Here is a 72,089-nt window from a genome sequence, read left to right as displayed (position 1 = left end):
TTTTACAGCTGCAGGGTTTTTCAGGAATGTGTTGACCAGCTTTGTACATGTAGAGACTGAAATTTCTTCTTTGCAAACTAGCTAAGCAGAGTCAGACTCAGTGAAGAGCCTGTGTGAATCAAAGTTTTTTAAGTCTTGTTGCAGATCTTGATCAAAACTTAATTTATGTTTTGATTTTGGATTTGGATTTCTTAAACATGGAAACATTTTAATCAAGCTCATTCTGGTATAGCTCTGCATGTACGTGTAAGTTTCAGTGAACCTCCTCCCTGCTCTCAAGTCTTTTTCATCTTCACTTAAGTTTTTGTGGTGCTTCTGCAGGATTGGTCTGTATTTAACTTCAACTACCTCCAGCATTATGCCTGGTCCCCTGAAGATGTGTTCAGGGTTTTAGGTCAGAATTGTTTTCTGCCACATTTTGTACATAGATTACAAAGCTAAGTTTTGGACTCTTCTGACCAAAACATGGCTGGTGGCTAACAAGACCTCCAAAACATTTCTTACAACAATTCCTTTCTTGTAGCCATTTTTCCATGAAGATCTCTAGAGTTCAAGGTGGTAAACAGTGTTTACAACAACCACAAACCAGGTTTACCATGTTCACTATTTACCATAAATATTCAGATTCCCATTTGATTAGAGACTGAAATCTAGTAGCATTGGATAAATGTGTGCCACTTCATTTTGTGTTTGTCTATTTTCACTTTTCACTGTCAAAGTGACCACAGTGGGACCATGTTGCTAACATCTGGTCATCGTGGGACAAAATCAGTGACTTTTATCTTCCACTCAGTGGCCTTTATAGTTGCTTCCTCTAGTTTTCTTGGAAATGTCATCCTCTCAACAGAGTTTGACATGAACACAGTAGTTAGTCAGGGGTCTTTTGGTTCATATGAACTGACCCGCAGCTGCATGATGCTGCCCCCTGTTGAAAAATTCATCTTCATGTAATGATTGAAACCTTAATGTTATTTTATTTTTATATGTGTTCAATAACATGCAGCAGTTATCAAAGACTTAATTGCAAGTGTTAATTAATTTAAAGATTTTGTGAGTCTCAAAGCTATTTGTCAAGTTGTGAAGATTAGAAACTGCATAAATTTGGCATGAAGGAATTTTGAAGTATAAAGATTTGATCCATGTGTTACTTTATGTTCTAAAAAATGGCTTCTGTGAGAAAATAGTGTATTCACTCTTGGCACACAATGAGTTAAGATGTATCTTGATAATATTTACTTGCAATAACTAATATTGATTAAGAAATCATGTGGAACTTTCCATTTTGTATTGATAAAAGGGAACATTTTGGTCTCATTTTGAAACTCTGTGATTAACTACATAATGGCTTTCAAGGCAAACTAATGTTCTGCACATTTTTTAAATCATTAAACATTAAAACCATTTTCCCTCTAAAAGTAACCGACTTTCTGGACGTCTGAGAGCTGATTGATGTCGCAGTAGAGGCTGCCCGCAGGAAAACAAATCTGTCTAAATGTGGCTTTGAAGAAAAGGAGCAGCTTTCCCCCCTCTGATCAGAAACTTGGGTTTGGTGGAAGAGCGCCCCGCCCTCCTGGTCCATATAACCAGAAAGCCAGTTTGCAGGACGCTCAAACAAAACAGGAACATTGGAGATCACTTCGCTGTGTATGAAGTATTCCTGGGGGTGAACTCTGGCTACTCTGACCCAACGGATTACACTGGCTGTTTCATCTTTTGACGGCAAGCAAGCAACCACAAGTGACCATGGATTTTCTCAATCACAACTATTTGAATGCGCGCAACCCCTATGATTACACTTTCAATTTCTGGAACGACTATCTTGGACTCACGACATTGGTTACGAAGAATAATAAGCTCAACATGCCCCAGAATCCGAACTCTATCACCGAGTCCCTGAAAGCGACGCTGGGTTTGGACGATTCCCCGGCGTGCCCGTGCGTAATTGCGGGCGGCACCGGAGAGAGCGGGCACCTGGACTGCTGCTGCCCGTCCGGGAGCCCCCCGCCACCCTCCATCCTGGACCTGAAGGAGCGCTTCTCCATCCTCAGCCCGTTCCAAAGCCAGCTGCCGGAGCGGGAGATGGGCTTCGGTGGAAGCTTTGCGGGATTCGATCTCTTTGGTGTGGAGCGGAAGATGCGCAAACCCACAACCAGGGGCAAGCAGGAGCCCAAAATCTGCGTGTTCTGCCGGAATAACGGAGCGCCGGAGGAGGTGTTCGGCTCTCACGTCCTGAAAACTCCGGACGGCCGAGTTGTGTGTCCGATTCTGAGGGCTTACACCTGCCCGCTCTGCAGCGCCAACGGGGACAATGCCCACACGATAAAATACTGTCCACTGTCAAAAGACCAGCCATCCCAGCGCCCATTAAAGGGGGGGAGGGCTGTGGGCGGTAAGAGGATGAAAATATTTTAAATAGACGAATCTATAAAGTAAATTGAATTGCACTGAACAATTTCCAGATGACTGTTTTAATTTCGGTTTTAGCCTTTATTCCTGTCTCATAAGCATACTGTCTTTTTTCTTTGTTCCATCTATGAGATTGCTTCTATTTTTATAGTTCTTTTATCCACATAGAATCATTTTCTGCTTTATACATCAGATTTACTCTTTTCTCTAGTTTAGTCATTTGAGTGTGTGCATACAAAAACACATATGTATCAATAATCCAACATTTTTAATAGTATTTTGGTCACATAAGAAAATACACTGACATTTGGTAAGGGGGATGAATGTCATAACCAATTTCTACCAAGTATTTTTGTATGGTGAGCTAAAAGCTCGCTGCAATCTTCTTTCATGTCTTAGAGAAACCAAAGTTATGTTTGCCATTAAAAAGCCGAGGAATGTGTTGGTAATGTGTATGTGTGGGTCTGAGTGAAGGAGGAAGTCTTTGAACCCCTCTGCCTGCCTGAAAAAACTCCACCACATGTTTTCCAACTTGCTCTAAAAGTTGATGCTCATTCTGGGAGGAAGGAACTAAAAACAGACAATGTGGCTTCTGTTTTAGCTCCATGTTCTCTGGGGAACAAACAACTGATAAGAAACCTATTATATCTCATACCTGAGCAGATTTGAAACTATTCCACATTTTTATGTTTACATTCCCAAATAAAAGTGACACACTGGATTTTATTTTTATTTCTTTGCAAGTCCTATGTTGTAATTGTACTTTTTTTTATTTTTGTTTCCCTTGACAATTTGTTCAGCTGAGTTTCTCATGGCCAGGTCTACTCTGCTATATACAACAGTGTGAGTCCTTATTACCCAGAAAACATAGCAAATGAATGTCAGTAAACAATGATCCTTTTTTTTTTCTTTTCTGAAGAATCCCAAAAAAGATGCAAAAATGTCCTGAATGTACAATTCAAAGTGTCACTTGTGGGACTGCACATTTCTGAAAGTTTTGTTTACCAAAGGAAAACAACTGCATTAATGAGAGAAAGACAAAAGGTTTGCTGTACAGTCAATAAAAATGATGTTTATTCAGTATTTTAACATGACAAGTGACTTCAGAGGGCGCTACCTCAACGGGATTTTGTACTTACATGTAAAAAAAAAAAAAAAAAAAAATCAATAGCAGTTTATTGATATAGTGCTGCCATTTATATTAAGGGTTTTTGATAGTATTTTTGATCTTTGTATAACATAATTGTATTTTCATTTTGTTGCATTTAACACAATGGAAGTGAGTTTCCAAAAAGCTATGATAAGCATTACTTCACCAAAAGGTGATTGTCTGTAAATAATGAATATGCCCATACTTTTGAAAGATTAGCTGTCCAGTGATACATTGAGAGGGTGCAAACGAGAGAAAAAAATGCTGACAACAATTGCCACTTTTAACAGAGGTTTTTGATTAAATGATTAAGAGAAAAAGAAACACTGTTGAACTTTGTTATTTATATTTTACCATATTTTACTGTATGCTGCTGTGCAGAATAACATGAATTCACTAGAGAAATAAAAACATATCAAATATTTGAGCTACATGGCTGTGTTCTGTGGTTTACTTAATAACAGAGACGTATACAAGCATGTCTCTAAACAAGTCTCAGATTACTGTTGCACTGAAAGCTGAACAACTCACCCAGGATAGTTTCTGATGCGACATGTCTTGTAATTAATGTGAATATTACATTAATGTTCTACATGTTCTACACTCATAGCAGTAATACTCTAACCTTTGATCCAACTCTAGCGGATCTGAAGCGTTGACATCTCAAAGATTTTGCCTGAGAGGACAAACACAGTGCCACAGTTGTTCGCTGTTGTTTCGGGAGGTCGGCCCACGCAGGAATGTCTTGGCTTGTGTCTCTGGTTCAGAAAGATCATGTTTGCGCTGAAGTGGATTGAATAGCTGGCCCTCCTGGCCTTCCCCGCCTGCCATCTGTGGAATGGCTGCTGCAGACACATTACAGGGCTCAAAAGCAGGCAGGAAGCTTTGCTGACGCTTCTTGTTTTCTGTGAAAAACTCAGAGCTGTACTAAAGGACTGCAGCTGTGAGTGCTTGTGACTTACAGCCGCAGCTTGAATCACTACAAATGTTCCATAAATTAGGTAAATAATGAATGAAGAAATGCTATGATTAGTTTATGAATAGCCTTACTGTCTCCAGTCTCTCCAACTCAATCCTTATAATTGCTTCTGATTCTAGTTTGCATATATTAGATCCCCCCACCCCTTTTCTTCTGCCTTCATGCATCTCTCCAGCTGAGGCCATGGCATTAAAAATGGATGACTACTAAGTGCAACAGGGATTTGTCTCTGTGAGAACAGTGGAGAAAAAGCCTTGCAGGCTAGCATTTCAGGCAAACACAGTCAGCAAACAGGTCGTATTCCCACTACGCCTCCACTTCCATTAGTCGCTCTGCAGATAGGTCTGTATAATCCAGTTAGCTGCACCATTTATGAGATATGTATCTTTCATGATCCTATAATATGTCTTCGCCAGCTGGTTGTTATGATGCATACAATGTGTGTTCTAAACCAATCCCTCTCCATAGTTTGACGGAGAAAGCAATAAAGATGTAAAACAGTAGAAAATTTGATTTCGACTATAACTGGGTGTTTAATTACGAAATGAGTAAGCTGGAGGTTTCATTAAAGGACAGAATGATCAGTCAGGTGTTGACCCTCAGTGTCTGTCACTAAGACCGAGGCAACTGGATCCCCTCTGGAACTTAATCAAGATTTAGTTAATGCTCAGCTGCAGTATTTAGTCATTTCTGCCCATTTGATTTATTGGACTCATTAAGTCAGTGTGTTTATCATTGTGTTGGCTACTTGCAATGTTTCTGGAATAAAGTGCAACAGTGCAGGGTAGAAATGTAAACCTTCTCTATAGAAACCACAACAGCCATTTATGATAAGCTCATTGTTATTATATTTTTCAAGGGATTTGATAATAAAAAATACCTAATGGTGTGCAGAAATAATCCATTGACTGCACATTGAATTAAATTATTGTTATTAAAACCCAGTGTGCTTGACTGAGTATAAAATTTAAACATTCAATTTTTGCAGAAGGCTGTTTTGTCACCAACTAGCGATACAATGAGTGTCTGCAGACGACAGTGAAAAATAGCAGAGGGTCTTTGGTTCTGTTTTTCTGCCAATAGAGGTGGAGGTTCGAACTGATCATGATCTAAAAGCTGAGGAATCCAAGGAGACGCTTCTCATCAGGCAATACGCCTCAAGCTGGTATTTGATTGAGCCCAAATGTGTGCTGCAGCAAAAGAGCAACCACAAGCCAATGTCATTAAAAACTGATCTCAACATCTTCAATTTGTCTGGGATTACAAACAAGCATCCATAGTTCTGTGGTTAGTTTTCCAAGATATTTAGCTGGTCAAACAGGTCAAACTTTATTAGAAACTGAGTACCAAAAGCAATTAATGCTTTTACAGGGGCATGGTTAGTTAAACAAAGCTTATATGATCCTTTTTTATATACTTTCACCGGATGTTACTGACTGATTACCATAAAAAAATCAACATTTCCATTTTTAAAAATGTTTTTAGCTTCCCGTTTGTTTTTTTTATTAATTTGGCTAAAACTTTTGCCCAGTGCTCTTGTAAACAGTTAGATTCTCTTTGCTTTATTTGAGTCCAAATTAATTTTTAACTAAATTTGTCTGACCTTTTCCACAAAATAATTGTTCTCAAATCTAATAGTCCACATTCACTTTGTGTTTCTACTTTGGGTAGAACCATTTAACCTTATTGTGTCTGAGTCTCTATGCAGGACAAAGCAAAACCTGAAATGATTCACTTCAATCCCACAGTGGTTTGATTAACATTATTCTCTTTTGTTGACCCACATCACAACAGGCTGGAAGGCTTATAATAAGCAGCAAAGCTGCAGGATTCATTCATAGGTATCATCCTTTCTCTGAATGCACATCCAAAAAGGATGCTCCTGTCGCCTAGCAACTCCCTGCCATAAAATTGAACCACAGCTGAGCACGAAGTCACTTCATAGTGAGAGGTAAATGGGGTATCATGTTTAGCCGTCAACCAAGAGATTCGGTGGTCATTTGGTGCAGATTTTAAATTGGGAAAAATAAGAAAAAATAATCTGGCATTGACATCTTGACAAAGCAATGTCTCTTGTGGTGGTAAAGAGGATTACACTAAGCAAACATAATACCTGTACTGTTATTTCAAATGTCTTTTTCTGATTGTTAGCCATATCTGCAGTCACTGGCGTGGAAGGATTCATTATGAAGACTGCAGTGGTGATGAACTCTGTCCACAGTGCTGCACTGACCGTCTCTTGGACTCTGCAATAACAACTGTGTCCCTCTGAGAGCAGATTACTGCTTTGATGCTGTAATTGAAATTTCACAAAGGATTTATGTGAAATCAAAACCCCGAGCTATTTAAGCGAGCTGGACAGGTTATTAAGTTCCCTGCACAGCATGATCATCTCATTTCTTGGTGGCTGTTTCACTTGTGCAGATGTACTGTCAGTTGAAATAACCCTCAGACCGGTGTGAGGTTTGCACAGCAGAAGAACGTTAAATGATTTCAACATTAGGTCAGAGAGCACAGCAGGTATTTTCCAGTTTGTGTTTCCTTCAAAATGTTTCAGCCCTTAATATTTAACCATCTGTCTTCAGCCGACCATGCTGTAGAATCATTTCACTTATTCAGTCTCATAAAAGATAAGACAAAGACAGAAACAAGACAGCAGAGGAGGTTTTTGTGTTTTTATGGTTTTTCCCATTGTTCAAATACAAACAAAACTGGCATGTTAGCAGCTGCGTCCTCTGGTTTTCTACCTTGAAACAGATTTTTACTACAATATTTCTTTTTACTTTCTAAATTTCTTAAATGCTGCCATCCTTAGCAGTAATATTACATAATCTTGTTTAATATTTATGCAGTGAGAACCATAATAGAGCAATTAAAGTATATTAAAGCTGACAACGGAATAAATTACTGCACTTGAAAGTAAAAAAAAAAAAAGACAAAAAAATATAATTCATGATCCCACCATTCACACATTGTTTTTTTTCTCACATATTCAAGATCAGGTGACCAGGTTCAGGTTTAAAAACCAGACTTCACAGGTCTGAAGCGATATTATATAAACATATTAATAACCCTTGATGTTTTTTACATTTCTTCAAGTAACGACTAAAGGGGAGGGATGGTGGGTTTAATTCTAATTAGATACCTGGGAAGTAAAAAAGAAATACAGTTTGCTACAGTTACAACTGCAAGGCTTTTGGGTGTGATTGAGGTTTTTGCCATTCTTGTTTGCAAATTAGCTTTTACTCAGTAAAATGACCATCTGTGAGCATCAGTTTTGTCAAAACGTCTCCATGGCAAGTTCTTGCTCTGCTGGATCATTAGGTCCAGCAGAAGTCATTAGCAAGTAAAAGTGTAACAGTGATGAAATGTACTGCCTTTCACCTGAAGCGCAAGTTTTATATGAGAAACATGCAATGTTTGAAAACATAAAAGATTAGCTCATGAAAGAGCTGATTTATGAGCCAAGTGTGCAAATTTAGCAACATGAAAGAAAACTGGATATTTCTAACAGCAGATACGGAGAAATTGAAATTTCTAAAGAATTCATTGTTTGAAGTTAATGTGACTCTGAGAATACACATTATTAATTTAAATAGCTACAGAAAGTATTTACTGATCAAACAGCTTTATCAGATGGTCCAGTTACATCACATTCTCACAGTTCATCGAAGCACGTTATCACAGCGTTGAAGGCAGGTGATAAGTTACAGAGAATTCACTTGTTGGCCCCAACATTTCCCAGAATACACTCACAATAAGGACGTTCCTGTCGCCTAGCAACTCCTGGAGATAAAATTGGACGGCAGCCAAGCATGAAAGTCATTCTTTCTGAGCGAGGAAAAAAAAAAAAAAAAGGATACAATCTTTAGCTTTTATTATGGCCCGGGGGGTAATTTGGTGCCACATATCAGTCCCAAATTTTAAAAAAAGAGGCGAGGAGCACATTTTATTTAGAGACACATAGAGACGGATGCCTTCTGCTTTAAAATCTGACCTGTGTAAACCGTACGAGTTAAACCTCAGTTTGATCATTTATCTCAGGTGTGCACAATACAACAACAACATTACAGCACATTTATTAATTCTAATAACAGTATATTGAAAGTGTACCAGTCTCCTTCTGCAATAACATGCTGTGCAGATTAAATATTGGAAGACTGTTGAACAATTATTATTTTTTATAATGTTTTCTCCAAATAATTGGAAAAAATAAATTTGCTTTGATTAGTTGCTTTTTTTGCATAGTTGTTCCCTACAAACTATCTAAACATGTTTTACTACAGAATAAAATGTCCTGGAATAAAAATGCAAGCATGAATTTAAAGTCAAACTGAAAAAGGCTGTTGATATGTCTGCAATAAGAAAATGTTTTATTTAATGAGATCTGTAATGGAGACATAATACATCATATTTAATTTAATATAAATTTATCTGCATCTAATTTACAACAAATGCCGTCTTGAGGAACTTTAAAAGATTTAATTTATGTACAAAAATACTTTGTAAATTCAAGAACAGAGTAAGAGTCTTTTGAGAGTCTGGAAATGATTATTCAAAGAAGGATTCTTCATAAAATAAAGAACATTGCTGAGGATCTTCTTGATGAGACGGTTATAAACACAATAACAGTCTCACTATCTGCAGTCAGAGGCTTCATCAGAACCACTGTCATAAAAACTCCAACTGGAGATCCTTTCTGCCCAAAGCCAACAGTACAATGACTCTTTAAAGAAACATGGGTAATTAGTATTTCAATACAAATTAAAATACTGCATTAATATGGCATTAATACAGTATTTTTGTATTGAATTGAGAAGCCATCAGCAACATACTTGTCTGTCTGAGTGGTTACTTCTCCCGGCAGTTTGGTTCTGTTTAGCTCTAAGACATGGTTCACTGAGGCATCAGGCTCTGTTGAGCTCACCCTCTGCATAGGGAAGCTTTCTGTGTATGTGTGCAGTCGTCCAAAAGTTAACAGTGTGAGGCTACAGTAGATGAAGCTTTGCACTGGTTAACTATTAACCCACTGACAGTTAGAAATGGCCAAGATAAGTTGCAACAACGTTTAATCTAGCAACACACAATGTCAGCACATCAGGAAATCAGAGTGATGCAGCATATATATGCTCCTGGGTTGTTTTATGTCAGGTTATTATGTAAACTCTTGGTTCCTAGTAACGTCCCTAATGCAAAAACAACAAGGTTGTGTTTCTTGGTTTGGTTTTCAAAAGTCAAAGTTACTGTTTCAATTGTAAATGGATAAAAATACTGCAGCGGTTTGCAGATCTGTTTGTTTTGTCAATGCATTACTGGATAAATCCCTTTTTTAGAAATTTGTTTCCAATTCAGTTAGCAGATGTTAGGTCTGAAAAGCCTGTCTCACTTTTCTCGGTTTCGTTTTGGTTTGGTCATATGAAACTGGAAAATGTTACCTTAAGGTTCTTTTTTTTTGATGAGTATTATTTGAATTTACGAGTCAGATTTTTAACTAATTTGGAAAAATCAACATGAACGCATGAAAAGTCTTAATTCCAACTATGTTCGAGATTTCCTACCCGCACAAAAGTTATTTTTAGAGGAATAAGAACATTGAAGGAGTGAATTTATATACCCATGTTCATAAAAACAAGATATTATCTGAACTTTATTCTATTCAGGAATAAACAGTTTTCTTTCTTTAACCTGAGGACTAATTAGCAAAAATACAAGAAAACATATATCAGTGAGGCAGCTCATGAATCCTAAGCTCTCTAGGATTGTTTGAGTAGTTTCTTTACTTTGACTCGAATTAATTAAAATCCACTCCAACAGCTTTGAGGTAATGAACCCTAGTTTATCTCATACTTTGTAATAAAGCTTGTGAAAAAAATGTTGTTCCTTTAACTCACAACCATTTCACTTCATTACAATCTACTTAATTCCTACAGACAAAATGTTCATTAAGAAGGGCTGAAGGCTGTTTTCTTATCTTGTGACCAAATAAAACAGATTTGCTTCATTGATCATTGCTTAAATTGTGAAATTGATCTGTTTTCTTTCTCTGTTATTAAATAATGCATTGAACTCAAACTGCCAGAGGATATAAGGGCTTTAGCTTTCATTTGATATTGTAAAACTAAAACAAAAGAAGGCTTCAACAGGTTTTAGGAGGGATTTGCAAGATAAACTGCTCTGTAAGTAGAGGTAAACAATAGAAAGGGAGCAAAATGTACACTCAGCCCTGTGCTGCAGTAATGGCTGCTGACTGTGTATTTTCACAACCTGATATTTTCCAGTGCTACAAAGAAGAGTACAGCCAATGCATTATGTTAGCACTATATAACTGTCATGGTACCTAAAACAATGTGGTAAGAAGCTGTTTTAAATCCATGAGTTATTTCCCAAGAGAAGAAAAGGTTAAAAAAATGTTGGCTGTGTATTTTCTTTGTTTTCTGTTTGTCTCTTGACTTCAGCAAGCATTTTCGACTGTTACATTAGGGATCAGGAAAACATTTGTTAGTTTCCTGAGGTCAAAAGAGTGTATCTAAAACATGGAGGAAAGTAATAAAGGATGAAGCAACCCAAATATCATAAACAAGAAGTGATCCGAGATGGAGATCAAAATAGAAGATGGGAGGTAAAACCTGGACACAAGCTGTTTTATTGGTTCCTAACACAGGACAGGTGCTGCTAAGAAGTGGCTCATTCATCGATGGATGAATCACAGAAAGAGCTCAGCCCAACCTCGAAGTCAGCCAAAAGTGTCTGAACTCTTAACGTGTTTTTTTGTGAGTGGGAAAATTCCAGCGCTGCACTGGCTCCCATGTGGTTGTGGTTTGGGTTAGAGGCACAGTAATGCGTTTGTGACGCAAGAGGGAGGAAATTGCAGACGCTTCCTGCACAACTGTGCTTTTGTACCACTTCCAGGTGGACACAGTCCTCTAGTCTACATACAGACAAACAAGACTCCTGCAACTCGAGCAAACGTTAAGAAATAGAGTGGTGCAACAGCACAACCTGAAGGCTGAAAGGGATAATGCAAATGGGAGGGAAATAAATGCTTTGGCTTACTGGAAACAGATGTTATCCGGATATGGTGTTTGAGTCAATATTATGTACAAGCTGGATTTGCTATAAAGCAACTGAATACATCTGAACATGTTGTACTTCAGACTTAGCAACATGTAAAACAATGTGATGGCTCTGTGCCGTACAATGGAGGACTGTCAAAGGTTTTTTCCAAAATATGTGTCTGTCTTTTGTACATTTGATTTAATATAGTTAATTTATACATATTGCAATGACATGCAATGATATGAGTGAGTGAGTGAGTTTAGCTGATTAGAAGTGTTAAAGTTTACCCTGAGCCTTAAGGCAACATTTTGATTTCCTACCTTAACAATGTTACGTAATACAAAGTTTTATATCAGTATGATTTTTTTAACAAATAAGTTATTTATTTTAGAGTGTTAGTGAAACACAATACAGTTGATTAATGTTTTTTTCAATTCTGATAAGAAATCTACATGGAAATATTTGGATTTTAGCATAAATTTTATGCCAGTTTAACAGCCTGGTTGTTTTATAGTGGAAACATTGTGGATTACATGCTTGTATGACCTCAGAGTTGTATTAACATCATATTACTGGTGTATTTACAAAACATTTCCATCCATCCATCCATCCATCCATCCATCCATCCATCCATCCATCCATCCATCCATCCATCCATCCATCCATCCATCCATCCATCCATCCATCCATCCATCCATCCATCCATCCATCCATCCATCCATCCATCCATCCATCCATCCATCCATCCATCCATCCATCCATCCATCCATCCATCCATCCATCCATCCATCCATCCATCCATCCCTTGCCTTCATCTAGCTGTCACTGCGTGAGAAGCGGTCTACAGCCTGCACAGGTTGCCATCCATCACAGGGCAAGTAAGACATTTTGTTACAGTGCAAACAGTCAGTTGGAAGAGTGCTCATGTTTTAAATCTCTAGCTCCATCTAGTGTTTGATTTGAAACAAAATAAAGCTCAAAATGGATCATGCCACTTATTCCTCTTTCAGCTACATATTATAGATTGCATCCTGATTGTGGACATTTATGAAAATGATTTAAGTTGCCGGGATTCCTACAGAAAGCTGATTCCTTTAATCAGGTTATCTGGAAAAAGCAAGGTTTTAGCTTATTTAGTTATTTCTCTGATTTAGTTCATTTTCTACATCCGTTAAAAAAACATCAACTTCTGTTTGTTTAACTGAAGTTTGTTTCTACATGGAAACAAACTTTTATTTTATTTTGTTTTGTATGTGGCTTCAATTGCTCCATGAAGGCAGTCAAAATTATGTGAAGGGATGCAGTGGCTGAACTAACACATGTGCTAATATCACTAGCAGTTTCATTTTAACAAGATTAATTAATGTCATAAATTTGTCAGCATCACTGCATATCAAAACAAGCTTCACTTTGTAATTTTAAACCATTGTGATCCATCATAACATTGATACTATATGTACTATTTTATGTGAAAAGCTGAATCCAACTGGGCTCTAATACTGCCAAACTAAATAATAATATGAAATCATATCTACTGTTATTTAGATGGGACTAACATTCAGTACCATTTTAGCACTAACATGTAATGCTATATTATGTTGCACACCTGTGCATAACTCTGTCCGGGACCAAAAAATGAAGATGCTTGTAAAATCTGTAGTTTGTCCTTTTCTCATCTTTCTAGGAACGTTTCTCTTTATTTATTCAAAGAGAATAAATATGCAATCTATTTGCATTTTATTTGCAAATAGATTGCAAATAAAATGCAATCTATTTGCATTTTATTTGCAAATAGATTGCAAATAAAATGCAATCTATTTGCATTTTATTTGTTAGATTTGACTCTCTCTGTATCAGGAAAGTCTAGCTTTGGTGAAAGAATATTTTATACTGCTGCATGGAGATGCGAAACAAAAAGAAAAAACATGAGCAAACACTAAAGTACACAAAATGGCTGAAAAGGGCAACAAAACCAAGAACAGTTGACACTTAGTAAAGTCAGTAAAATCCATCCATCCATCCATTTTCTTGACACCCTTGTCCCTTAGTGGGGTTGGGAGGGTTGCTGGTTCCTCTCCAGCTAACATTCCGGGCGAGAGGCGGGGTCACCCTGGACAGGTCGCCAGTCTGTTGCAGGGCAACACAGAGACACACGGGGCACCCAACCATGCACACACACACTCACACCTAGGGGCAATTTAGACAGACCAATTAACCTGACAGTCATGTTTTTGGACTGTGGGAGGAAACCGGAGTACCCAGAGAAAACCCACGCATGCACAGAGAGAACATGCAAACTCCATGCAGAAAGACCGGGGCCGGGAATCGAACCCAGAACCTTCTTGCTGCAAGGCAGCAACAGCTCTACCAACTGTGCCACTGTGCAGCCCGTCAGTAAAATCATAGCCATTTAAAAAAATAAGTCCTACAAATATTAAAGCAAATATATTAATTATAGAAAATAATACACAAAAACAATAAAAAACTGTGCCTTGTTCATAAATTAAAAGCTTCTGATATGGAAGCACAACAATAGGGAACGCTGATTTTGTAAGCAAAAAATTAAAACTGTAATTTCAGTATGTACCACAAGGTGTCAGCATATTCTTTTCAGAGACAACTGTAGTTATTGTTTATTCCATAATTGTAAGGAATCATAAGGCTTATAGACAAATCTATAAACCTGACTAATTATCACGTTTATTAAAGCAAATTTTTATTAATACTCTTACTATTTTATTAACTATGTTTATCTAAAGCACCTACTGTTTTAGTAAACATCTGACCAAAAAATACTAAAATGTAATATGTAATTTATTAAATTAGTTTGGTTTACCCTTACCAAAACATGTTTCAGTAAAATCAGTACTTCTCCAGTTTGGAGGAAAATATTGCATTTACCGCTATCAATATTGATCAGTTGCTGGACTTTTTTGTCAATCTGACCTATAATCCAATATTTATCTAATTTCTGATACTAAATATATCAGGTTTCCAACATAAACTCAACGGTACAAATCCGTCCACATGACCAGGTTGATGAATGACATACTTTTCCACATGATGCTGGTTGTGCAAACACATATCTCTGAGAAAACATTTTGGAGATTTTTATTTGATATGCATCTTTGTTTAATGAAGTTTAATGAAACATGACAGTTAACTCAGACCATGTTTCTGGTTAAAAAAATATATATAATGTTTTTTTGTCTATATCTGATACGCGAGTCAACTCATAAATGACTGAATGTCTTGAGTTATGTGCTGTAAATGGTTTCACACCATCTGTTCCTCTCTGTTTCATTCCTCCTTTAACTTGCTTCACTTAACTCATCCCAAGCAGAAGGACTGATGTTTTTTCCAAAGGAATTCAGCCATTCACAGCTTCTCAAGTCTCCACCTACCTCAAATAATAGCAGTTTTCTTCTCTCTTACCCACACGTACACACCCTTCATTGATTGTTTAAGCAATATGGCGGCAGCCTGGCCATGGGTGGAGACTGACTTGTTTCCAAACACTTAATTCAATTTGTCATTGCCATTCAGGGAGGCTCAAGTGGTCTAATTTGTGTTAATGAGGGGTAATAAAGTCATAGCCCCCTATATTACTGCCAGGGGCTGTGGGTGTGTATGTTCAGTGAAAGTGTGTGTCTGTGAAGATGGGGGTTGGAGGTGTGGTATTGGTCTCAAGTGGCTTGCTTGGCTGTTCCTGTGGCGTGCCGTCCATCAGGACACTGTCACCCCCCTTTATTTTCTCTATTGTAGCCCTAATTAGATCGCCTTTGTTGGGTTAATGCTGCTGCCATCTGGACGGTCGTCCAGGGGTGTCAGCCACAAGGTTGAGGCTGAGGGTAGGGGGTGCGATGAGGGACCAAAAAGGACGGGTTTTACTAGTGAGGAGGCCTCTCTCCTTCCCTCATCCTCTACTTGTTCACTACCTCCGGCTAAAACCATCTTTCCCCTTTGGCTGACACCACAAGGACCCTTTCACACTTGAAGGAATTAGCGAAAGATTGATGTCTTCTTCTCTCTATCGGTGCTAGAGGGCATAGCGACTCAGTAATGAGACCTTCTCCACAGTCACACCTTGTGCTCCTCATCTCTGCTAAAACTCAAGTTGAGACAAGAAAATAAATGTCAGTTTTAGATGATGTCAGTTTAAAGCTGATAGGAATTTTGTTCCATAAAACAAAAATGTGTGATCATACAAACCTTTCTTTTAAAAAATGTTTATCAAGTAGAATTTTTAAACAATGTAAAAGTGTCAGATAGGCCTGTCACGATAACAAATTTTGCTGGACGATTAATTGTCTAAAAAATTATTGCGATAAACGATAATATTGTTTCAAGACCTTTTGACACTGATTTAATGGAAATTACTAATAATGCATGTGATTCCCTGCCATAGATAGATACACTTTATTTTCAAAAGAACACATAACACTGGAACTGATCAACTAAACAAACAAAGCAAACAAAAACAAAAATAAAATGTATTCTCAGTCTCCATTAACAAAAAACGTACTTGAATAAAAACTAAACATAAAGCCAAAGTGGAAATAAATACTGCATTCAACCAAAAGAGTGCAGCTTATGAAGTAATCACTGGATTTAAATAGAGAAGATGAGCACATCCCACTCCCTAATGCAGTAGTTCATACTACACAATTTTTTGCCCCTATTTTCCCTTTACGAAAATCTTAGATCGTTGACTGTTCTAAGGTTGTCGCTTGTGGTTTCGTAACCGATCATACGGCACGACGAACCCGATTATGGTGTGTTACGGTAGATCGTCATGGCCGCTCCGATCTAAATCAGGGGTTTTTCCGACTGTGAGCTTAACGCCAAATGTGACAGGTAGCCAATCAGAAAGCGCGGATTCTCCTCCGTACTTTCTGAAGGGAAATTATGGAGGGGAATCCCAAACAGCTGACACGCCGCAACACGAAGTCCAGTGGACATCGGAGATGATTTGTGGAAGCAACATTAATGTTTATTCAACATTTCGTGCAAATAATATAGAAATGGTGAGGAGTCGAGTTGGAGCCAAATTGCTACAGCAGTTGATAAATAGGTTATAATGATGTTCATTCTGTCAGGACTTTACGCTGACTTTAGTCACATGCATTGCAGGTAGATTGTAGTAAAAGATTGATTAATGCCTGATTTTAAAATTAGTTAACTGGACTTGCAGCCATTATTTTGTGCAGGTGGCTGGACACCACACGGCACGACGAACCCGATCGAACTGTTATACCTGGGATTTCTGTCGGCTAATGTGTCTCTCAGGTTTTGAAAATGGGCCAACAGTCGGCCGACAACTCATGTAGTGTGCGCAGACATTACACTAAGGAAATGGGGAGGGTCAGTGGAGAGCACCGGAGGTGAGCCTTTTTTCATTCAGTGTCATCAATAGAAAGAAAAAAAGGCAGGAAGAGACGAAAAAGCCGATAATTAAAATGAGGTCGATAGGTTTCATTTATCGTGCGACTAATTGATTTATCGTTTATCGCGACAGGTCAGACCTAAACTTGATTATGTGTCTTCAGAAAGCTGCAAGCTGTTGGCTGAATTGTACGTGAACATATTATTGCTTATGAAACTGCATCAGTTTCCTGTCATCAACTTATCCAGCTCTTTTTGAATAGATTGATATCTGGACTTTCATAAAGTAATTTGAAAAGGCAGTATGCTAACTTTCTTTACACTGAAGTTACAAATATTTGTCCAAGTTCTAAAAATCTAGCTGATAATTTGTGAATATTTTGATATTGTCCTCATTGTTCATCCGTTTTATTTTCAAGATTTACCAGTCTAATTTATGGCTAATGCCCCCATCATTATACTGCTACTCTCATGCTTAACAGCAAGTGGGTTTGATGCTGATTGTCTCAAAACTCACCCTAAGGTGTATAAATAAATTTCCGCCTGACAAAAACACACAAAAGTAAATCACTTATAGCCTCACAGCTATTAGATTTAATAAGAAACTTTTGGTACCTCTGTAAAGGTAAGATGTCATAGAATGGTTTTCTGGTGTCAGCACCATTGTAGCTTTGACCCTGCCTGAAATATTAGGGACAAAATACAAAATATTTTGCATTTTTTTGAACCTCGCCAAAATTTTCTTTGAAATAAACATTGAAAACACTACCAAAATAGTATTTGTAACACAAAAAAGTAGTACAGACTTTTAAATCTAAATGTTGTGTAAAAGTATACCAAATTTGGACTCAATCAGATGAATCATATTTATTTTAGAATGGTATTAGTGAGAAATTTCTTAGGCGGAGAGGCCATTTTGGCACATTTATCCAAAATGTCACCAAACTGTGCCAAATGTGTTTTTTACATCAATACTGGGGGTTTGTTAAAATTAAATAGCTTATTACCATCTAATGACACTTTCTACATATAATATAACCATTGGTCATGACATTTACCCCATTTATATGCAAAATGTACCATTATGCACAGTGTAATATGTATAATAATGATGATGTGAAAGCTCTTTCTTTGACTCCAAATAGAAAACTTTTATTGAAACAAGATAAAACAGTCAAAAATACTTTTTGAATAATTTAAAAGAGCAAATAAACAATTTTGAAAATCCACCACCACCATCACCACCAAAAAAATGGACATCTTACCTCAAAGAAGGTGAAGAATCATGAGAGGTGGGGGAGGTGGGGGGAGGTTCAGCGTCACCCGAGCTTGATGGTTCGGCTTCCACTCGACTATAAATAAAAATAAAGTATTTGAAGAATTAGAGGTTTATTACAAAGTAATGAACCAAAGTAAACATGAAATCCTTACTAGTAAAATAAAACATATTTTAGTAAAACATAAGTAAACAAATAACCACATGGTTTTACTTCCTGCCGTTATTACAAGCATATAATCACTGAAATTAATAAATAAATAGAACCAAAACATCAAATATATTGTGTGAAATTGCGGGGGGAAACTTACACATCACCGAGATCAAGTCTGTCAGCTGTGTCCTGCTCTTCCTCTTCCTCCTCGTCCGAATCCCACCAGCTATCAGAAGATTTAGCTCCACTCGTAGCAAATCGGAAAACCGTTGTTGTTCAAAAGCCTTCAAAAGCCTCTAAATCGTCCAGTTTCTGCTGCTATGATCGATTTATCATAAAAAAATCAAAACTGAACTCACGGAACCGAGATAACTCCACGTGCTCAGACTCCCGTGTACCACACGTGCTTATGCACCGAGAGCCACGGAGAGCGCAGCGAGAACGCACCGAGAACGCGCCGAGAACGCATAAATTACGCACACATTTAGATCGGGTTCCGAAAAATACGTCATGATTTTGCATAGCCGACATCTTGTGCCATACTCTGAGAGTCTTTCCACTGTCTCGTGAAGCCATAAAATGGCCGTGATGATCAGCTGATCGGGGGTTTTCCGGGCAGTTGCGTCATCGCCCGAGGACCTTTAAATCTCATCAGCTGTTTTTAAATAGCTCTAAAATCTTAACATTTTGGGCAAAACCTTTATGCGGAATAGTTTTTGAAAGATTAAAGCCTCTTTTAGCGGATAATAATAAAAAAAAAAATTTAAAGGCACACGGAGCCTTTGTTTACAGAGCGAGTCGAGGTCACGTGGCAGCTGGAACCCTCGGAGGGTCCGTCGGGCTTAACATCAGTGAAATCATTGAGCAGTAAAGCTTGCACTTCCACTGTTTTGCTGTCCGTTGTCATACTAAGAGTTTTAGCATTTTGAAGTTGATTCAAAACACAAACTTATGAGTACAAGTTTCAAAAGCTGCAGTAATCTTTATCCGTTCAAGAAAATAAAATAAGTGCACAAACATTATTTAGTTGAATTAAAACTAAGTAGAAACTGGTCCAAGAGTTCAAAGCTCTGTGAGTGTATTTATCAGCTGTCGCCTTGTGGCAGCAGTAGTACAACTAAACCAGGTGCTGCCTTGCTGTAAAAGTCACCGCTACTACTGCCGCCTTGTGGTAGCAATGTGGCATTACACTCATATTGATAAACACGATTTGAAGATTCTGGTTGAAAGTCAGCTAGAATGAAAATATAAAGTTTTGACAAGCAATGTCCAAACTATTCACAGTTTTTATCTGATCTAAAACTATTTAACATTTCTCTAAAGTTACTGATCCTCATACCTTCCCTTCCTTTTTTTGTGTCAGTCATAATCATGTAGGGATGAAAAAAAAGACTTATTTTTTTGTTGACACAGAGAAACTATGAACTACAGACCACAATCATCAGTATCAAGAACTGCAGAGTATTTTAAAATGTCAAAAAGATGAAAGAAATAACTTATTACAGAAAGTAATTCTAAAAGTAAGCTGGTCCCATTTTTTGATAAATCAAAACATAGCTTATGTCAACCAAATTTTATCTATAAAAAGAATCATTGTGCATTAGAGTAAAGACTGTTCCTGATAATAAACATCTGGATGTGTACTCTCTGTGTACAGAGTATGTGTGAGAGGTTTTGACCAGAATTGCAATGTTCACAGCTTGACCAGATTAGAATAAGGGAAGATGGGGAATTTTTATGGTCCAAATGGGCCATTCAAAACAACACCTGTCTGTCTCATGTTATTAAAAAATTGTGTATTTTTAATAACATGCAATAAATCATGATGTACTGTATATGCAGAACATTTTCCTGTTTCTGTTTTGTTTAGATGGTCCGCAGTGGGACGGTGAGTAGCTCTGTTATCTTGTAGCTAGAAAATCCGAGGTCCAGATTCCAGCCTGCGGTCTCTCTGTGCAGTTTCCATGTTCTCCCTGTGGATTTGAGGCATTTATTTCTCCCTTAGAGTAAGTATGTGAGTTATTTATTTATTGTCCTGTATGAATTTATATTGACCTGTGATGGACTGGCAATCTGTAGAAAGGGTAGCCCACCTTTCTCAATGACAGCTGGATGTGGGCACCAGCCCCTCATCAGCCCTGTGAGAATAAGCAGCATAGACAATGAGTGGATGGATGTTTTATCTGAAAATAATGAACCAACCAACACCATCAGATAATAGGACTCCCAAATTATCCCTCACTTCACTCAGAATCCTGTGCACAAGGACACTGATCTCCAAGTCAAATAAAAACAATGAATCTGAAAGACCTTGTACCACTGACTAGTTTCTGAATCTCCCCTAAATACTTGGATGAAATTTATTTCAGACTTGAGCTTTTCTATAACACTCTTTCCATCCATTCAACTTTTCATTAAGGGTTGGACACAACACTCATTCTTGTAAAGACAATCTGAAAGTCAACGCTCTTTATGACCACAGCATAGATTTACTGCATTAAATATATTCTGTAGTATTCTGATATTTTCTGAGAAAGAGAATTTGAGGTTTTCAGTTTCTGTTAGCCATAATCATAAAAAATTACAAAAACAAACTTACTTTTCACTTTTTGTTCTAAATTTGCAGAAATAATTAAACTTTTTGATGCTATTCAAGTTTATCAAGATGTGCCTTCTTGATATAATATTCAGCTTTCTGCCAAGCTTTCTTTTTCTGAACTGCAGGTATATTATGCTGCTTATGCTTTAGATTTATAATCCTACAAGGCTGATGAGTGTTTTTCTTGTGATGTCTGCTGTGCAAACAGAAACCAAAAAACAAAGCGGGAAACACTACAGCTTTCACACGAAGGGGGCATTCTGTCTTGGAAGTAGGAGTGTTTGTTTTGTTAATAATGTTTGTGTTGGGTGCTGCGCTGCTCACGCGTGAGATTCTGTTGATGATGTTTTGAGTCGTCTGTCTTTCAAGCGGAGTGGACAACCCTTACGTGACCCTGAGCAGTTGGCTGGCTGCGCCTCCTTCACACCTCTTTCATCCCAACCAGAACAACATCGTCCATCTGCCCCCCCGCCCCCCCTGACAGGCCGGGACACACTCTGCTGTGTGTCCACAAAGACGCGCTGATGTTTACATGCATTTAGGGATCCCTGCAGAAAAACTCAAGTAATTAAACCAGTTCATATCCAGTCGGGGGTAAGTCTTCAGGTTAGTTTCTCAGATTATCTGGTAGAAATTTAAATTAAAAAAATGTGTAGAAAGAAATGCAATAAAATTGTTATTATCCAATTCTGTGTGCTGTATAAAAACTGAATCACTCAGCTGCAAACAAGCTTGAAACAAAATACACTTATTTACAGTACAGGACTAAACGTTAAGAGATTCAGAGCTCCAGCCCTAGTTTACATCATAAACACCATTCTAGTGTTATGCATTGATAGAAATGAATAAACTCTAAAATTCTTTGTAGGGCTTGTGGGGGTCTGAGCTTCAGTTCTGCCATGTTTAACACCAGCAGCTTGTCCTGTGCTAATTCTCACCTGAGAGCAATCAGTTTTAAAATGTATTGTTTTAGCTGTGAAAGTTTTCCTTGGAATTGCAAACTGAGTCTATCTTCAAAGCAGGCTGGGACTGAGTTTGCTAATCCTGAAAGTCAAACTTCATTAAGACTTCTGATCTATCTTCCAATGTCCAGTCAAGTTTTTTTTTTTTTTTTCCTTCCGCCACATGTTGGGAGGAGAATTCATGTAACGATCTTATTGAAAACGTGGTTTCAAAGTATGCAGGCCTGTGTCTCCAATAGCAAATTTAGTCTTGAATGAATTCAGAGACAATTAAGGAACTTATTAGTTCTTGTCATGTTCTTTTGGGTAATACAATAAACACAAGAGCTCATATAATCACAACCATGAGGGCAGTAATCATGCTAATGTTTGAATTTTGCTGGAAAGGGAATCACACATTAAAGGGTTTTGGCACCTTAGTTTAGTGTTATTTTAAGGGTGTTTAAACAAACACACACTGCTCTGAAAGGTCCTGAGCATCCACTGAAATTAGACTTATGTCTATCAATACAATGTCATACATGTTGGATACATGCAGCAGTAAAGGAAACATTGATAAAGCTAAACCACAAAGATTTACATTGAATTTTGTTGCATTGGCACAGACAGTTTTAGTTGTTTGACAAGAGTTGTCAAAATATGTTGGCAAACATTTAAATGACACTATTAACATTTAGGATAATTTGCTAATTCTAGTTCTTTACACCACGCCCAGATTTATTTGATTCTGGCTGTGATTCCTGTTTGAGGCACTCAACCCTAATATAATATTACAGGTTATAAACTCTGATTAAATCAGATTAACATTTAGTTCAATGCAGAGAAACTGTATTCATTGTAGTCACAAAACCAAATTCCTTCCAGTCACAAATTAGGGGGAAAATATATATTATTTTAAATCATAAGCTAGTAAACCAGTTGAGACAAATTCCCAAATCAGGTAAGAATTAAAACATGATTTATTGTTAAAAAATGTAAAACTTATGAATACTTCCCTTTGTCAGGGTGAGAATCACCTTCACTTTAATTATTATGCCATAAACCTTCAAATTATCACCACCTTCTGGTGCAGCATCGATATTACAACAATCTATGTTTATAATCCCAAAGACCATGAAGAGTTTTACAAACAGAGAAAAATATGTCTTTTATTAAAAAAAATATCTGGAGTATTTTATTTGAAGCCTTTACATTATCACTGTGGAAACTTTAAAACTTTATTGAGAAATAGAGTCAATATTTTGTGGCTTAAAAAGTTTGAAAATCTGATCTCACCTTTATGCAAGTAACTGCAGTAGTGTAAGCTTGAGTGATTAGTGGTTGATATCAATTTCGATGTGCAACAAAATAAAAAAAATAGTCAAAATTAGGTTTATAAAGGAGCTTGAGGCTGGAATGAAACAATCAAATATGCATTACACTCAGCGGAGGCGAAGAACTTCCACATCCTGAGATGGCAGACGATGTAGTCAAAGTTACAGTTCACCCCTGACCACGCATACGCACACACACGCACACACACAGACACGCACGCACACGCACACACGCACACACACACACGCACGCACACGCACACACACGCACACACACACACACACACACACACACACACACACACACACACACACACACACCCACACACACACACACACACACAAGCAAACAACTCAATCCACAGACCTTCCTGCTCCTGCGTAGTTCACAGGGTTAAAATAAACGTTACAGCTGAACCATATTGTGCTCTCCCTCCTTTCTCTATCTCCTTTATTCACAAGCGCGTAATTGGTAGTCAATTTGAGCTCCCCCTTTGCCTATTGTGGGCAAATTTTGGTCTGACAGAGTGCGGAAGATTAATGGCTACAAGCAGCCAAGGGAGGCTCGCCTCAGCAAGCATGAGTGCCCTAAATTCATTACACCAATTTCCCCCTGTCTTGAGCTCCCCTACTTCCACCCACAAGAGAGAAAAAAGGGGGGGAGCACAAGTATGAAAGGAAATAAAAGCAAAATAGTCAGATGGTGGTGGTGAAAGACCAAAAGAGGTGAAGAAACAAAGAAATAAACACAGCGCTCCGTGTTAGCCGTGTTCTTCTGAGCTCACATGCAAACAGTCTGGCACTGCGGAGTCAAAAAGAGAGCTGATTGGTTTTAGAGTAGAATCATGTCTGTTTATATGTCAGCCAATGCGCACTGCTTAATCAGCTACAAAGATGAGAAAAGGTACCAGTTGTGTTGAATTGTGTTCAAGTCACTTATTTGTTTTGTATTACAAAAATTACAATATGAGTGAAGAAAGTCGTCAAAAAAAACAACAACATATAAGCTCAAATTGTTGCTATATTTCAACTAAACTGCTATGCCAACATTGAGTCAACGTGAAGATACGTGCCCAGTTGGGGGAACGATCCCAAGCTTGAGCCAAACACTTCACAGGCTTCCATGGCACATTTAGATCGCTGTCATCAACCGTGGTCTGTTGGCATCAGCGCCTGGTTGGCTCAGATGAGCAGGAAACACCTTGAACTTGGAAATGATAAGGTTGACCTGTCCCCATTTACTTGGTCCAGCCCATAATTGCAATGATTTATTTCTCCTGTCAAAGCTGGAGGGAATGCGCTCCATCTCCTCTTCGCATTCCTTTGTCTCTCTACTTTTCCCTCTTTTCTGCAGTTTCTGCTCTGCAGTTAGCATTTAGATGTGCATCCAAATATGTGAGGCTAATTCATCTACGTACATTTGTTTGTGTTCATGCTGCTTTAGTATGCCTGAGTGTTTCCAGCCTTCTGGCATTGACAACCTATCAACATGACCATGTGCTTAAGTGTCAGATGCTTGATGCCCCCAGCGATGGCATGAAGCCCCAAGGACTCGAACAGACCAATGGCCTCTGGGAAGTCCAGATAGGCCCGTCTTCTGTAGCTTCACAATGAACCTGTCTGTCACCTGTCAGCCCCTCCTCGCTGTCCTGCTCCACTAAGCCAAGGATCCCCAACCTCCCATGTTTCTGACATGTCCTGTCTGCTGTTGGGACCACCTCAGATATTTTATCTCAGAAGACCTTATCCAGAATTGTAAGGAGCAAAATTCTTATAATGTATAAAAGTAAGCCAAGATTAATAACTTAAACAGCAATAAAATAACAAATACATAACATGAAAGTTAATCGATTAAACATAAAAGTTTTAAATTTTAGTTTATATCTAATCTCTCATCAGGGATGCTGAAGGCCACAGTAAGAAAAAGACTCATAAAATTAACATTTATTGAAACATTAGAATAGTCTTGTAATAGATAGACTCGGCCACTCCAAAACATTAATGTTACTTCCAGTCAGAAGAAACATGCTGGTAATTTTGAACCTAACCTAAACCAATAAATACTCTCATTGGATGACTGTACAATCCTTCATGCAAAAGCCTTGCATCAAAGTAAATACAATCTAGAATAGTGTAAATAAAAGCTAGCTCTTGTTTTGACTAGAGGTAAGTCTGTCAGAAAAGAACTGTGTTAGCTATCATAACTGACTTTGTGTAAATTGGTCCCTTCTCCATTTTCTTCAGGTGAAACACTATAAGACATATTTCCCTGTTTCTAATTGAAATTATAATATCATCTGACAATGTGTGGAAGACGATAAAATTCTTGTTACCAAAGAAGCCGACAGGAAGCAGGCATCTGACCAACCTCACCAAATGAAGACACCTTAAACCTTAAATACATTAAAATTTGACCAAAGGTTATTTTTAATGAGGATTCCAAACATTTTAGTTTCAACAATCATAGTTGAAACCATTTTGGATCTGGGTGAAAACATTTTCCTATTGTCAACTTCCCCTGTTGTAGTTTCCACACTTCTGGGAGATGAAAGCAGCAGCAGGCCCTGGTCTTACAGCCTGCTGAGTGTTTATGCAGCCTCCCTGGTTAACAGTTTCCACTCTGCACCTGTTCAAAGCCTACAACATGGACGGCATCCTAAGTGAAGCCTGCTGGAGAGAAGGTAACAGTGGAAATATGTGCAAGAGTTAACACTTGAAAAAGTAAAGAGAAAAAAAACACAATTACACAACAATCTTCTTTTTTATTCTCTTGCCATTTGTTCAGAGGCAGATTTTAAGGAGGTCAAAGGCTTCAGGGGCCACCGAGGGGCCAGACAATAAATCAGGAAAGGCGAGATAGATTCATTGATAGGGGAACATCATAAAAGGACTCTATTGTAGTAATGAAGACAAGGTGTGTCGGCTGGTTTCTCTGCAGGTCGTTCAAGATGGATTCCACGCAACTTTGCAAGGTTCCATTTAGCAGCAACGTTTGCAAAGGGCTGGAATCAAAAGACACTTCAAATGTTTTACATTCCCGTCAGAGTTAACTAGAAGAGGGAGCCCTGGGTGATAGGGAGGCTGGGTGAAGGTTGTGAGGTTTATTGTGGGAGATACAGCCAAAAACCCAGTGGGTGCAACGGGTAACAGCATGTGATCATAAAGATGTCACAAGAGACAAAGTCTCAACATCAGCCAAGGTGCTGGCATCCAGATGTGAAGGTACCACGTGCCCCTTCCTTCATGCCAAATCTGAAGCTAACAAGCAGAACCTCTGAGTTCTTTTGAAGTAGGTGCCAAAAGGTATTCAGAACCTTAACGATGCATAATTTATGACGATGCTGTCTAGCAGGGAGCAAAAGTTTGAAGTTTGTCTGAGAAGAAAGTGTCTTCATTCCCTTTATTCTCTTGGCCTTTATATCCTTAGCTGGATTTTTCCCACATTATCTGCTTTTCCAGCACCCGCTTAACACTTTGACAAAATGAATGACCTTTGTTAAGCTGGCGTTAAGTGTCCACTTTACTGCTGATGGATGAGCAAAGATGATTTTGCAGAAGATGTTGACTTCATGAGAAACATGTTCTAGATTGGTGATTAAATCACTTCCTGGTACCTCTGGCTGTGTGGGTAGATGCAAAATCCTCCTGGAAATTCAAATTTACATAAAAAATACTTTATTGATCCCAAAGGGGAATTAAATGTTGTTGTAACTCATATTAGAAAATGAAAGCATCTTGTCATATATATATATATGACAAGATGTCTCATATATATATATATATATATATATATATATATATATATATATATATATATATATATATATATATAAAGATTTTATCTCTGTTGCTTGTGCATCTTTTTCTCCAACATGTTTTCCTTTCACTCAACTGTCCATTAATAAATATACTTGCATTCAGCTTCTTTGTTGGGTGTAAATGCCAAGTCAGAAATCTTCCTCATGACTGGACAAATTAAAAATCTATATATATATATTTCTAAGAACTGTAAGATAATTAAATTAACTTGACAACGAAAATTAACAGAAGTAAGCACTTGACAGTGCACTTTTGAACATGGATGATGGCAGCTTTTGAAATAAGTGTGTGAAATTAATACAATTCCAAAAGTTTGAGACCTGTTTGAAAGTGCAGGTGAATCAGAGGATCAGGTTTTAGCTCCTGTTGCAACACTGATACAGAGTTTAACTGACTTAATGTTTTAACTAGGGAGTAGCACAGAGTGCAATGCTGTAGCCAACAATGTTAAAGTCATTTAACTGATTCTGTGACTTGCCTTTAGTCACTCTGCACTGATTAGAAAGAGAAACAGCTGATCCTTCACAAAGATCTTCTCTTCATGCAGAGAAGGTTTTATTTCATGATTCTGAGCAAAGTCTGTGCTGCTAAATTGTAGATATTTTACCGGTGTGAAATATGCATTATTAGGAAGAAACGATGTTAAATGTTTAGTAATCAGTTATTTTAGCTTCTGACAGCACACAGGTCCCAGGCTTTGCTTGGAGCATATTTTTTGAGCTGGGACTGATCAAATAAGGAAAGATATGGGTCAACCTTTTTTGCTGAAGCATCCTAACACCAGCACTTTGAAGACGACCACTAATCATACCCTACACTGTAACAGAGAGTGCTGTGTGATCAGAAGAGGCCCAGGCCCAGTAGATGCATTTGATTTCTATATAATTTAGCAGAAAAATGTTTGTCTTTTATCTGATGACATTTGGGATTATCACCATTACCACATCTTTTAACAGAACATTCATTTCCCTGATGCCACCTGCTGGCGTTGATTTAAGTAAAATTGACAAAGAATCTGTTGAAGTTGGGTGAAAGTACTTTCTAACCTTAAAGCAAATAAAACCATATGGGAGGGTGATTTCATAAATAAAACTGTGTGAAGTAAACCATGAGAACTAAAAAAAACCCCTGCAATTTCCAAGGGATTCCCCACCTCCTCCACTATTCACAGAGGCAAATGTGCAGCCGAAACATTTAACTGCAACAAAATGTGAGCAAATTTGTACCCATAAACGTAAAATTACTTTTGTTCATTTTAACCTCCTCTGCCTTTTCAGTTGCTGCCAAGTAAGCCTCTGAGGCTTTGCACAGTCATGTGCTGAAGAAACAGAGACACAGAGAGATGTGAAGGAAGGAGGGAGTGAAAAAAATCAAAGAAAATCCCTGACATGGAGATTTACAACTCTGATGAAATCTCCCTTTGTAGATTGAGCAGAAGGAGCGGCATAACGTGTTGCAAACCAAACCTACGAGAGAACATAAAGATTGGCCTGGCATCAGCCACAAAAAACCTTGATGACTCTTGTTATCAGGTATAAATAAAACAATGAAAATCCCACTTAAAGTAGTCTACCATTTCTCATGATTCAGCTGTTATAAATAACTCAGAGAACTTCTGGTCCTCCTGCAAGATCGACTATTAAAAGTTTTGACACTTCAGTTTGAAGATATATGGGCTGATGTTCTGCAGGTGCAGGGTTTTGATGTTTAAAGAGCATAATAAACCTTCGTTGTCCAGACAAATCCACATTCCTCTGTGGAATTAACACATTTACTTATAAAAAGCAAAGAAAATATAGACATAAATTTTTATTTTTTTAATTGCATCATGAAGTGAAGGTATGAAAACAACAATAATTAACATGATGTGTTTATCTGGAACAATTAACACATGATCAATCATTCAACCAGAAGGAAGCAGCTTTGCCATCAGTGGAATTTCAAAATAAACTGCTATGTGAATAATTTAGATTTCTCAAACTGTGTTACAGTTTCAGAAGAAAATATAGATCAGGGGTTCAAAACATCAAGTTCAAAAGTCCAAATCTGAGTTGTACATAAAGTCAAAAGCTCATTCTAAATAATAATGAACAATTTTTCACAAATTTCTTAGCACAATAAAAGTCAAAATGCTCAGATTTATTACGTTTTTGACAAAAATACATTTTATTAATTTCTCAAGAATTGCAAAACAGCTGACAGACAAACTTCACAGTGCTGATCCCCTACAAAATGTTATTATATTTGTTCTGTTTTTGTATCTGCGTCAGACAAGATGCGAACAGGGGGAGTTCAGTGTTTTGGTCCAATGGTATGTACTTTCTCACGACCTTGGACAATTGCTTCTCAAAACTATCCATCCTGCTTTCTGGCTGAAAAACCAGCTTCTGGAAGTTGAGCAGCTTGGGCTGTTTTCCATCATAAACAAACAGACCCATGAAATTCTGACCAATCACACAATAGCTTCAGATGCAGAGGGCAGGTACATTTGTCACAACGGGTCTTTCACCCGTTGTGACAAACGGGTGAAAGACTTGAGGCTGACAGCAAACTGACACGATTTTCATAATGCAGCTGCGATTTCAATCTTTTGATCATGATCCATATCCTGTTCCTATACTTGAGAGTCTCAGCTTAGACAGACCTGTAAAAATACGCCATCAGTTTTTGGACCAGCTTTTTTTTTACTACAAGAAACTAAAGCAGGACCCTCACTTCTGCAGACGATTCTCCAATCTGTCTCTTTATTATTCTGCCTATCCTTCTTTTAGTTATGAATAGCAAACCAAACACTATTTGAGGCAGAGAGAAACCTCCATAAAGGAAGACCATGGGAACTGGTGGACTTCTTCCGGATTTGGGGCAGAGGGTCACCCTTATTTCCACAGTCCCTGGTAGTCGACACTTGAATCCTGGTTCTTGGCCCTGAAAACGGTCCACCGCCTACACAGAGGGATGTTGAGGGTGTCGACCATGAGAGCTGGGTGGAAGGAGAGAACAGGACCTTGACATGATCTAGCCTTAAATTCAACTATGCTTCCAAAATATTTTAAATATGGCGGGTCTATGTTACATCTCTTCTGGCCAAACTAAGTTCAAAAAGAACACAAAGTCTTCACTGTGTGTAAACAATAGCATTTAGCACTGATCTCCAGGAGGGATTTTGTGGTAAGATGGAGGTTGAATATTTTGTTCCCTAAATAGTTCAGAATCTGAAGTTTTTGAAACCCAGTGTAATAAATTTAAGGAATTTGGTCTAGAAATCAGGAAGATGTATATAAATATGCCTAACCTCCTGCCATCAGTCCCCATGTTAGAAACGTTAATGAAGGTCAGTAACTTTTCTCTTTGTGTAAAACAATGACACATTGTCAGACACCACTAAGATTTATTTGTAGCAAATTCCACTAGTTTGTATTTGGTTTGAGTCAATTGGCCGTTGATCTCCAACTGACTGACCACAGAAGACAATAACTGCATGCAAGCAGCCAAACAATCAATCTAAAATAATCTGCGCAAGATTCAGAAAAGTTCTGACAGCATTGAAAAAATATAATTTGAACATAAAAAATATGACAGCTTGCAGTTCAGAGTTTGATTTTTTTCAGTATTTTTTATCTTATTGTTTCGCACCCCCAGTTTTGCTAAAATCTTCTTTTCATCCATGTTAAAAAGCTTTTTTAAGTGTAGGATTCAAATATGGAAAAACACTTTATGGGAAAAATAATTGCATGTTTTTTTTCTTCTCAATACATTGTAATCTTGTGGTTTTTATGACACCACAAATGGTAAAAAAAAAGGTAAAAACCAACCAATCATAAACTCTATAGAGAGGAGAAAGTTGTCCATTCATATAAACATGTTATCAAAGCTTAAAATGCTCCATCTACTTCATCCAGAAATTGGCTCCTACTTTGTTAATATGCCAGTAAATAGAAAAAGAACAGACTCAGTTTTGGGAAACTATAAATTACTGCACCTAGCTGTGGTAAACTGCAGACCAGACGTCTGTGTTACGGTTCTTGGTGGAGATTGCCAAGCTTCCTCCTCTCGTCTCCCACAGCTCCACGTTTGCACAGTGGGGTGGGGGGATTCCTGGATGGCACAGTGGCCCATATGGCCAATCACTCAAGCAGGGCCAAGGATGTTTTCAAAGAGACCCGGCAGCAACTTGACGCGGGACTGTCTCCACGGGGGTCAGCGGTCGTCTGGGCAGGAGAGGCCGACCTCCTGCTGTCCTCTCAGGGGCAGACATCTCAACTCCTGAGCTTCAGCCCCGCCTCCTGTCTCTATGCCCCACCCACACATAAGCACAATCATCACCACCTTCTCCATAGAGAGCACACAGGGCTGCCATAGCCTGCTAATAGGACAAGGACCATGACCTTGAGAGCTGGACAAACAAATGCAGAGGGAGTGTGACATTAGACGCAGCAAGCTAATGGCTGTTTGTTTATGACGGGATTATTTCTGAGGATTATGTCTATGATGTGATGTTTTGTTTGACTTTTGGATTTGGAATAACACATTATATTTACCACTGTACATTTCAACAGAAAATTCAAACATAATCATGTAGATATTATAACAACTCCAAAAACCCATTTTACATTTAAACTAAGCTACAAGTTAAGCCGACCAATTAAACAACCAAGTCGTTGCATTAGGCAACATTAGAAATAAGATATATAACATAACTGTCTGTTACATCAGAGGTAAAACGCCCAAAGAAGACAATAATAAAAATTTAATGCAATATAAAAACAGTTTTGAAAATTGCCCCTTTTTGTCCTTTTTCAGATTTCAATTATATGTAAACAAACTAAACAAAATGTCGGCTGGCTTGAGCTGAACATGATACGAGAGGGAGGAAACCGTTTTTGTGAACTGGGCTGGAATCCGCCATGACTGCCATGATATGACTCCAACAGCTGGTTACAGTGTGAGACGTCACACCGCTAACTCATGTGACTGACTAATATCTTTGTTGATTCTACAGCAGTTAAATTAGTTACCTAAGAAGAGCTCTCTCCAATTTCCTCATGAGAACATCGACCACAGTTGTTTTTTTCGTCAAAGACAGAACAACGACAGGTGAGATAAATCGCACCAGCGCCACCCTGCTGCAGCACAAAGCCAACAAGCAAAAGAACATTTGCATTTATTTTTAACATCTCTGGATATGATTACTTCAGATTGAAACACAGCTTGGGTTAATTGTTGTAATTTGAAAATATGCCTATATAATTGTTTCCAAAGTTGTTATTTATATGTTTGTTTATGTGTAGTTTGTGCATGTAAATGGTATGTAAAATGTCCCTTTAAACAATGTTTGTTCTATTTCAACTGTTTGTTGCAACAGCTTGTTGCTGAGCTTGTCAGCTTCCCATTTATTTTTATTTTTTTGAATGTTTAATTATTTTTTATCACATTTTGTGTTCAATCCCTGCATAATTTATATGTGAAATTATGTATTTGTTTATCTTCATATGCAAACAGTAAGATAACCAAATAAACAACTAAGGGGTGCAAATGACTATGCATCATATAAAATAGGAATAAAATATAATCTTTAAACAAATGTTTTTGGACAACTTAAGACTTGAATAAAAACTGTGTAATTCAGATTTGATTTTTAATTTGGTTCATTTGCTATTACTCAAAAGTAAAAACACATATATTTGACACAATTGACAGATTTATTATCTCTACAGCGTTGAAATAACTTACAGCAAATTAGAAAGTCACAAACATCCAAGGATCCTACAAATAAAAATTTACTGAATTAGCTGTGAAAAAAATATCATTTTTATATTTAAGTCTACTTACATTTGAGACACAATTTGTTGTTTTTTGGGGTCAAGAGATAAAAAGTATGCATGCCGTTTTTTACTTACTAATTTGTTTTTGCAATATTATCCACACAAAATAGTTTGAGATCTGTAAAAAAAAAAAATAATTTGTTAGAGTTTCAGAATTTATGGCCTCATCACAATTTATTAAATTAAGAATTTCAACAATTGTTTATAAACAAAATTCACTGAATAAATAAAAGTGAAATTAGCTTCTGACATAAGTTAGAAAACTTGAAAAATCAGTACTTTGTTTTTCCTTCATGAGGTCTGTCCATATGATAGACCTTCACACTGCTAAAGGTCTGCTAAACGTTTAAAACCTTCTCTGGGTCACAAAGATGAGATGCTTTTACATACTATAATGTGCACAGAATAAAAGTGAGAAACTTGATTGTTTTTTTACTATTCTGCACATTTGTAAAGAATTTTTAAAAAATTATTGTGAATAAAACAATATACCAGAGAACAGAAAAAGAAAGTGACTTTTCAAATAACTTGAAATGCAAGAACAATAAAAAATCTGAAAAATAATCTATTTAGAAATTATTATCTCATCGCTTCAAAAACAGCAACAATTACCTGCCATTAGCCGTATTGTTGCTAAAAAAATGCAGATTACTTGAAGTTAACAGAAAACTTCTGTGCAGTTTGTGAAGAAGCTAAATAAAAAAAACATTACCCTGTAATCCTAACCTGAGTCTGTTCAGCAGATTTTCTTTGGAGCTGAGTAGAACAAGAATTGCAATGTTGGGATCGATGTAGTTACTCAGCAAAGAGGAAGACCTGACCCCACAGCCGTCTGAGGAAGAGCGTCGCCTCTCCTATACATGGCAGTGGACTCAGCTCTGTTGTCAGCATTCCCCGTCTGCTCTCTTCTTTCAGCTGCCCAGTCGCTCAGCACGACCTCCGTTTGGGGTGATCATGAATCATGGAAATTGATTATGCTGCCACATCTCAAATCCCTCTGGCCAGGGCTTGACCGCAGAGAGTGTGACTGTAGGTCGGTCAAGCCTGCTTAAGGGACACACTGCTCGCTGCCCCCGAGAAGGGGCAGTCGGCCGGACTGCCCCCGCAGGGTCAGGCGGCTCGCTACCATGGCAAATGAAGGAAGATCACTCACTCTGGCAGGAAGGAATGAAGATGTCCTTCTTAAAATACCAGTCAGGCCATCGCGCTCCAGGCTTTTTTTTCCCTACCCTTCCAACTCCTCATCACCACTTTCCACGAGTCATCCGTCTTTATCAGTGCACAATGCTAATGACTTCATCTCTAATAGCAGACCATTCCTCTCTGCCTTCCACCAGGATTCTTGAAGAAGTCTTAAATAACATCAGAACATGCCAGAGGAAATCTTGGGGTTTTGAATATCTTTGCTTCATCACATGTGCAATCATAAGCAATCAGGACCAATTTGAATTTGAGGAAAGAAAATAGGGAGACTGAGGCTCATAGGAGAAACTGTTAAGCTCAGTTACCAATTAAATGTTTCAATGCAAACACCTGTTAGAGAAAACTTAAAGAGCATATTTGCTAAGTCTTATGATGTTCAAAAACATAAATTTTAGCTGTTAAGCTAAACAAAAAATGACTTTCTTCTTTTGCCAGTTTTCTCTCTGTAGAAATAAAAAGTAATTCATCATTTCCAGAACGAAACAGAGCTGGTTTTATTAGCGTCCGAATGTTTGTAGTTTATCATTTCAACATTATTTTTCTGCTGCCGCTGCCGTACCTTTGCCTTTAACCCAAAGTTTCCAGACTCCCCTTAATGATTTCAACAGACTGTTGTTCTTTTTTATTATGATGATAAATCTGCTGTAACAAGCTGAAAACACCCATAAATCTGAGGCCGAGCCCATGTTGCAATGGGTCAGTGTTTCTATGGTGACACATCAATCCTTCCAAGAGGGCAACACCAAGCTCTATAAAAGCGGTGAGTGTCTGTGACACTGTTACTGTTGTTATTGTGGGAGAACCGTTAAAATGTTTTCAAACCACAAAAAGTGAAGGGGCCACTTAACATTTCCCAGACCTGTCAGCTTTTTAGATCTCTCTGGACTATCGGCACACCTCAGGCAGCCTTTGGGGACTCTGCATGTTTTGGTAATTGGATTGTCTCATCAGAAACCAGCTAAATACAAATATGTATGTAAAAGTAATTTGAAATTAGGACATTTATATAAAATAATTATTCATTTTTTTAAAAGTTATTTTTTTGGACACCAGTGATGAAAAGCAAAAAAAAAAGAATAATAATTATGTATTATGTAAATAATTATGTATTTATTTATTTTTTAATAAAATTTTGTTTAACCCCCCCAGCCAAAGAGAAAATCCTTTGCAACAAGAAACAACAACGGAAATAGGAATGGGTTCTTCAGATTCCTACAGAGTCTGCAGTTTGGGGTGGAGCCATTCATTTGACCCGGACCCAACAACTGACCCTGACAATTAATCGAACAACTTCAGCAACACACACATTTACGTGCATTAGTAGAAGCTGTTGTTCATGTCAGCTTTAGGATGACGTTCACATTTGTTAATTTTTACATTTCATTTTATTAAATTGAAGTTGTTCAGATGATACTGAATAGTATATTTGTGAAGAAAGGATACTTCTTCTACTAGTGCTGGCTGCGGTGGATTATGATTACTTCCTCAGTTCTGACATCTACTGTTTGAGAAGAGAACTGCACCAAATGGAGCGAAACGCTGTTCATGCCTGGTTACATGGCACAATTTTAACATTGTGGGTTGATTTTCTAAACCTGAGAAGCCTCACAAATGACAATAAAATAATCATCAGTATATCAAGTTTGGTTCTACAGTGTGTGGGCTACAGCCACACATCAACGATGACACAACACACACTAACAGATTTCACTCGTGGACATTCAGATGTCAGACAGGAAATCTCACAAAACATTTCAAGTTCAAATGAAGGGGAAAAGAATAACTGATCTACGAGAAAAAAAATCCAAAAGCAAAGAACACAAGAATAAACTGAAGAAACTAAATACAAAGGAATGGCAGCACCTTTCTAAGAATAATGGACAAAGGAGTTCTGAACTGATTATGGTAAAACCTATCAAACGAACAAGGACGTGATCAACAAATAAAAGCCAAAATCCAAATAACCAAAGTGTTAGTCTGCTAGTGTCAGTGCAGGGGTGGAAGATGACAAAATACGGGAGAATAGGATAATTTTAGTTTCTCTTTGCAGGTGATTATATATTTTTTCAGGTGATTCTGTTGAAAATGTTTTAGTTCACAGAGTTCGTACAATCAAAGAAGTCAGTAATCGAAAGAACAGATTTAAGGGCATATTGATTTAAACACAGTACAGTCGGTTGTGCTCAAATTCTTTGTTTTGTTTTTTTTTCACATGCATAAAACATAACTTCCTGGCAAAGGCAGACAAATGCCTCACTGATTAGAAGTATGTTTTGCACTCGTAATCAGAAAAAATTTTGGCATTGTATGTTCAAAGACTTAGTTATTGAATGTAATCCAGATTTTTCGCTGTATCAAAATTATGTTTGAAGAGTTTTCATTAGCCTTAAACTTAAATGAATCTGTTATTTCTGACAAAAAACAGGCCAATCATACATTAGCAGATCAAAGGCAAACACTCCGTCATCATTTGGTCTGCTGCTCATTGTTTCTTGAGCTTCCAGCAGCACCGTCCGCCCAGCGGTGTGCACGCCCAACAAGGTGTCCCGGCAAAGACCCAGAGCCTGTGCTGAAAGAAGCATCTCACGCTCAAACTTCACTTGATCCCAAGCGAAGCCCTCACTTGCTCGTTTATCTTTCCAGGGACAGTTCATTCTTCGCCACGTTAATGAATGCCAGTTGTTTCTTGTGCTTCACAATCAGGAACTTTGTATTTGGCCTGAGATCAATCAAATAATGCTTTGCACAACATAGTTATGTGTTCTGGCCCATCAGTTTCATTTTATTTTTATTTTTTCCACAGAATTCATGAAGTGTATTTTAACAAATAGTTACAAAGTGGAATGACACTTTTTACTCCAGATTTAAGGCCAAAGTATTACATAGACTGGAACAGTTAAGCTGCTGTGACAGAACATTTACCAATCAGAAAGGTACAGAATTTATCTGTATGCAGGCAGTAAAGGTTCATTTTCCATGCAAAAGTTAAAAAATCTCAGGTAATAAAAAAATACTGGAAATATTCAGACAGTGCTCCACATATTTTTCATGTACATATCTGATCAAAATAATCACAGAAACAGTTGAGGGTGTGATTAACCAGGTGCTACTAAATACAGCAGGATTTTTTCCAGTCTCTAACCTTCTGCTAATTTTTGAAAGTAAACTTGTAACACAGAGGCTTCAGGAAGAGATGTCAGCTCATAAAATAAAGATGATTTATGTAACATTTTAGAACTTATTGTACAATTATTTTTATCGTACGGGGGTTGACACAAATTAAATGGAGCTTCAAAGCTTTTTGAGTCTTAAAATAATAATTCACAGCAGTTATTTTCACAAAAGTTGTTCATTAGTAGCTGTTGGATTCACCTCTGGTCACTGAGCAAATTCAAAATAAAGCAATTTCAACTCATGGGTGATTCAGTGATTTATATTTACTTCAAAGTTGTTTAGAATAATTTCAGAAAACCTTTGGGATACAAAGTGACCAAAACTGAGGCTCAGGTAATAACTTTGATCATGGAGCGTTAGTTCCTGTAGTAAAGGGCAGCTGTGGCAGCTCTTAAGGTGCACCTGTTCTGGTGATCAGCTCTCCACATAAAGTCTTAGTTTTTTTTACTTTGTCACTGGTTAGTGCTATATTCTTAACCTTACAGCATATTCATTTTACACTTTGCCTGATGTTGCAGCCTTCATCTTCTATAGTCGTACTCGGTGTCTATGGCAAGTCTGGCCCCAAACATGGCACTGCTGCAGTGTGATGTTATGATCCTGTTCCCCAGGAGTCACTTCTCACCCAAGTTATGACTCCTCACCAAAGTAAAAACCATGTTATCACAACAAAAGCCCTTCATATTAAATGTTAAAGTGTCAAATTAAACTGTCACAATGAAAGAATTGCCTTTCAAATAGGATTGGACATAAGAAAACTATGGTTAAAGAGATTTAAACTGAATAATTAAAAGCCTCCAAATGTCCTGTTTTAGAACAGTTACGTGAAATACAGATTCAATTGCATAATAAAAGTTAAATGTTGAAGAAAAAAACCCTAAATAAGTGGCCACATGCCTTTTCTCATTCAGCATCTGTTTGTGATCATTTTCTACCCACTGCGTCTTTCTTCACTTGAATGATCTGAGAATTTCTCTTTTAGAAACTCATGTTGCAAAATCCTCCGGAAAACTTTGATTCTTCCAACTGCTGCCAAATCAGGTTATCACCTTAATCAAGCTTTCATCAATGACTTAGACCTTCCTCGATGTGCAGATCAAACAAAGCTACGATCATCTGATGACATTTTATTCTGCAAAGTCCTGTCCGTGACAGTAATAGGAGACCAACAAGAAGGAAAAAAAAACAGGCAGAAGATGAATGGAAACCATTCATATATGCAGCCATAAATTATAGTCATGTGTGAAATGTTTTTGTCATCACATTATGCAAAAGAAACATTAAAGATTGAAGTAAATATGGAACAACTGGTATTCATTTTATTTTTGTGGAAAGTGTTTAAAAAGATAATTCAGATTTGTTTTATATATTTTGTCAAGTCATTTTCAGTAGTTAACAATTTACCTGTAGAGAAGTTATAAAAAACTGGATTTGGAGAAACAGAACTTATCCAGCAGGAGAAAGACTAACAGCTATCAAGGCTGAGGCTCAAGTCAAAGCAGAGCTTAGCACAATAGAAAAATTCAATCTCAAAAAGCCTGGTGCATTAAATATTTTAATCTCTACATTTCTGAGAGAGACTGAAGTAGGCAGATCTGCTAAAATAGAGAATCAGCTAAACATCTATATAGATTGAAGATAACTTGCTGAGGTTCAAACTGAGTATTAAAATGAAGAAAGGGAGTGATAGGAATATTGGGAATGGGGGATATTTTCTTGCATACTTTGGGCTCGATAGTCTCCACTGAGTATCATTTAAGCACCACGTTCTGACTGGGTATTTTTCCTGACCATATTCATTTCTTCTTGACCACAGTAAACTTATCTTCTGCTGCCAACTTCCTGCAGGGTATTGCACCACGTCACAAAAATTAAATCATAATAAACTACTTTCTTCAATATGACAATGAATTGACTGTTTCACAAAGGCCTCCACAGATAGCATTCCAACATAGCCCTTAAGGATGTGGTGGAACTGGAGATTCACATCAAGGATGTGCAGCCAACAGCACCAACTGCATCATGGAATCATGTAAACTTGGAGCAAAGTTTCAGGAATGTTTTTGACCAAACTGTTGGGCCTGGCCTTGATGAGAAAACAAGGACTGAACTTCATACAGAACAAAACAGACTGGTAAAAACTGAATCCAAGAACGCACTGCATTAACCCACAGGTAGAGTAAAAGATTATTGTGGATTATTCCCTGGATTATTGTGTGCCACAATCAGCTGTAGTAGACTTTTAACAATGATCTGTGTGTTGTGCTAGTTGATTATCTAAGTAGTAGACTAAGGATTGTATTGATGGATATTCCTGGTGAGGAAAATTAACTCTAAATTTAGTTAGACCAAGTGGTAAATGGTAAATTTAAACTAACTACCAAGCTCGGTGTATAACTATTCACAAAGCAAAAGAGAGAGCTTTATTTTGAGCAAACAATGTTTTCTTAGTTTTGACTGAATGAGAATTCAACCATTTCAGACGTCAGATTTATTTTCTATATATTTAATAATTACCACAGTGATCAATAATATAATCATTTTAGAATGGCAAACAGAACACAAAGTATCTAATATTTTGAGGTTAAACAATCTCTTGCAAGTCCAAAGCACTGCAAATTACAATATTAATTGTTTGTGAGTGTTGTTCGCCCGCCACAGCTCACTGCACGACTGTGGAAAGCTAAATGTGGCTCTTAGCCACAATTAGCCTAGCTGCCATTAGCTTTAAGAACAGGGACATTTTAGAAGATTTTTAGGACTATTTTATGTAACCTAGTGACATGAAAATACCATATAATAACAAGTGATGTTAATGAATGCTGTTAAAGTTTTGTTAACACTGTTTGCTAACAGTGTGCTGTTCGCTGAGCAGACTCACATGACGTTCTTAGCTACACATCAGGTTGTCACAGATATCCAGCAATAACAAACCCGTGTTTCTCATTTCTTAAACAGTCATTGGCAGCATTTGGCTGGCAGGCAGCTAGCATTGATAAAGCTGCGTGAGAAGTGGCAGTCAGTGTTGGTTGCTCACGGACATTTTGGGGAACCTGCTATTCCAACGTTCTTTCTGCAGAATTCTGAACAAACCATGATCAAGTTATATCCCTTTGGCTGGGCATACGTAACAATTTTTTGTTGATGGCACATACAATCTGGGAGACACCCCTCCTGCTTCAATATATATGCCATTTTACTGCGTAGAAAACAGATACATTAAGATTTTCTAGTAAATTTTTTTTTTATAAAAACACTACAAGCATTGAAAATGGGTCAGTGAATCAACAAACAAATACCAGCTGAGCACCAATTTATTGTGTGGTTAAAAACAGATAAAATTTTGGCAACATATTCCTCAGTAATTCATTTTTCAAAAAGTATTTTCCTCTCTAAACTTGCTTTAATTTAAAGAGTATAGTTTTGTTGAGGAAAATTTAGTTTTTTTCTTTTCTACTTTTTAAAGTTTCCAACAGATAGTCAGTCCTTCAGCTATTACTAAAGCTGGAAAACTACTCTTTATTAGTAAAGTATGTCTGCTTCCATTTCAGGCCCGTCCTGCGGTGGAAGCCCAGAATTTATGTTCCATGGGGAGCCTGCTGGTGAACAGACGACTCACATGTGTCTTTGCACTCCTTCCCTGCGGCCCCCTTTAAAGGCATTCTGAACTGATTTGGGGATATCGTAAAGCAAATGATAAATTTGTACTCCTGTCAAGTGCGTCTGTGCACTGGAGATTTGCTCCAGGAATCATGTTGGAATGCCATATATCCCGGCTGATTGCTGCTCCCCTTAAACGGAGGGCAAAATGCATGACATCATTAAAGGTATTGGAGGAAATAACTTAGACTTTGTTCCTGCTAATGTTTTGACAGGAAACAGCCCGTTTGATGTAATAAAGATCTATGCTAAGAGAAAGACACTTAATTTTTACCTCTCTACTAAAGATAAGTAAATATTCATCCACTTCCTGTTTCACCGTTTGCCTATAATGCTTCAACATCTTGCAGATGGTTTTTGGCAAGCACTACCTTCATATCTGCATGTCAGCTGAATATTGCATTTAGTAAAGTACATCCATTTAATTTTATTTCCTTAGCCTCCCTTTGATTGGTTTAAATGTTCTGTGTTTCATATTTACCATGCAGAATATTCTGTGAATCACTAAGAACTAACCCTGCAGTTCCTTAGAGATCCAAAATATGACTCAGTGAATCTGTTAAGCATTTCAGCAGATTTCTGGTGTAGTAACTGGTATACCACCTTGTATCCCTTTGAAATTGGGGAAGATTAGCAGGATTTTAGCTGTGCTTTCAGATTAGATGCCATGAGAAATGCAGTTCGAAGTTTCGGGCTAGAAACATCCCAATGCTGCCGCCTCTATGACTACCCTGTTCTCACTTCGGCGGTGGCTGGTAATCCCCCCTCCCGGGCAGAGGCCATAAAACTCCTATTTCTACTATACCTGCCAGCTGAGCATCTTAGTCCATTCAAAGCACAGGGAGCATGAAATTCCCAAGGAGCCATTTCAAAGCGCCAGTCCTCTTCATTATGACATCAGAACCTTCTGAAGTCAACAAGCATGAAGGCAGACTAGAGCACAGCGCGGGTTCACAGCCTTGAAGGGGGATTCGTCGCCATTAAGGGCTGCGATGGGGGGATAGCAAACAGAGGGCAAGAGAGGGAGAGAGGGATTACATCTATCACCACGCATATGTGCTCACATCTAAAAGGCTTGCCTTCCATTTTCTGCCCCCAGCTAGTCCCCCAACTGTTATGATAGCTGAGACTGCAATAAAGGCTTTGGCGGCATCATAAACACAGCATGATGGTGGGTATCACATACTTAAGGGCCCCTGACGAAAACCCAAGGAGAAGCCCAAAGTTCTGGAAGAAATGTTAACAATTATGGTGATAATTACAGCTGTTTGTGGTCAGGTTCTGTTTGTCATCCTAATAAAACACCTCTTACACCCACTGTGCTCAAGTGCAAGATTCTTACAAAGTTACAATCTTCATATCATAACACAGGAAACTGACCATCTAGTTATGGTAATAGAGACATTCAGAAGTTTTAACACGTCTGTGTGCATTTCATGTACACAGACCTGGATGGATCTCCAGGGGCAACATGATATAAACCTATACTGACAAAGCTTGGTGAAAACACATTTCCTACACAAATTCCAATCACGGTGGAATTACGTGTTATTCTGTCTTCAATAAAAACAAATGGCTCTCAGTTCAAAATTGTCCTGTTCACCTGTGTTGTATGGGACCCAACAAAAAATATATTCCATCTCAAACACCTGGCATGACACAGTCCACAGGTAGCGTTCCACTTCCTGACCCCCCTTTTCAACCTAAAGCAGGTGATGAGTAAACAGCATCCTTAGCTAGAAAACCCTCTCAGGCTCTAAACACATTGCAATTTGCAATATCCCACAGCAACTTCATATAAAAACACTTTTCAGTCACATCATTACCAGGAGATTTGAACTCTTGGAAAAAGGACATTCAGGATGTTTTTCTCTCCCCAAATTCTGTCCCAAAATCCCACATTCCACCATGTGAAGATGTAAGAAAAATGGAAAATACAAACATGACATTCCAGGATTCATGACTATAAATGCAACTCCAGAAGTCTGACTATGAATCTATAAAAAGTAAAACTGAAAATCAGTTTTGTTACAATAATTAAATTTTAAATTTTAAGATATGTGCAGGGCTGCACAGTGGCACAGTTGGTAGAGCTGTTGCCTTGCAGCACAAAGGTTCTGGGTTCAATTCCTGGCCCCGGTCTTTCTGCATGGAGTTTGCATGTTCTCCCTGTGCATGCATGGGTTTTCTCCGGGTACTCCGGTTTCCTCCCACAGTCCAAAAACATGACTGTTAGGTTAATTGGCCTCTCCAAATTGCCCCTAGGTGTGAGTGTGTGTGTGCATGGTTGTGTGTCTCTGTGTTGCCCTGCGACAGACTGGCAACCTGTCCAGGGTGACCCCGCCTCTCGCCCGGAACATTAGCTGGAGATGGGCACCAGCAACCCTCCCGACCCCACTGAGGGACAAGGGTGAAAGAAAATGGATGAAGATATGTGCATGCAAGTTAAAATTGTTAACATTATTGCTTTTGAAAAATACATTTTAAAACATGTTCTTAATCACTACGTTAATAAAATGTAAAAAGAACTTCAAAACTTGCAATCATCCAATATTTTCTATTTCAGGTTTTTTTGTACTGTGCCTTTACGAAAGTTAAACTGGAGCCCATATTGTAATTCTATCTTTATATATACACATGTATGTGTGTGTGTGTGTGTGTGTGTGTTAACAATTAAAGCAGATCTGAATCTGGTCTAATATTATACATGCATTCAGTCACTTTTTTTCAGAATCAACTGACAGAGGAATGCTCCATGCATGGTAACAATTACGGTCAGTTCAGTGTGATTGCCCACTGGAAATTAAAATATCTGTTTTTCTAAGTGATCATTTGTAAGTGCAATTAATCATTTGGATAATTGGTTCTAGAGTTTTACTGGTTTCACCTAACCATAACCTGAGATGATCACAGTTAGGTGAAAGCAGTTTTTACTTGTGGCTGAGGATGAACAGGTATGAAGCTGTATGAATCTCTATGAGAAATGAACCAGCGTTCTTCAAAACCTTTACATACCTGAAACAAAAAAAACAACAACTTTCCAACACAGTAAGAACCATTATACAGTATATACCAATTTTGAGACTACAGAACTGGCAAAAATATGTATACCCCTTGATTTTTTTTTCATCCTGTCAATCATAACTGCATAATGTAATTTTTCGGTGGAATTTTGGGTAATGAAGAACTTATTTTGATATATCCTGCAGTCTTGATGTTAGACCTGATATATATATGCATGTGTGTGCATGTATGTATGGTTGGGTCGATACACATGTTAATAATCCAAACTGTTTCCACAATTGTTTAAAAGGAAATATTGGAGACATTTAAAACCAGGATGGAGTCTGGAATGGAATGTGCTTTAATTGCCGTCTTTGGCAAAGGAAGCAGTCTTGAGTATTTGATCTTGCCCAGGGTTGGCAGGATTCTGAGAAACACGCCTCCATTTTCAACATGGACTGTCATTCTCTCCCTGCCAAATCACTGAAAGACATTAATTGTTGCTGATAACAATGACTGAGCACGCTCAGTCCATGGTTCAATCTGGCCAAATGCTGATCATTTCTGTGGCTTGCAACAACAACATGTAGCCAACATTAAAGAACAAAATGAAATTCCTCATGATGGATGACTCCTGGAGGCCCATGGATGGGAATAGCCTTCCAACACTGGGATGTGATCCCAAATCTCTGCATAATGGCTTCAGCTGCCTTGTCAGTCACCTGAGTCCATTTTCCTTTCTAACCAAATCGCCAGTAATGAGTTGGTTGAACATGACCTGACAAATTAATTTGAATTTCCATCTGATGAGTGCTGCCATGAAACAGTCTCTCTGAGCATCTGGCCAAACGTTGTCATGAAAAGAAATGAAGAAATGCAATAAGCAGAGATACATTAAGAATCTGGACAAGTCTTTGAAGGTGCGGAAAAAAGGAAAAGGTACTTTCTGATATAAAGAGACAGATGAGACAATTTAGAGAAGGTTGAAAAAACAAATTTTGCATGATTTGATGATTTGCATCATCACAGCTCATGATTTGATTGAACTTGAGTGAGCAATGTGAGTGAACTGCAGCTGCTTTAATTCAAACAAAATGTAAACTCATGCATCTTCTAACAGACATTTCATACATCTCTGAGTTTTAGACACAAATAGTTATCTTAGTTTGCTTTGGATATTCTTCTAAAGTAATAAAGTACTTAGTAAGTAAATAACAAGATATCCATATAAGAATAAAGGAACCAGAAGGAACAGGTTAACAAATGCTTAAATAAACCATCAGAATTTCCAAGTCTTTCAAGAACTTCCACACTGGGTTTTTCTTTATTAGTCCTGTGATCAGATTACTACATTTTCTTTCTGTGATTTAAAGCACACAATGTAATATCAATATTAATTGTAAACTCCATTCAAAAGTCTGGACGGGAGTAGTACACAGTGAGGGTTTGCACTCCAGGGAGTTTTTACTACTGCAGACATGCAGACCCTTCATCAAATTGTGTCAGGCAAACATGTCTCATATTCTGCCTCTTCATGCTCTCCTATTTCTCAGGGGGAAATGCCTTGATGCCCTCACCGCCTGCCTGAATGATTATATCTAAATCTCAGAGCAGCTGCTCCTCACAAAGCAACCAGGAAAGGGATAGGGAGGTGTGGGAGACATGCTGGATCACTCCAGAGGCTTTCCCAAAGCCCTGCAGGAAAGAAGGGCTTGTGTACCAGAGAGCAGAGCCAGAAGAGGTCTCACTTGGATGTTTAGTTTATTTTCAATTGGAAAATAACAATCAATTTCTTTTTACATATTTCTATGATTTACCTGTTAGTATGATACACAAATTGACAGAAGAATGATAATTAATGTGGCTTACTTCTTTCTGAGAGGTTCAAAGATATTTCTCTTTTCTTCCCTGCTGGGTGAGGTAAGAAGAATAGTTTCTAGGCACCACTGGGAAGCTAATCAACCAGGCGGGTGTGAAGAAACTTTTGCTCTCAGTTGTTTTTACCCCCTGATGTGACCTACTAGTCACTGGTACTACCGCACACTGTGTCTTTTTCTTAAAAGAGGAAGTAAGATGTTTTCTTTCTTCCCACCCCACTGACCCCAAATCAGCTCCAAGTTGAGAAACACATAAAGATGGAAATACAACTGTTAATTTTTCCTTGTGCTGACCCACTGAAGACACAGACTGTAAAAGCACTAAAGGGTTGTGGAAAAATTGGAAGAAAGTCCTGTAATCTATTTTCAGCCAAGCAGTGCATTTTAGCTCAGAATAAATCAAAGAATACTATTTGTGTGTTTTATTTTATTCCTTTTGTAGTGACTACCTTTACTGGGTGTTCACAACCAGACCCACCGGTACAAACATTAAAGTAAACATTAAACATGAAATACTCCTTTATATTTCTCTGTTGCACCATCCAGCACACCTACACTTTGGCATATGCATTATTGGAAATTCATACAGATTTAATCATTAGAATCCCTTTGTCTGTGTTGTACTTGTAAGCTGCAAATATGAAAACAACATTGAAACTTATTAGTGCAATTTTTTTTAAAACATCACTGAAATATGCTCTCCAGATGTAAACATAAGCACAGGGGGTGCAGGCAAAAAATGTTATGACAGAAGGAAATAATTATGTTTTATTTGAGACAGTGGTAAGAAGCAGTTTGAGCTGAAAATCCCCACAGTGAACCCTGAAATTCTTACTTTCCTGCTCATACGGAATGCATCAAAGATCTCTGTATTTCTCCTTATGTACTGGCTTGAAGTTATTTCCTGTTTCCTCTAGCAGCTTATTAGCACCATGGCTGTGAAGAACATCTGGAAGAAGACTTTTCTAAAAATGATTCAAATAATTGCCATAATTTTTACTTCACAGATTACTCAAAGCAAAAAAAGCCATAACATTATGACCACCCAAAATGTGTTGAATGTGACCCTTTCTGCACTGAGACAGCTGCGTAACAACGTTGCTTCCTGTTTGTTCTTGGAAGTCAGAATTTTGGTATTTAGGATAGAAAAAAATCTATTGGAAAACCACCAAGATTTAAGCTTTTTAACAACCTGAAAAGTCTGAGTTCCCTTCTAATTGCCAACCTTATTCTCCAACATGGCTAACATGTGTATATTCCTACTATTAATTCTGGTAGCAAAGTATTGTTTATCAGCAAATAAATCACCAGCTATACTACTGCACAATATTTAATAATTCCTACTTTACAATGTTTATGTCCAAAGGATTCACAGAAATACATTGTTATCAAATTATATTTATAATAGTGGCGCAATTGATATTTACAACAAATGTGAACCACGATGGCTTTTGAACTTTAAACACAATTAAGTTAGATATGAAATAATTAATAGATCCAAGTTTTGACTTCAAAGACAAAAAAAAAGAGACGAGATAAGTTCATTGACTAGTTTTCAATAATTTTATAAAATGCAACAATGATTTTGCAACTGAGGGAGAGAACAGAAAAACTAATTTTTTTGCTAAAAGATGATTCAGACAAAAAAAAGCAATTTTTGGCAAAAATTGACCTGTCCCATTATTTTAGGAAGATGACTAAATACAAAAGAATTCAGTGTTCAGCATCTGAGATTACCTCATCATCCCTGATGTCAAAGTCAAATAGTTAAAACATAGCAATAACCGCAGTAATACACCATTTGTTTGCCATTCTAATCGTTTTTATTTCATTAAACCTTTAACATCCACCAACCCCTATATATAAACATGCTTCTTTAATAAGCATCTTTCTAATATGAAATCTGAACTTTGTGCTTTAAAAATGCACCCCCTACATAATTTAGTTGTTTGATGGTTTTTAACATTTTTACAAAACAATACATTGAAAGTGTGATCTGAATTTGCATTCTGGCTCAGTGGGTCAATATCTTTTGCTTCCTTTACAAATCTTTAAAGGAATGTCTCTCCCAGCTTTGTAGATGTGGACTGAATTTTCTACTTATTTTACTTTGTAAAAACAGCCCATTATCAGACAGACTGGATGTCTGATTTTGGGCTGTGAACATCAACTTATAAGTCTTGCCACAGATTACCGATGGTATTTAGGTCTGAACTTGAACTGGTCCTTTCTGAAAATAATTTGATTTACATGATTCCACTGTAGTCCTTGATATATGTTTAGTGACTTTGTCCTGCTGGGAGGTTAACCTCCTCTCCTGTCTCATCTTACTATCAATGAACAGTTCTCCATGAGATGAGTAAAGCCAGGTATGTTAATGTATTTATTCACTAATGTTTTCTGACAACCTTCATCTATTATTACACATAGATGAACCTTAAAGATTGTGTAACTTCTGAAGGAAAACAGTTCCACTGGGGATTTAAGGGGACAAGTTGTGTTTGCATGTTTCTATTTTAAGATTATTTTAAAAAATTGTTAAAACATATGTATAATTTTCCTTCCATGTTGCTCTGATTTACTTGTTTGTGTTTGTAATGTTCACAGGGTTTCAAGGTACCATAAATGTTAAGTCACATTAGCTTGCCCACTTATTATTTCTTAAGTATATATAAACTTAAACTGAATATGAAACATTAAACATACAGGAAGTTAAAAGTGACGGAGGAGAGGAATTTTACGATTAAAACAACTAGATTATTTATTGCAAGGTTAAGTGACCATTGTAACTGGTTTAATGATTTTATGCTGTGAGACGCCAGTGGGCAGCAGGGTGGTAAAGTCTTTCAGATGGACTCAGGGCCACATTTCACAATTGCAGATTAAAACCTATTTTGTTTAATACATGTTTCCAGGTGTATGTTTGTTATAAAATAAGCAGTAAAACTAACTGTTGCAGAACATTGACAAATCATGTGAGTTCAGTGTGATGCATACTGTATGAAATGGAAAATTTAATCGCCCCCGATTCCACCAGCTCATTCTTCCTGTTCATCTTTAATGGGAAACTTGAGACAGTACTGAGTACAGAGCTTAGTCTGTCACATCACATGACGTGCTGCAACTAATGCAGCCAACAAATGGGCATATCAGAGATCCCAGTTTGGTGCACAAACTCTCCACAGAAACAGGTGGCAGTTGCTGGAAGGCCAGATGTCCCAGTGCAGCCGTAGTAAACTGAGGTCTGTCGCAACACAGCAGTGAACAATGCATGACGGAGACCGAAGGTGGTCTGGCTTGTGTTCAAACTCCAGGCTGGCCAACAATAGGGTGAAGTCTGGAAGGGGAGGAGGGCTGTGGTTATGGTGCCGACGCTCGCTCTCCTTGGTAAATAAAGAGGATGAGCCGCCCCACCTATAAAAACTATCCCCTGATCCAATGTGAGGAAGTGGATGCTTTTCAACAATGAGGAAGTCATCTCAAATATCCCCCCCAAGCTGCCATTCCCCAGCACATAGCACTTCACATCCACTGGTTGCTCTATTCAGACATTTCAGCTTGTTAATGCCGTGCTTTAAATCCTGCTCCAGCCATTTGCTCGCACTATATAAATAGACACTAAGCATTACCGGTGAGATTGAAGTAAGGCTGTGGAGTTGAGCCAAATTCTGCTGAAAGCTCTGAAAGATGTCACCAGATGGCAAGGGATCAAACCATAACTGAGTCCTGCTGTTACGGACCTCTTTTGACCCGTATGCAGAACAATAGTTTGAACATTTTTGCTTTGACGAGACGCTGCTTAGTTTTCAAAGACAGGAGATACGAGATGAGAAGTGCTGTCCACAGAAATTATATGTACAACACAAAGTGTGAACAATTAACAAACAATAAGGATAAATCTGAAATCTCAATTGTATGAGGATAAAACTACCACAAACTTCTAGCTCTTATGTAAGATGCTTACAAATTGTCTTGTTTTTTTAATAACCAGGTATAAGGTCTAGGTGGCAGTGTGAGATAAATAACAGATAGCACCTTATCAGACACAGGAGATACCTTTAGATAATCAGCAGTGCATGACCTGAAAAGGTTGCTTTTAGCATTACTCCTGTCTGTGACAAAGCAGTGTGTAAATGTGTGTATTATGGCTAAGCAGTTGATTCCAACATGCAGCATAACATGGTGAAATGTGACAGAGGTTTCGGCTCAACTTATCGCTGTAACATGTCATGGATTCATGTCATGGATTGAAACAGATCAAAGGGACATATATCTAATAGCGCATGTATTGGCATGGCATGAAAGGAAAAATCATTCTCCAGCAACCACTCATGTCTATTTGTAAAGACAACTGTGACATGCTTTCATTCTTTTCGGCGCACAGGTGCAAAGCAGAAATAATGTCCTTGCTCTGGAACTAATGCAAATATTGACCTGAATTTCTCTCATAAATAAAACATTTTAAAAACTCTTTGAGGGTTTTGCTTTAGTTTTCAGCACATCTATTTTTAACAATTTATAGCAATTGCTGCTGAGATTCACAGAGATTGGTAGTTAATAATATCAAAGCACCCCACTTTTATGATGCCTATCAGATGATAATTGCCCAACCTAAACAATAAGTTGCAGTTGTTAATTTTATTCAATATTCATTTGGACAAGAAGTGTGTCTGGGACAAAAATATGTTTTTACTTTTGAAGAACATCCTAACTTCAGGTGTTATAATTAAGCATGAGGGGATATGAGATTCTCACAGGATGATAAAGGCAAGTAAAACAACTATATCAGGTTATTACCACAAAAACGAAAAACACCAAGCGGAGGATTGACGTGGACCTCTTAGTGGGATTTAGTTTGTAAATGAAAAGAGCTTTTGGTGGTTGCAGTACATTTAGATTCATCATCCACTATTGCTTCACTGACTGCAAATATAATCCAGTTTCCATTTAATGTAGGTTAAAAAGAAATCAACTGAAGCCACATGTTCATCTGTAAAACAATTAGACATGTATTTGCAAAGCTTGCACCTGTGCATATCTGTGTAAATATTATAAAAGAAATGTAAATCAATCAATCAATCATGTTTATTTGTATCACACATTTCAGCAAGAAGGCAGTGCAAGGTGCTTTATATCATAAAAACACAAAAGTGTAGTCATAGAAGACACAGTCAATTGAAAAATGTCTGGTGATATTATAACACATCAGCATATTTATTAATGTTTCATTTATAATGTTTCAAAATCAACTCTACACAGGTGTGTTTTAAGTCTGGATTTAAAGGAACTCAGTGTTTAGGCTGTTTTGCAGTTTTCAGGAAGTTTGCTATTGCAACCTAATTGAGAAATAAATTACAATTAGGTTGCAGTAAAACACACTGTTTTATTGCAGCTGCCATCAGGTTACCAGAAAGCGATAACATCATCAACCCTAGACGAACCGCCAGGAATAAGGTGAAAATGGGTCTCCGGGTTGCGAAGGTCATGATACCAAATATCTTGGTATATGTCCTGAAAATCCCAGGCCAGCCTAGCTTGGTTGTAGATTAAATTAGTTATGCTACAGTATCAGCTACTGAGCATGACTTTGTGGCCTCTGAAAATGGCACTTTTGTGAGCAATGTTTGCGCAGATGTGCAACTTGGGTTTTTTCTGTGAATTTCAAAGTTTAGCACATAAATTATAAATTGCCTTTTGCTGTATCAGAAACTTTTTACATCAAACCTTAAGTGCTTAAAAACACACATATTATACAATATGTGTTTTACTACAACCCCACAATGAGCCGAGACACAAAAGTGAAGTTTAGAAATAATTCCCATGAGAAAATATAAATGAGTAAAATAAATGTCAGTAACGAGCAAATGATGTAAAAATAAACCACTAAAATGATTAAAAGCTGATCTATATAATATGATGCTGTATGAAAGAAAATTAAATCACTGAAATATTCAGTTGGCAACAAGTTCAGCCAAAGTTGACTAGATGCTTGAATTGCATTGTAATAGATTCAATTTTAAACAAAAGTGGATCACAATTGGACCTGGATGTCTGGTAAATATCCTTGAGATTAAGTATTTTTAAATCGATGCTATATAAATAAACTGATTTGTGTGCATGAAGTGCATTAATAAAAACAGAGTAGAAAAAATATATTTTTAAATGTGTGACAGACTCATTATGCTGAGGACTGCATGTAAATGTGTGTTTATCCCCTTACATTCATCATGGTGCAACGTTGAGCACAGACTGAATGAGACGTGTCCCTCAGCTTGAGGCTGAGATCTAAGTGGTTTCTGTTTTCAGTATAGGTGGCCGGTCAAAAGTCACTCTCCCTTTTAAATGCTCGCATGTTCACTTATCGATGTGGTGTAACAATTTTATTGTGCAACAGAGAACAGAATGGCCAAGTAAATTCATAAATATTTGATAACCTAATTTTGAAATGCAGCAAACCACAAACTCACCTTCATGTTTACCATTTTATTGGGCATACAACTATGCTAACAACAGATTTTAAAGCAATAAATCAAAAAGTGTGTTAACCTGTCTATGACTGGGTGCAGTTAAACTCAAGACTAACATTAAAATCAGTATCAGAGCAATAGCTCTTCAGTACAACCTCCATTTCTGTCAGCAGGGGTCAGACCTCAGCTGGTGTCTGTTGCAGAAGGGGGGAAGCAGCAGCAGAACCAGATAATGCTCTGAAAGAAAAGCAACAGCCAGAAGTGGGATCACGACAAATGTGCAGAACAGGACTGTGACATGTTGCCAAGAAGAGACGGCTCAGTCCAACGCTGTTCCTAATATGTGAGCTTAACTATTCTACACAGTCTTTGTCATATTTAGGGTTTCAAGAACATTGATGGCTTAATTACTATTTTTTTAGAAAAGAGAAAATAACTTTCTGAATTTTAGGATTTTTCTTTTCTTCTAAAGATGTAATATGTGGTCTCAATCAAAGTGTGTGTAACAGCACAGACATTCTCTGCCTAGTGTCTATTTTTATTTTTTTGTTAAGAGACCTTCATCTGACTTAGGAATCATTAGCCATGATAAAGGCTTAAGATACATCCAGACATAACAGACAGCTTAAAAAACAGGAAGGAAACAAGCAGAGGACTAATTTAAAATTTGGTCTGTATAGTTTATATGAGCCTGACACAAACAAAACTCCTATTCAATTTTTCCCATTTAAAGCAATCATCATCGAGTTACAAGCTAAAAATTAAATTTTTGAGAAAATATCCAACTCTTAGGTCCTGTCTATTCTATTTTTGTTTTCCTATTTCTTAAAGCTAGAACTTTATGTGTGTTTGTTAACAGTCCAGTAAGTTTGTGGTTACATTTTAAAGACTAAAAAAGTTTGCAGCATTTATGGTACAAAATGATGCCATGGTCAAGTAAACAAGAGTAGACAGAAAATGTGTACAAAGGGAAGGTCCAATGAAAGGTCTTACAGAGTAGATAACTACTTAAGGTCACTTTAAGAGAAAGCAAGAAGGTCCGGATGCAAAACACACAGAAATAAGGAGTGAAAAGTTAATGTAGTACTTTTGAAAACCTTACCAGCCAGTCAATCCTGGAAGACTGCATGGGAAAATTAAATCACACAGGATGGGAATCTCCTATTTCTTAAGAAAGGGGTGTTCACTCAAGACCTCTTGGTGACAAGAAGCTAATTTATCAGAGGTGGCAATTTCCACACTCAGCTAGTATGAGCTCACAGGGCATGAAATGTGGCCTGTGAATGAAAGTGGAAAAAAAAAGGATGAACCTTATCAAGGGAGAGAAAAAAATCCTACTCTAATTGATTAGTCTCTTTCAAAATATCCCAGTATGGTTTTATTTGCAAGAGTGAAACATTTTGTAGGTTGAGGTGTAGGAGCAGGAATCATTACATTGTGACATATTAAGAAAATAAGTACATAAAAACAAATATTTTCACAATGTATGGAATTTTAGTACCACACAGAGCACAACAAATGTTACTGTAAAGTAAAAAATAGGCCTATGCCTCTTTTGAAACATAATATATTGTTTTCTATTGCAGCTTTTGCAGAGTGAAACATATTTTGCAGCAGTAAGTGAATGATGTGTTGCAAAGCGTTTTGACAAATCCACAGAAATAAAGCTCGCCTTGACCTTCCCCCGAACCTCACATCCAACTCTAACCTCTAATAAAGACGCCCTATAATGTCAAGTTAACTGTGATTAATGGTGGTACCAGGCACAAAGTCTCCTCTGTGCACAATACCCACTGCCTAAATACAGCTCACAGCATTTCACAGTAATCCAAGAAATTTATAGAATCGTCTGCAGAGGTTTATATCAGAACTCTGTATTCATGCAATAATCAGTTTGTTAGGTTCAAACCTAACTATAAAACTGTGGGCACATAACCCAAACTACTGTGGGGCTGAGGTTGCTTGATATACTTAAAAAAAGAACTCAGTTGTTTTATGTTATTGATTGCTGTGTGAGTGCAGTTGCCACTTGTCAGAGTCGTGATGTCTTATTTTGGAGTCTCGTCTCTCCTGTCCACCTTATAGGTTTATTGGCTAATGTGGGAGCTAGCTGTCGAAGTGACACCCAGGGCAGCAGAGAGTTTATCATTCTGCTGACAGGCTAAATAACTCGTGCCGCAGCAACAGATAACAAATGGGCTCAAGTTGTGGCTTGAGTGTCCGTGGGTTAAAGACAAGAACAACTGCACGGCAGCAGAAATACACAGTCTTCACTTGTTGGCATTCGGCCATTTCTGCTTAAGTACACAGAAAGAAAAACATCAAGAAGTTTCTCTGCTTGCATCAGCACAGAACATACTAAAACCTCAGGTTTGTTAAGCCTTTCCAAAGAAGATTCAGGGAAAATGAACTCCCATTCATTTGCTTTGTACTTTAAAATCCTTTCTTGATGATAAGATGTAGAAAATGTGATGTTATATCTTGCATTAGCAATGCATTAAATTTGGCCTGTAAATTTAGACAATAAGAGAGTGCATCTCCATCTTACTATCGCTCACATCTTTGCTCTCCTGGCAGTCTTTCAATTTTCCAGCATAATTTACATTATGAGACATCATGCTGCTTTGAATGAATTTTATAAGACAGGTCTGGATTGATTTATTCTGGCTCACATTACTCATCCCTCATAATAAGCCTTCAGGATCCAGTGTCAAAGCAGCAGGCTAATAAGCTGGGGCTGTTGATAGTGCCACACTTGCCATTCACCTTTGCCTTTGAGGTGACAAACTGTCACCTCAAACAAACCCAGCAGGCTTCAGGAGTTTGCTGCAACTGTGGCTTCAGAGTGAAACTAAATTTTGGCACTTACGTGGAACCTTGAGAGGATGCTGTAAATTCTTGTAGCTGTGTCACAGCACAAACAAATGCACTGTTATTTCCCCACGCCAGCCTCAGTTTACAGCTGTTTCTGTCCAAACAGTAAGTGAGATATACCACAGAGCAATTGGCTGCTGTCTTAAGCCTGTGAAAATGTGCTGCAAGAGATAAATTCCAAGATGTCAGAGGAGCTGTCAGTGTGAACGAATATGCTGATCTTTACCACCTTCTGATCTGGTTTGCATGCAAGCTTCCCCTCCCTCCTAAGGAGGATCCCTGCTGAGGTCTAGATGGACTTTCCCACAGTGAAAAATGGGTTTGGAGTGCAGTCAGTGGAGCAAACTTTTACTGCTCTCCAAATATAACTTAAGATTCTTTTTATTTTACCATCTATTAGTTTTGGTTGTTTATGTGGAGAATGATGCAATTTTATATGCAAGACTCAACATTCTCTAATAAAATTTATGTAGCTTGCAACTTTGTTATGCTTTCATACAGTTAATTGGAACACGAAGCAGCTATTGTGTTTGTAAGACCTCTGGCCAATGGAAAAACTTTAAATTATTTACTCTATGACACCCAAACATCCTGAACTCCAACATCACTATGTTAAAACTTACATCAGACTGGTTTGAGAAGAATGTGGCTCAGCTGTCAGGTGTCCTTATTAAGGCTGTCTAATAAGCCCAGGTTACAAGATGTTTCTGGGAAGCAAGTGATATCCGCCGAGTGTCCCACACATACAATAAAGCGGGCAAGCCTTAGTGTGGATTTCATACTCAGGGCCGAGCATACTCTGAGCCTATTTTTGCTGTCCTGATCTGGGCCAACTCTGGACTCCATCCAAAATAGTTAAAGTAAACCTGCCTGGCCTTGTGGTTTCCATTGGAACCTGCAAGACGAGGAGCTGAGGTTTAGGAATAATAGAAAAGGTGCTAATAAGACAAGTATAAAAACCTTTGGCCTTATGCCTCTTTCACCTGATACTTTTCAGTCAGTATTGTAACTAAATGTGAATGTTTTAAACAGGTTCAAATAAAAAAACAAAGTACATTTGAAACATCAGGTTCTGTCAGGTTTATGAAGTACGAGGCTGTATGAAGCTGTCACATTCTTATAACTTGTGGACTCAGAGGAAACATGTCAATTTTATGTTGTGTGAAAACACAAGAACAACGGAAGACTTTTTTTCATGTGGTGCCACCACCAACATCTGGGAATCTGAGTATTAGCAAAATGTTCAAAAAATTCTTTGTCCAATGAATCACAGAATGGGGTTTAATCCAGCGCCATTATAGTTTATTCATGAATTTAGCATGCTGATGTGAGTGAGTCTTCATCAACGCAGACAAAGTATCTGCACAACATAAGAGATAAATAGCATAAATCAAGAAACGGAAATAAATGATTCTATCAGCACTAAAACATTTGTGCAGTATTTGTAACTCTGTTGCAAGACAAATTGTTAAAATCTGTTTTACCCACTGATAGTATTGCAAATGTGTAAAATTTCAGTGCTGGAAAATTTTACATGTAAATATGAATTATAAAACATAAGACAAAAATCTAAAAGAACAATTGGGGCATTTTGTATTATCTGCAATAAGGTTGAACTTACGCATTAGCTTTAAACAGACTGTGAATAGATTATAAAGTTATTATGAACAGCATAAAACATTCTGAGAACAGTCCTTTTTTCAGTAAATTCTAAAATGAAGCTGGAAATGGCAAAGGGGCAACTCAGATGCAACATTTTATAATATTTAATAATCCAGTTTCTTTTTAAATGTCGTAGGAATAAACTATTGAATGTGAGATCAAAAAACCTGATCCAGACATCTTATGTGTGCAACCTCCTAGCCTTCCTATCTGTCTTTTAATTGTCTTTGCACCCTGCTGGAGAACAAGAGGAATATTTTCCCATCAGATGTAACCGCTCCCTTTGGATACAGCTCATCTATGGGCCAAATATCGGCTGTTAAAAGGAAATACTTGGGCAGGGCTCGAGACCAATTTAACTCCAATGATGTTGAGAGCACAGTCATGATGAGGCATGCCGTAGACAAAGGAGGCAATGCTTTGTCATGCTTAAACTGGTATCCCGTGAATTTACTGCCACTGAGGCTCTTATTTTTCTCTTCTCCTGCAGAGATAAGGGCTGTTTTTCCTCTAAAAATCTACAGGGGGCCCGGGTGTAGCTAAAGGACACACTCAGCTGCTAGATTAACTCATCAACACCACATTGCTGGGTGTCAACAGAAATGTTTCACACACAAGACCGACAAGGAATGAATACCATTTGGAGGTCACAAGTGGCAACCTTGCAGTCCTTTAGGCCTTTTAAATGTTAGTGTCTGCCTTTCAAGAGCAAGGATGTAACCTCTAAACCTCTGAGAGGAAAACAGATACGTGTTCGTCAGCTCTGCTTCTTGACAGTTCCTACAGTAGGTTATGATTACCCATCAAATAAATCAGAGGGGATGAATTATTTACTGTGCTTTTTGTAGCTACAAATATAAAATATATTTTTACACCTCCTGGTGCTCACATGACTGCATATGTATAGATAAATCAGTAAGATGTTGTAAATATATCATGCATGTAAGCCAAAAGAGGCAGTAACAAATAAATATCACAAAATTTCTTTATCAACACTTGTGTGAAAATGTTTATGAACATTACAAAACATGAGTTTTGTGCATGTTTTTGCCAACAAAAACTATATGAATAGTTTGAAAGTGAATGACATAGTATGACACTATCTATGTAAACCTCAGACAAACAACACAGTCATCCACCTCAGTACACAGTTTCTGCTTCCTGCCCCAAAAATATGATTATGTGTGCTACTCCTTCACTTTTTTGAAGAACATAACTTTAGAGAAGCAAAAAAATGAAATAAAAATACAACTGACAAGCCGAGCGATGGGATCATCTTTAAAAGAAAGACACGTGTCTCTGGTATGCTGTCTTTTAGCTGCTTGGGCAACACACCATTCCTTGTGGTTTGAGTCATCGAAACTCTTCATGTAATGCCATCCAAATTTAGACTTTTAGATTTGTGGAGAAGCTTAGCTCAAAGTGCTTTGAGGTTAGACAACAGAGGAAAAGAGAGGATGGAAGATGAAGATAAATCGTGTCCCTCATTTGTTGACTCACACAATGGGGAAGCTTTTTTATACCCTGTAACTACACTGGATTGTAAGTCTTTGCACTTGCCTGGCAGAAAAGTTGTGATAGCCTAGGAAAGTCCTTGTTTGTCTATTAAAGCTGCCGAACTACAGGGGTGGCACGGCTGCAACGCGGTGCCTGTTTTCTTTAGCTTTGATGAAGCTCGAACCGCACAACCTTTATTAGAATGGTGCAAAGTGGAAAGTTGGTGCTCTTTAACACTTGGCAGGGATTTTTTGTTGCTGTTAGCAAAGAAGGTGCTAAGAGATGCATTCAAGCTTATCACAGACTTGTAGAGATCCACATAAACAAGTCAAAAACAATGAAACACATGTAAAAGAAACAACAAAACTCATACAGCAAGCAGCTGATAAAAAATTGGAATTTGCTTCAGTACTTCTGCTGCCATTGATTTCATTCATGTATTTCTTTCAATTTAGCCTAGATTAACCTTATTCAAGGCATGTTCCAAACAATACCATCTGATTCATTTGTTTTTATCAGACTCTAGTTTCATACTTTATTAAAATTGTGTTGTGGGACAGTGGTGGAGCTAGACTTTTAAAGTTGCAGGGGCCAAGGGGGGGCCAGGACTACCTCTGGGGGGGCAAAATTTTAAATGTGTGTGTGCACATATATATAATTTAAAAAAATAACCAAACTGAATATTTGGTTAGTTTTTAAGCCCCTCTGTCATTTGACATGTTATAATTAACACCTTTGACTGGCGCACATAGAGACATGATAGACTTTATGCAGAGTTCATCACAGAGGAAACTAAAATCAATCAAATAAAAGATCCTTTCTGAATATCATCTCATGGACACTGAACTAAATGCGTCTTTCTGACCGGGAGCTGACAGCGTGTTGAAGAGTTATGGACACCTTGGTTAGGAAGCTCTGATTGGACAGGTAATTTGACGGGTAACAATATTTCGGGTCGGACCAGAATTATTTGCCTGATGGTGGTTCGGGCTTCTAATGAGTTTACATCTAATGAGTTTGGAGCACACAGAGAAAACCTAAAGAGAATGTGATCTACTTATTGTAGTTTATGTAAAGGAATAACAGCTGACTGTTGAGAGAGGAAAGAAATTAAAGTGCAGATCCGTTAGACAGAAACAAGCGCAGAGCGCTGGGCAATAAATGCGCTTAAATGCTCCACCGTTACGCTCCAATTAATCACACATGAGATGACAAACGCCAAATATACAATATATAGTTACACTGCTTACGTTAATGGTGTTTTAAAAACAAAACCAGTAAAAACTTAACCTAGTTAATATGTCAGATTCCCTCCTCACCTCATCTTGATGAGAACAGAGAGCAGTTCACTGGTTTCTGTCCAGACTGTGATCAGCTGACCACTTGGTGCGCAGACAGTTTCAACTTTACGCACAGAGAACATCGTGGAGCTCATTATTAATCAGACTAAGAACAATATCAGTCAGAGAATTATCTCTGATCTGGACGCTTTAACGGACCAGAGACTTTGGAGCTGCTAGCGCAGCTGATCCGCTTCTGCTGGTTTTTCTCCCGCTGAGGGATCAGGAAACGATCAGAGTTCTGCCGTCTGCTAATCACGTCATTTCGTGAAATCTTACCTGATTTCAAAAACGTTCTAGCAGAGAAATAATAAATGTTTCGTTGGATGACTACAAATTGGAAATAAAATTATGTTTTTCTTTCACGGACAACGAAAAAAACTGTAGCGCCACCTCTGCTCCAAACTATGAACATTGTCGGCCCCTCTTCGGTTTTTTCTCTTTTTTGCGGAGGATTAATACATAACTTATTGGTGTTTTACAACCACCAGGTATGAAGCGCTTTAGCCTTTGAGTTGCACCACAGCGCAGCATAACCGAAACATCCAGGAGAAGAATATCAGCTTGTTGTTATGAGTATAAAGGAGGCTGGTATCGCGCCTGATAAAAATCTATTTATTTATGTCACATGGACTTATATAAAGTTTTATACATTTTCTTTTGATATATTTATTATTGTTTTTCTTCTTTGGATATTAGGTTGACTTAGAATAAATAATGTACAGGAATGACCTGGTGCTGTTACATGTCAATCATCTGGGGGGGCCACTAGGGGGGCCAATCAGATGACAGGGGGGCACTGGCCCCCCTGTACCCTCCTCTGGCTCCGCCACTGTTGTGGGATAGCATGGCCAAAGTGGCTGAAAACGAGCAGTAGACAGATCTTGTCCGGTGCAGCGGAAAAACTTGTGACCAAGAAATATTTACAAAAATCCAAAAGTTAATAACTTGGCACAAAATAACCTACACAAAACTAAAGCAAAGAAAAACCATAAAATTGCCTTGTATCAAATTAAAACAGATTGTCTTCCCCTTCTTCTTCACCTGGTCTCCTCCTGTGACATCAGGAAAGTATGAATGCCTGAACTGAGGCAGCACTTCCTATTTGTTTTTCTTCTGCAAAACCAGTAAGTAAGGTAAGTTCATGAACAAAGTATAATGCACAAACTGACTGTACTAAGCAATAAATATTGACATGTCAATTTCCATCGTAGCAATAATTATTTTTTTGAAACAATTTTCCCCTTCTGACATGATTAAGGACATGATTCTTAAGACTCATGTCCCCAAGTTTTATAAAGCTAATCTTATAAAATAATACTATCTTATGTGCGAAGAGAGATCTTGTCTCAGGAAGGATGTTTGGACAGCTCCAACATCAAATTGGGGATATTCAACATGTTTGAATGTCTTGGCCTCACATATGGGGTGTCAATTGGCTGCATGGACAAATGACCATGCAGCCAGTTGAATGTGATGTGTAACCGATCAGAAAGCAAGATCACAGAACTAAGGAGGGCAATCCAAAGTATAGAAGACAAAACAATTGCCACCAGAAAGTCTGGTGTATGCCACAGATATATTTTTGTTGTTCTGTTAAATAAGTCCTATCTGTCATTGCTTTTTTTCTTGTCAGTCATGTTTATTTACTCTGAACTCATGTTTGATCTCAATAAATTTTGCAAGGCTTTTCATCTGACATCTTAATGTTCATGAGTGTGTTTGGTGTGTTGTCTTTGACGCAGTACTCTACACCACGCACTCTCTAGGATCAAACCTGTAATATCTATGATTGTTTATATCATGCATGGGGTCGCTCAGGTTTTGAAAATCAGGCGACAATTTAAAAATTTTGGGATTAGCAAAAACTCTGCATGCAGATTGGAGATGCAGACAGATCAGAACAATTCAGAACGTGTGTCAGAACAGAGACACATTAGATTCAAGTGTGTTGGAAAAAGTGATGCATCTAAAAGTTGCAGGATAATAGCTCCTGAAGACGGGTTTTGATACCCTAGGCCAAAGAGATCCATAACTTAATTGGAATCTGACACAGAAAGCCTTCTGACCCCTTGTTTCACTCACTGTAATCAAGGGTAGATGAGGTATCGGAATACACCAAATGTATTCTTCCGCCCGTGGGGGGTAGTGTTATCTGTCTTGGGTTACGGGGTGCCTTTTGGCACTGGTAGGGTACTGGAGGTTAAGGGGCAAATGGCAATGCTGGCCCTGTCAACCCTTTAGCACACCGGGTCCCAGGAGCTGGCGCCAGGCTCGCCCAGCTTCCAGCCTGTGCAAAAATAGCCCCACTGCAGTTGTTGGGCAGGGGAGAGTGACGGGGAGAGCATGTCACACCAAGAGATCAAGTTTCAGCGGCTGTCATCAGAGTGCAGTCATTACTTCTAGGCTAATTATCTCAGGCCACATGTAAACAACCAACCTGACAGCGTGAAGACTACATTGTGTTCACAGCTCCAGGCTTTGGTTTTGTCCCCTACACTTGACTGATGTTGGCTTGAATTCCAGTGTTGACTTTAGCGCTAGAGGCTCAAAGGCTGACTGAGCCTGAAGGTCTAATAAAAGTTCAGTACAGTAGGAGCCTAAATGTTACTTTTTTTCTTAAACAACCTTTCTTGGATGATATGTATATATATATATAATAGATTGTCTGTATTTGAGACAGAGAGAAACATAAGTTTTTTGAATTTTTTTTCTGTATATAAAAATGACTAAAATGATATTTTGTGGAAAACTAGGAATCAATACAAATAAATATTAAATGAGATTTGTGCATAAGTTTTAATTAAATTCCATGTGTATTGGTTAATAAAATTCTCATATCTGTTACTGAAAACAAATAAATTTGAATATTTGTTAATGTTTGGCATACTTTTAAAAACTGCAATTTCTCATGTATTCAGCAAAACTCATTATGTATGATTGCATTCATCAACTTGACTCTGACAGATTCCTTGAATTCACTGTACTACTGAAAAACTCAATTCAGCTCAGCCCAGCTTAAAGGCTCACATTCCCCAGGCTTCATGGCACATTGTCTGTTCAGGCTCATGTTTCTATCACATGCCTGCCATACCAAACCTGTGCACTATTTGATCGCAGAGCCATTATGCACAACCTGCTGATTAAGGTTCTAGTTTGTGCTATAGACTGTAAAACACACACTGTGTACACTTTTACTTTAATTATTTAAGAAAGAACGTTTATGTAGCATGGCATTGAGCCAAAAGGCAGTATGCAAATTTTAAACAAAAGTAACGTCAGGCTTATTGTGTTGCAAATTCCAGCAACAAGGCAGTTGAAAATGTTTCACGATTAAAAACACAACAGGTGTTAACAGCAGGTGACTAGTTAAGTAACTTGTAATTTTTTTCTACTTTTGAATCAAGTAATCAGTAAAAGACATTAAGTCACTTTTTAAAGGATTAATCAGTAATCAGTAGTTGGGTTACATTTCAGGGCAACTGTGGCAACAATGGTGGCAAATAAATCTGCAGGGAAAAAGAATGGTACCGCAAAGGGAAGCTGTATGCAACAATATATCACAGTACCAACAAATGAGTCAAACATTAGCAACACAGGGAGTCTGTGTAAAGAAGACTACACCACTAACAGAGGACTGAGAAAAGCATTATTTAAAATTGTTAGGAAACCAAAAGTTCTTCATGTTGCACTCAATTGTGTACAAGTGAACAAGGAAGATGTTTGGTAGTTATATTCAAGCCAGTCAAATGTCACAATGAGTGTGTGCTCCTTGGCAGCCACGTTGTGCTGTAGATGAAGATGAGACTCACCTCAGATGAAGTGGTTTTATATGACGTGACCTGAGAAGAGTAGGAGTTTGATTGGTTGATTATGTTTAAGAAGTACTTATGAGAATTGTGAAATAATTTATAAACATACATTTTATGTGTACAGGTGTGTACACATTGCATACTTACTCTATATTTCATGATAATTATGTCCTGATAATTTATGTGAAAGTTAGTCATTCTTATTTTTGTCTTTTCCTGCTCAGGAAGGATCATGTTATTGGCTTATTTGAGTTGAGAAGGTGGGCTCTAAAAGTGGTGGACTGCTGGATGAGACAGAAAGAGACGGATGTGTTGGCAGTTTGAAGACAGCTGCTCTGTGGAATGACTTGAAGAAATAAAGCTGACTTATTTTTCTGTGATTTTAATTTTCTCTTTGTAACATAAAAATTATAATTAGTCGCCGTTTGGCCACAAAAGCTCCAAACAGAAGACTGAGGATCAACCAAACAAATAAATACCACTTGGGGTTGTGGAGACTGCTGCTTACTCCTAAAAGAGGTCAAGAACCTGACTCCGTTCACCTACTGCTTGCCTGAAGGGAAACTTAGGATCTTCTGAATTCAGGGTCTGTGAAGATGGAACTTAATGTACAGCTTAAATTGAAAATGTTCATATTTGCTTAATATAATCCTAAATTAGTATCTACACTTTCACACTAAAATGGCTGCATCAATCCGTCTCATCAGCTCATCAGTCTATAACGTTCGAAGAGAATTTCTAAACAATGAGATCTGGAAAAGCACAAGAATGAAACATCTTAGATGCCACACCATAAATAAATGCCTGCTGATGAATCCTAAACTGAAAGTGGATCTTGTTATTACAAACCGGATTCCAAAAAAGTTGGGACACTAAACAAATTGTGAATAAAAGCTGAATGCAATAATGTGGAGATGGCAAATGTCAATATTTTATTTGTAATAGAACATAGATAGCAGATCAAAAGTTTAATCTGAGTAAATATAACATTTTAAAGGAAAAATATGTTGATTCAAAATTTCACAATGTCTACAAATCCCAAAAAAGTTGGGACAAGTAGCAATAAGTGGCTGGAAAAATTTTTTTTTACATATAACAAACAGCTGGAAGACCAATTAACACTAATTAGGTCAATTGACAACATGATTGGGTATAAAAAGAGCTTCTTAGTGTGTCAGTGTCTCTCTGAAGCCAAGATGGTAAGAGGATCACCAATTCCACCATTGTTGCACAGAAAGATGGTGCAGCAATACCAGAATGGTGTTACACAGCGTAAAATAGCAAAGACTTTAAAGTTATCATCATTAGCCGTGCATAACATCATCAAAAGATTCAGAGAATCTGGAACAATCGCTGTGCGTAAGGGTCAAGGCCGTAAAACTCTACTGGATGCTCGTGATCTCCGGGCCCTTAAACGTCACTGCACCTCAAACAGAAAATAACAGCATAGGCTCAGGAATACTTCCAGAAAGCATCGTCAGTGAACACAATCCATCCACCGCTGCCAGCTGAAACTCTACAGTGCAAAGAGGAAGCCATTTCTAAGCTCCACAAGCTCAGCCGTTTGCACTGGGCAAGGAGTCATTCAAAATGGAGTGAGGCAAAATGGACGACTGTTATGTGGTCAGATGAGCCACGATTTGAAGTTCTTTATGGAACACTGGGACGCCATGTCATCCGGACCAGAGAGGACAAGAATAACCCAAGTTGTTATCAACGCTCCGTTCAGAAGCTGCATCACTGATGGTCTGGGGTTGCATGAGAGCTTGTGGTCTGAGCAGCTTGCATGTCTGGAAAGGCTCCATTAATACACAGAACTATGAACTAGGGAAGACGCTGCATTTTTCAACAAGATAATGCCATACCACATTCTGCAGCAATCACAACATCATGGCTACGTAGGAGAAGGATCCGGGTACTGAAATGTCCAGCCTGCAGTCCAGATCTTTCACCTATAGAGAACATTTGGCGCATTATAAAGAGGAAGGTGCGACAAAGAAGGCCCAAGACGATTGAGGCCTGTATTAGACATGAATGGGAGAGCATTCCTATTTCTAAACTTGAGAAACTGGTCTCCTCTGTCCCCAGACGTCTGTTGAGGGTTGTAAGAAGAAGGGGAGACGCCACACAGTGGTAAAAATGGCCTTGTCCCAACTTTTTTGGGATTTGTTGACATCATGAAATTTTGAAAAAACATATTTTTCCCTTAGAGTGAAACATTCTCTCAGTTTAAACTTTTGATCTGTGATTTGTGTTCTATTGTGAATAAAATATTAGATGTTGGCACCTCCACATCATTGCATTCAGTTTTTATTAACAATTTGTTTAGTGTCCCAACTTTTTTGAAATCCGGTTTGTAAATTTTCTCTCTGTATCCCAGTTGATTTGTTATCTTAGATTTGAGTAGATTTAAATCTTAGCAGCTGTTTCTCTTTTGCCACTCTGATGCTTTGCTTGCTGTTCCACAACCTCATAGTGACATCACATTTGTCTGCAACAGAGTTTCCCAAACTAATTTAGATCTTTTAAGACAAGAAAATAATTTCTGTAGGTAAGTAAGAAGAGTGTGTTTATTATTATTATTGTTACTAGACTGTTGACTGATTGACACACAGATAAAATGCTTTAAATTGCCTTTACTGTACAGTCATATGACAAAGAAATCATTAAAAACTTTACCCTGCCTTTCTCTAATGATTGCTGGAAATGATGGGCAGTCATTTCCAGCAATATTCTATATACCCACAGTCATGCAAGGACATACAATAGACAATGGATAGAGATGAAATTTAATAGAATTCAAGTAGTATTAAGGCAATACATAACTACTTACTTCTAGCAACTGGCTAATAAAAGGCGAAGTCTTCCAGGGTATTTCTGTTCCAATTCAGCCGTTTCAATGAGCTCATCACCACCATATTTAACGGTCCTTCCTGATTCTTAAACATGTCGAATAAAGCAAGAAAGTAAACTATGGGTGTGGCATGTCATACAATAACCCATCATACAGTTTACTGTTAGCATATATGAGGTATTATTCAATAAGGCCACAATAATAGAGATCTGAAATTATGTTAAACTTCCACTTTCAAGCTGTCACTTACATCCTCCTGGGTGTTGTCAGGTCTCACTTTGCGCTCATAATTGCCCTCCTGTATTCAGTTTTGTTTAAAAGTGGACTAAGTGATCAGGAGTTGGTACTCACATATTTATATATGCCACCTAAACCAAATTATTTCACCTGAGAGACGCAGTTAAAGGCTAGTTGAAAATGTCTTTTGCATGAGGCAACAGTGTGCATTAGTGGACCACTCTGTCAAGTGAATGACTGACATTTCTAATGGAACATGAGCGCTTCACTGAACATGGATTCAGCCATTAGCTGGCAGGACTTTCATGACCAAGAGAAATCTGAGCGGTAATTCATTTTTGGGAACACGTTTGTTCATCCACACCAATCCCTATTAAGGGACTTCTTGATCCTTCATTTGCTAATTGAGTTATCTGCAAGAGTCGGGATTTGAAACTGAGAAGTGTCACTAATCAGGCTCTGTTTACCTACCATTATGTTGAAGCAAGAGGCTTAGTTTAAAGATATAATTATACCTCACAAGATAGCGACCTCAGCCAACCTCATTTTGTAATGCTGAGCACTTTGGCAGGGCTGTTGATGCATACTGAGCAGATTTCACTAAGCATTGTCTGTGTTTTTTCCTCCCTGTTTCTACTTTAACTCGTCTCTAACTGGAGCATAAAATCTGTTCACAACATAAATACTGAGGGAGTTTGATTAAAATACTAATTTTCTCCAGATGGTGTTTTCGGGGAAGTGCTGAATATGCACAAGGCTATCGTTTTGTTCAGCTCTTCTTTCATTTAAGACAAAATCAACGCTTGATGACAGTGAAACAAGGGAAGCAAGAGCAAAAACCCTGGAGTGGAAACGCTACCCATTTTGTTGAGTCCTGGAATGTGATTTGATCGACACTATCCACTTGCAAAGGCCTCCTCATGCCCTCTGAAAAGACATTTGCAACCGGTGTCAAGGCCCTATAAATCATCCTGTATCAAAGAGGCCATGTAACGGTTTCTACATTTCAACATATGTGGAATCAGAACACGTCTGTCATCGACGTGAGCCACTCTCAGAAAAAACGGGCCATTTGGAGGCCTTTCCCACTGTAATGTGGACCATATGTGCTATTGATTTGAGAGGTTTTACCTGCCACTGAGGGATACTCCTAAAATGAGGTGAGGCAGACGCTGTCATACCATTACTATTGTAAAGGATTAAGCCTGTACACTAAAATCAACAATATGGATAACAACTATTATGTAGCGAAGAAGGCAAGGATACATTTTCTTTACCTTTTTCCAGCTCTATCCTTTTTCATCATTATTTATAGTTACTTTCCAGATTTAGTTTTTATTTCATGAATATTACCTAGACAAATTGATTTAGTTTATTTCCAACAAATGAGACAAACTCCAACCCTGAAGAGCCGTGCCAAAGTTAGACTGTTCATCTTAATATACAAGTGGCTCTCACTGTCCTCTGAGGTTTTACGTTCCCAAAGCAACTGATCCTCATTTTGTAGCGGCCATACATCTGCTCTTGAAAGCCTCTCTTCCATCTTCTGCTGCTTCGTATTTAAGTCTGGCCCTCAGTTGTGAATTTCACTTTTAGCTTTCTCCAGGACCGTAATTTCTTTGAAGAAGTTCAAAGTTTCTCTTCGTTCTAGGATTTAACCTCCAGTTGGGTTCTCAGAGGTTAAGGATATACGACCATGCAAATGAAACATGTTTTTTATTTTAAATTTGGTTTCTGCTATGTGATGCCGCTTGATCCTCCAACTTGCCTTTGTTGATGACACCCTTTACTCTCCTCACCTCACACATGTGTGACTTAAAATTTGTTCATACTAATTTTTTAAAGGCCTTTTTCTGTCGATGCATAACACCAAAAGTAAAATTTTATTATTTGTGTGAATTATCATTTCCTGACATAGATTTATGTATTTCTTTAATTGCATGTATAAAACTCTTAAGAAACATTTTTCCCTATTTATATCACTCTTTTGAAGAAATGTTAAGTTTTATTATTATATTATTTTTCTGCAATTTAGAAGTCTGTTTTTCAAACAACTAAATTTGTCATTACAATTAAAAGACATTATAAATTGATTATTTAATCTATAATCTATAAATATAGCAGAAAAGACAACAACAAAGAATCAAGTAAAATTTTGAACAAATGTAATATATTGATCTGATTTGGCTATTTTGCAGCAATGTGTGGTGATTCTGAACTATATTTATACATATTTATTTATTTAAAATAAAAAATATATATATAAATAAAGGTCGCTGTTAGTTAAAGGCCATAATTTTCTGCTCTTGCATTGAATCCAATGCAAAGTAATGAATTTTTTAAAATAAGTCGTCATCGTCTTGTTTGCTGTTTTTGCCCATTCTGAAGTAAATTATATGCATGTTGTGTTTTTCACAGCTATTGATGCTGTTATTGAAATATGATTGTCAATTTTAAACAAAAAGTGTAATCAATATTTTCTTTAAATATATTGGAAAAATGACATATATCAAGCTAACTCATCCCTTTATACTTTCATTTAATAAATTATGGTGTCTGATTTTATTTTTTATTGTAGGTAAGTACTCATTAATTATGGAGATCAAAGTCATAAGAATGTTCAAATATCACCTCTAGTTTAATTCAACTGAATGTTATCTATCTATGTACTTTTGAGGGGCAGAGGGTTCTGAATCGTGTAATCATCGTTTGGGTCAGCTGGCTATGATGACAAATTATGACCCCTGATTGAACCAAAACTCTTAGCAACTTCCTGCTGGTAGATTTTAGCATTGTTTTTTCTACAAGAGACTTGGAGCAGATTATAGAAAATTACTTTCAATTGTCGGCTGTCAAAGTGGGAAAGAAATATTTCCATCATGGGAACAATTTGATGCAGGCTTGGTAAGAAACGTCCTGCTGGAAGAAATTATTTGAACTCCAGAACGTCTCTCAAAGCATGTAACAGTGAAATGGTGAATAACCAACAACTGAAAAAAGACAGAGGAGCAACATAATAAAATTAGTAAGTTCAGAAAAACCAGTCAGGGAATATTATTGCTGAATAAAGATAAATTAATGTGGAAATTTAGATTTTTGGAAAAATGGGAGGGATATATTTTTTTCTCTCTCTATATACCAAACCACCGGTGTGTGTGTGTGTGTGTGTGTGTGTGTGTGTGTGTGCATGTGTGTGTGTGCGTGTGTGTGTGTGCGTGCGTGTGTGCGTGTGCGTGTGTGTGTGTGTAAGGGTGTGTGTGTTCAAGATCTTACAAACTTTCACGTTACTATAGTTATATTTCTATACGTTATTCCAAGTTGCTTTATGTTTTATTTCTATTTTTCTGAAGATCATTTTTTTTCACTTAGTACAATAATATTTTGTTCTTCTAGGATTAAAAGTAAAAATGGAATAAAAGCAACATTTCCTCTGTAAGTAAAGTCTGGCTCTGCGGTAACAATCCTTCACATTTACAAACATGGACATGGAGGCCCCATGAAGCCGATGGGTGCCGTGCGTACAAGGCTTCACTATTCTGGGAAGCCGTAACCTCCCGGCCACCTTTTTTCCCTACATAAACTAAGACTGGCTTAACATTCCTGGCTCAGTGTTTTGTGGTACAGAGAGGAGCATGTAATCAGACCATAAAACGGTCTACGGCCTGTGCTCTTTCGGCCACAATTAATAGTTTTAGATTTACTGTCCCTGTATGTCATTTTCATTTAGAAAAAAAAAAAAGTTAACATCAGATTTACTCAAAGTTTATAAATAATCCTGCTGCTATGCCAGTAAAAATTCAACTGTTAAGTTTTTGCCCACATGCAGATAGTCACTCTTTAACTAGCTAATGCTTGTTACTCGAGTTCAAAATAATCTGGTTTACTGCTGTGATCAAGCAAGCAGCGGCTGCAGTCGAAGAATCAGTTGCAGCCCCTGTTGAAGTGGAAAAAAATGGCATTTCGAAATGTCTTCGTTACAGCTGCTGTGTTGTCTTGAATTACCGTGATGCAGCGTTTCAAAAAACAGATTGAATTCCCTTTGCTATCATTTTTGTGCAAATTGTTTTTCCACAAATGCAAAAAAAAACAAAAAAACAAAGTGAATTCACAATTACAGTAATTCTCCTGCTCACTTCATGACAAGTCCTAAAGAGGTTGAGCAGACGCGAGGTTAAGTGTAGAAGGAGTAGCAGCGTCTGTGGTCAGTTTCCGAGCGGGTATTCATTTCACCAATGAGCTTCGATACAGCGGCTGGCAGGGTTTATGGACAAGTGTTGGGTTTGTTTTTTATTTTGAAAGTATCACTTCAAAGGACTTGGAAAGAGATGAGGCTGAACTTCTCACTGAAGGTGAGAGATCTTTAGATCAGAGGTCATCAAGAAGATCGTCCTTTCAATTAAGACCGTCTTTTGCTGACATGCATTGTATCTACACCAAAATATGTAAAATTAAAACATCTACAAGTGGCCAGGATTTTATTACAAAACCTAATAATGGGACAAATTCATAATTTTCAACGTTAAATATTGTGTCCCCTGTCAGCCTTATTACATTATTATTTACAGCTTAGTGCATGATATGGTTGTGAGCTCCAGCTAGTCAAGGATCATCATAGCTGTTGCCCCTATTTTGTGTCCGTTAAGTAAATGGAGCCTGTGTCTTCCTGGCATGGCGCAAATTCTTGCGATTAATGTAAATGATAAGGAATCTGCAACTCTCCGAATTCTGAGATCCTCTGGATTAAAGGTTCAAGTTCCATCCGACTCTGGAAAAGGATGACTCACAAGCACGGCCCAGATTGCTATCGGGTGTCTTGTCTTCTCTCATTTAAGAAAGCACGGAAGAGAAAAACTTTCAGCAGCACAAGCTTAAGAGAAACCAGCAGCTTTTCACGACAACTCAGGAAACTAATGTGTAAACTAAAAATAAGTGAGCAAAGAACTTAAAAAAGGTCACATGTGAGGACAACAATTATCTAAAAAAATTTGAGATTTGTAAAATACAAGTGAACACCACTAACAATCCCAAAAAGGCAGAAACAAATGACAAAAATACACATGGCAAAACGACGAATAAAGGTACGAGCAGTGGTGTTTGATGCTTCCAGCTTGACGACCCACATCGCCTTCAAGGTTACTGTCCGTTTCATTAAACGACTCTTTCATTGATCCCTGTCCTTGGTCTGAGTCTCCCCTTTGGCTGTGTCTCTGTTAACAAAGTTAACTCTCTCATAACGCGACCTCCTCCTACTCCTTCTGACCCGGACAGCCAGCTGTGCTTACCTTAGCATAAAATGCCACAATAGGTCATCATTATCAAATTAATCAAAGCTGTCACAACACAGCACAGTTGTGCGGTCGACTCAGTGCTGCGATTCAGAAAAAAACAAAAAAAAACACTTAGATCATGTAACACTGGAGCGTGCAGAAAAGAGGCCGTGGAGGCTCTGCATCTCTCTCTCACACACACACACACACGCGCGTACACACACACACACACACACACACA

At 37.8% G+C, this 72,089-nt stretch overlaps 1 protein-coding gene and 2 long non-coding RNA genes across 4 annotated transcripts; 1 reads left to right on the top strand and 2 right to left on the bottom strand.

Annotated features, from left to right (window-relative positions):
- Positions 1-1,566: 1,566 nt before the first annotated feature.
- nanos1 (nanos homolog 1) lies at positions 1,567-3,989 on the top strand. The gene has a single exon (XM_008421124.3). It carries the CDS (start codon positions 1,744-1,746, stop codon positions 2,410-2,412), a length of 669 nt encoding a protein of 222 aa, XP_008419346.1. The 5' UTR covers positions 1,567-1,743; the 3' UTR covers positions 2,413-3,989.
- A 13,519-nt stretch (positions 3,990-17,508) lies between these two features.
- On the bottom strand, positions 17,509-19,242 carry LOC145553021 (uncharacterized). The gene is made up of 3 exons (XR_014089194.1): positions 18,564-19,242; positions 18,242-18,328; positions 17,509-17,657 (listed from the first exon to the last, which is right to left on the bottom strand). It is a non-coding gene; the product is annotated as an uncharacterized LOC145553021 (long non-coding RNA).
- A 9,659-nt stretch (positions 19,243-28,901) lies between these two features.
- Positions 28,902-34,066, bottom strand: LOC145553221 (uncharacterized). Of its 2 annotated transcripts, XR_014089534.1 has the most exons (5): positions 33,648-34,066; positions 32,997-33,039; positions 32,115-32,222; positions 31,079-31,388; positions 28,902-30,079 (listed from the first exon to the last, which is right to left on the bottom strand). It is a non-coding gene; the product is annotated as an uncharacterized LOC145553221 (long non-coding RNA). The 2 variants fall into 2 exon arrangements; XR_014089533.1 differs by having other exon boundaries at positions 31,079-32,222.
- Positions 34,067-72,089: the final 38,023 nt, after the last annotated feature.

Source organism: Poecilia reticulata, chromosome 10, assembly GCF_904066995.2.
Source record: "Poecilia reticulata chromosome 10, P_reticulata-male-v2, whole genome shotgun sequence".
Taxonomy (NCBI): domain Eukaryota; kingdom Metazoa; phylum Chordata; class Actinopteri; order Cyprinodontiformes; family Poeciliidae; genus Poecilia; species Poecilia reticulata.
This window is presented reverse-complemented; position numbering and strand designations above follow the sequence as displayed.

What these genes read in the sequence shown, in the direction of transcription:
- nanos1 (XM_008421124.3), top strand. Translation starts at nt 1,744, where the DNA reads ATGGATTTTCTCAATCACAACTATTTGAATGCGCGCAACCCCTATGAT.